Genomic DNA, 61,500 nt, shown 5'->3' with positions numbered 1-61,500 from the left:
TGTAGGAAATCTGTGTACGTGGATGAATGGAGATCTAAAGGGATTTGGGCTGTAGCTCATTTAGTATTAGTATTTAGTATTTATTTATTTATTGTCATTGTCAAGAACAATGAAATTGCGTTTGGGGCTTCCATACAACCCCAAAAAAAGAAGAAAATAATAAATACCCCTTAAAACCCAAGTGTACATATTTAACCCAGTGTGACTCCAATGCAATAAGACAATCCTTAGCAATAATGTTCGTAGAAATTCAGACAAAGACCTGAGAAACATGACAAAATACAACAATGCAACCCATTCAATATTATTGTACTGTGAGATATGATATCAGATATGATAGTTATCTATTTAAGAAAGAGGGGGGGGGGGGGGCAGGAGGGGGAAGAGAATAAAGATATGGTGCACCAATGCAGACCAGTTCATTGCTATTAAGAAGTTGGATATGGTTATTGTCCGTGAGAGGGGGGCAGAGAGTTCAGGAGCCTCACAGCCTGTGGATACAGGCTGTTGGCCAGTCTGGATGTTCTGGCCTGTATAGACCTTTTATGGATGATAATGGGGTCTTATTAAAGCATGAGACGTTTTGTGAGAAATTTGATGTAAGATGTACTGTTAAGAGATATAAATCCCTAGTGAAAGCCATTCCAGTCCCTTTGAGATCAATGATAAAAGAAGATATTGTGCACTCTAAAATTTCTCCTGGACTGAGGCAGCTCTGCATAGCTGGAGTTGAATTTGGTGACAGCAGGTTTACAAACAAAGTGATCAGGAATATTTTGATAAACGAAATTTTCCCTAATCCGGTTAAAAGAAATTATATCCTTAAAGAATTTGAGACCATGGAGGTTAAGGCGATAAGAAAAAAGTATATTTCACTTCCTCTTTCCCCTAAAGCAAAAGAGGTTCACTTTAAAATCATTAATGAGGTTTATCCAACCAATGAATTCTTAAGACGGAAATTTAATTTAGATGTGAACGCCTGCACATTTTGTGAAAATGATATTGAAAGTCTGGATCACTTGTTTTTCAACTGTGAATCAGTGCACTCCTTCTGGACTGACATGTGGAGCTGGCTACAGTCCAGGAGAATTCAGTTACCACATTTGACGGTGACAGTAATAAAATTTGGAATACTTGCTGAGAATGCAGATTTTGACCTGTTGATTAGGACGATTTTGTTAATGGGAAAATTTTTTATTCACAAATGCAGATACTTTAAAGCTAAACCATGTATAAACAGATGGCTGAATGACTTTAGACTCTGGGCTAAATCGCTGAAACTTGTGAATAACAAGAAAGCCCATAAACTTGTTGTTTTATTTAAAGAGTTTAACCTATGTTAAAAAAAAACAAAAAACTCCCTATTTTATAATCACGACCGCCCTTTTTTTGCACGTTAGTTTTTGCCTTTGGTTCGAATCCTTCAATGACTGTTCTTTATTTTTGTGCTAACTCTTTTAACTTTGTGCTTATTGTTGTTGTTTTTGGGGTTTTTTTTGTTCGTTTTGTTTGTTTGTTTGTTTTGCTATAATGCTCAACCGAGGATGTAACATAATCGGATTAATGATGGTGCCTTGTATGTTAAACTGTTGTTTGTAAATAAAGTTTAATTAAAAAAAAAAAAAGTAATCATTGAACGATTCGTGTAAAATTTACGGACTTAGTAATACACAATATATTTATTTATTTTTCATTGTTTGTTGGGATAATAGAGCTGTTATTGGAGCTGATAACAGAGCTTATATTGTAATATTCACAATTATAAGTCAGAGAGCCGAAAATAAAACACTGCCACGCAAGCTAAGACCCAAAACTTTATTTCACAGCTGGCACTTTAAAACGAGGATCGCAAATAAAGGCTGAAGGGAGGCCACCTATGTACCCGAGGGAGGGCAAAAAACAGCACACTTCAAAGGGATCTATACACTGCAAACAACCGCATGCAAATGATTGACACTGCAAGCAGTGAAAACCATTAGGTTGGAGCTCCGATTACAGCTCCCAGCCTGAACTTGGATCATCTCTCCCCGTCTACGTTCCCTCCGACAATAAAACAACGATACGGATCTTACAGAAACACCAGACCTCCCTTGGGATCTGATCTGGTCTGTGTTTCAGTGTTTTTTATGTGTAATGTCTTTACTTATATTTGTAAAAAGACTTTAGTGTACATGATTTGCAAAGGGCTTATATATAAAAAAAAAATTACATGTTTTTTAAATATGTTTGTGTTATTGTACCTAACCAATCCCGTCCTTTTTGGCCACTTAAAATATCTTTATAGATCTATTGTTATATTTCTGCTATCCTTTGGCCGGATCGGTCTTAAAAAATACATTTTTAATGTCAATCAGATGTTGTATGGGTTAAATAACGGATATATTAAAGTCACTCTGTCAAAAAACTGATTGAGGCTTCTACCTTGTGACAGGAATGTTGTTTGTGGTTCAAGATAACTTGATATCATTCATGAGGGATACATTTAATGTACGTTTCACATATACATAGGCTTAAAAGTTATTTATAGCAGTTTAAATTCAATCAATGACTTTTTGGCGCTACAATGGCAACTAAAGTCCGCAAGGACTTATAGGTGGCATCTTATTCCCAGCCCTATACTAAGTAAGGAAGGGAACTAGCCTCCCCTCGTCACACTAGAACACCAGTCCCCTTTCTATCTATCTTCGTCGCCTCATCTATGAATGCAAAACTACCATGTCTGTCAAATGCGTTTGTTAGGTTTTGTGAGGTCAAAACCTCACAAAACCTAACAAAACCAAAAGAAATTAGCAACTAGGGCTAAAGAGTCAAACTAACATACTGACAACCCCCAAGAATATGCACAGCCCCCCATTTTCTGCTCTTCACTCCCATTACTATACTCTTGCAAATCAGATCCCCCCCCCCCCCCCCCCCCCTTAGTAATACAGAACCAAACTGATTTAGGTATAATGGAATATGATTTCCCTGTAATAACCAATACAAACCCACCTAATTTACCATCGATGCATTCAGAACCTTCTTTAGCACTTTCCAAGCCTCTGACAGATACTAAAAGGGTTGGGATGGACAGGTATTGGGCCCTATGCACGCCTCCTTTCCTGGAAATAAGGGCAATTTCACCATATGTGTGGACTACAGTCACACTACCAAAACCCTTCTCCTGTTACTGGAACTAGCAGGCTGAGGGAGAAGAGTGGGAATAACTGGGAATATGTCTGTGAAGGTTCTCAGTCATCCAGGTCATCGTAGTCTAAGGAGCTTGGAAAGAAAAGTAACAAGCAATGCTTCTGATTGTGCCAGAGCACATTTTGAACAACACCATGGGAATTTCGGATTTTACACAGGTGGTTGGATGTTACACTCTGGAAATGGAAGGAAGGTGAGTGTTATTAACCCTCTGTGGTCCACGCTGCACCTGCAAATCACATGACTGATGTAAGCTGACATAGCAACAAGCTGCAGCCACCCTGAGTCTCTATTTCAGCCCACATTGAAAGTTATGACTTTAAAGTTTTTAAATTTTAATTACAGGCCAGTAAATCTAGAGTTGTGATAATATATATAAGGCACGCTTTTTTCTAAATACTGTCATCACGTTTGTGTGTGTGTGTGTGTGTTTAAAGCGTTTTCTAAGGAAAGCACGAAAACAGTAAAGAAACGTTTAGTGTGGAGTGGATTCTTAGTGTGTTGTGTTGTCTTGTGTAGTTGTTCTGTTGTGTAGTCGTTTTGTTTTGTGTGTCAGTGAGGGAACTAATGAATGTCACAAAGGCACATTTGCAATGTAAACACTGTCACTAAGTAGAAAACCAGCGGAGTGATACACCTCCTGTTGTCAGGCCTGCAGGTTTATCCCTGTGCTGTTCTCTGTCTTTTGGTGGACAAACTTTTTTTTTACTGGCACACATCATTTGTGGGGCATCTTATTGCAACACCTGATTGTTCTCTCATTTTAGTTTTAGTAATATTTTTAAATGGTTGTAGAAAAAAAAACAGCAGGTGTATTGGCTGCATTTTTAGATAAATAGTTGTATATGTTTACAAAATGTACAATTATTTTATATTTGCATTTCAAGTTATAAAAATTTACTCAAGATGTCTGTGGGGGTTTTTACAGTAAAAAAATACTACTAGGATTTTAAGTTCTTTGTGTGATTTCAGATCAGTAATAGTACTATTAATAGTAATAGTAGTACTAATGCAGTATGTCAGTGAAAAACAACTAAATTCAGTTGAGCTGAAAAGAATGATACCAAACAAGGCAAGGGGGGGAAAAAAATTAAACAATCTGAGGGTGAAACACAAACGTAAACTCAAAAGGAGTCAAAAATGGCCGGTTTTATTTCAGACCTCAGTGGGTTAATCCAACAAATCATGAAAAATTAGGTTTACATTTTTGTTCATGACAGTGCAGATTTCTGACATTTTGTGTAATTTAAGCTGTAACAATGTGATTGTTTTCTAACAAAAAACAGTGTGAAACTTAAGTTAGACTTGTGTTTGTAAATGAACCGCCCCATGTTGTGTAGCTTTCTGGAGTTTATACTTATTGGGCTACATATTTATTTATTATACAGGCTATACAGTACATAACATCAAAACTCACATGTTTTATGTAACTAAAGTGTGTAATTATGTGGGCTACAGACAATAATTAAGTTATAGACTATATATATATATATATATGAAAAACGTGTATACTTACTGCATTTGAATCATTTTAACCATATATAACCACCTACATGTGTGTTTGGAGAAAAAAAAAGGCTTTGATTTTGCCACCCCATTTGATTTCTTTGCCACCCTCATGCCACCCTAAGAAAATTTCTCTAGATCCGCCCCTGCTTAGAACTGAAGAAGCTTCTCGGATGAGAGGTGAAACGTCTTCAAGCAACTCAAAGAAGTCCAGACGCTTTTCTTTCCAAGCTCCTTAGACAACTGTGGGAATAGAAGCAAAATGCGTGGGCTCCAATTTCAGGCACTGAACCGCTCTCCCTTCCACTACACCAAGTAAAACTTCCAGCTGCTCATCCCTCTTTGACTTTTGTTCTACAACTACATTACTATCCTGAGCCAAGTGGCCATTTTGCAAACCTCTAATAAGTTCCAATTCTGCAGTCAAATGTATTGCAGCCGCTAATGTTGCTGGTTTAGAACTGCTAAGAGTAACATGCAAAATCCTACATCCCACATGTGTAATAAAATGATCCCTTGCCAGCAAGTCTTGTGTCACATATGTGTATCATTATCAGTAGAAGTGTACTCTCTACATACCAGCCTATGTGAGGCAATGCAAAATTCCTGGACTGTTTCATTATGTAACTTCCTCCATGTAGAATAATTCACACAGTTGCAATCTTCACTATCACAAGGATCCAAACACCTCCTCATAGCATCTTTCAGGAGAGTATAATTAGTTTTAGATTAAGCGGACAAACCACTATAAACTTCATGAGCCTGTTCCAATTTTAACTTCTTCACATCTTCCCATACGTTAATGCAACATCTGCATGCATGTCCATTTCATGTTTCAGAGAGTTAAAATGTGAAATTGACACGGTGGATGCGATGGACTTGGCGTGTCTATTATACGTTTTGCTGTGATATACATCCTACAGGATTTTCAATAAAATGTTTTTGTTCACAGTAAAAAATATTTCAAATTGTTGCTTAACACTCGAAGAACATTCCTGAAGGATGACTACACACGCATTCCTATTGGTGGAAAACACTGAGCTGAACAGATCTGTTTCGTTTGTGTGTTTGCCTGTCTTAATACGTGTGCCTGTATTTACATTGATGTTGCTGTGCATAGTATAGACAGGATATAGTCTGTGGCAATTTTATTTGTTTATTTATTTACTTTACTGATAGGTACTTTGACTTTATTGGGTATTCAAATATTTACTAAAGGTCATCAGAAGGTAGTCATCAGAAGGTCCTTAGTTTTCGGTCAAAGTACCCTGTCCCCATATACCTCATTTCAGGGTTACTGGCAACTCTGTTGACCCTTGTCCTTTGCTCTTTTCAGCTTCATCTGTGCCTTCTTTATTAAGTTTCCATCTCTTCAAGTGCTCTCTGAAATTCCATTAATTCCCTCTTTGCACAGATGAATACATATACAGTGTTAGGGATGTCGCTGATGAACTAAACAGAAGCATTTGTTTTACAGTAGCCACAGCATTCCACACATTTCTCTTGCAGTGCACTGACAGAAAACTTTTCAGTAGAGCGTACAGCCCGATTCGATCCGGTGGGGGGATGCCAGATCAGGCGCCCCCATCCGGCTCTCCTCTCTCCTGTCTTGTCAGTTGTCTTACTTCTCTCTATTACCTTTTCTATCCCTTTGAAGAAGTGAGGCTCCTTAAATATTAAAGGGTAAGTATTAATTTTCATTTTGAACTGATAGAAGAAAAAAAATTGTAGTTAACTAAATAGAAGAAAGTAGAAGAGAAATAACAATCTAACGTAAACCAGTGACACACTCTTGGGCCTGATCAACCTTGGCAGGGCCTTCCTGGATGGTGTCTAGTGATAATGGCTGAAATGCCCAATGAATCCAAGGTCCACTACTGATGATGTGTCCCAAATTTAATATTATAATAAGTGCTGTCAGCGTTAATCTCGTTAAAATGACGTTAACGGCATAACTGCATTAACATGGCATATCTCTGTTAGCGAGTTAGCACAGATCGCCCCGTGTGTGGGGCTGCATGGCGCTAACGCGTTAACGAGCTAACCGCGCTAACGCCTTCACACCTGCACAGACTATCGACAGTAAGGCTATACCTGAGCAGAAAAGTGTGTCAAAGTGTGTGGACCGTGTGTCAATGACAAATGCTACACTGGTTTACAAAGGAATTCCAAGTTTACGTTTAATTTCGTAATTCTTATGTTTTGCGTGACTAGCAATCTCCGTACAGGTGTTCAGAATGTATTCTCCTGGATAAGACTTTTGATAATCTGCAACCATTTTTTATTAAACTATGTGAGGTCAAAAGTATTGCTTGGCGACTGTCAACATGTTCTCTAAATGAGTACCTTTTTTCTTCTAGCAAACAAGATGCAGGTTGTAAGGAAAAGTGAGGGGTAAAAATCGCCCTCCTCCAACAAGACAAGCTCCAAGTAAGTGAAGTACAGAGTGAGACTTTGTGTCGCCCACAAGGGATCAACAATGAACGCAGAGATTCATTTAAGCAACCAGGCTGATGTTGCCTGAAAGGTTCAGTGTGGAAGAAAGCCAGGCCAAGAGGAGCAGCCTGATGAAGGAGTTGGAGCTTCATCTGAGCTAGAGGCCATGGCAGCAACAAGCCCTGAGGACAAATTGGAGGAGTTGACAGGGTTGGTGAAATCTCTTATGCGGTCTCAAGCAGCCAGAGACCAAAAGTGGGAGAAGGATTTGTCACGTCAGGAGCAAAGGTGGAAAGGCATGCAGCATCAATTTCAGCAAATCCAGCTACAAGTTAACGCTGTAATTGATAAGCCTGATCCACCAGAGGCGCCAGCGCCCCCTACAACATCTGACGAACAAGAACTTGGATTCAAAGGTGAAGACATTCCAGTGGCCAGTGGGTCCAAGTCTTTAAGTGAACCAAAACTTTTTCCTCTGTCTACAGAAGATGACATTGAACATTTTCTGACTACGTTTGAAAGAATGGCAAACGTGTGTCGATGGCCCAGAGATGAGTGGGCTATTCGTCTGGTTCCCCTGTTGGCAGGTAAAGCCCGCACAGCCTACATTCTTATGGATTTAACAGACTCTGAGAATTATGATAAGGTGAAAGAGGCAATTCTGGTAAAATATGAGATCACTGCTGACACCTACAGACGCCGCTTCAGATCTCTGAAAGTTGAACCAGGTGAGACGCCACGTGAACTTTATGTAAGATTGAAAGACCCGTTTTCAAGATGGATTAAACCTGAAAAATCAACTGTAGAAGAAATATCTGAGCAGATAATTCTGGAGCAGTTTTTGAGAATGGTTAGCCCAGAGCTGGAGATCTGGATACGTGAGCATGATCCGAAGACGGCAAAGGAAGCAGCTAGCCTCGCAGAGGTTTTCACTTCAGCCAGAAAAGGAAGCAAGAGCACCTACTTCAGCCGGGAGACCCACTACACCCAACCAAGTAAGTCCATTGGGGGTGAACAGGGTTCTGGTCAAGTTCAGGCTAGAAATCTTTCTAGTTCTAGGCAGCTCCCTTCTCATAGACCTCACAATGTGAAGAAATCCTTTAAGTCTTCAGTTCAGGATATTAAATGTTATCACTGTCATAACTTTGGCCATACACAACAATTTTGCCCTGCCCTTAAGTCAAAACCATCTCTTTTGTGTGCAGTTCCAAGACCAGCCACAGAGCCGGTAGGAAAGGAAGCTTGTACTGTCCCTGTTTTAATTAATGGGCGTAAAGAGGAAGCTTTGCTTGACTCTGGGTGCTTCCAAACTCTTGTACATTCTAGCATAATTTCAGGAGAAAAGCTAAGTGGGGTTGGGGCTACAATAAGTTGTGTGCATGGAGACGAACACAGGTGCCCCACTGCTGAGGTTTACCTGACAGTGGGAGGTCAAACCCACTTGTTAGTGGTAGCTGTGGTTCCCAGTTTGCCATATTCAGTGATACTTGGTAATGACATCCCCACTCTTTTTGATCTAATACATCAGTCAGATTATGACCCTCAAGTGAGTGCTGAGAAAGACATTCAAGGCTTAGGTGATGAATCTGGAAGCTCACTTCCTCTAGATATGACAGTTGAGCCATTTAAACCCTGTCATGTAGTCACAAGGGCACAAAGTGCAAAGGAAATGATGAAAGAGCTACCCTTTTTTTGAGGAGTCTCTCGAAACAGAGCCAGGGAAGATTAGGAAGTCTAGGGCTCAGAAAAGAAGAGAAAAGTTCAAAGGCTCAGGGGAAAAGGGTACAGCATTGTTCCCTAAGCCAAATAACCAACTTGAGTTTGATGTTCCCTCAGATTTAGGTGCACTCCAAAGAAGCGACCCTACTCTAAAACCCTGGTTTGAGAAGGTAACATAGGTAGAGGGGGCTAGTCAAGGTCAGGTAAGCTGTCTTGCGGACACTGTTTACTTGATTAAAGGAGGCATCTTGTACCAGAGAAAGGGGAAGTGTGAAGCTGTAGCACTCCCACAACAGTTAAGAAACAAAGTTATGGATTTGGGTCATTCAATTCCATGGGCAGGTCATATAGCTTTTCACAAAACACTGAATAGGATCAGTAGCCGTTTTTTTTGGGCAGGGATGTATGTCCAAGTTTCTGAGTTTTGCTGTTCCTGTGAAAATTGTCAGTTGACCTCAGGCAAAGGAGTAGCACGAGCCCAGTTGCAACCACTGCCAATTATTGAAACACCGTTTGAGAGGCTAGGCATGGATATCGTGGGCCCTTTAGAGAGGAGATCCACAGGTCATTGCTACATATTAGTCATATGTGACTATGCGACACGGTTTCCTGAGGCCTTCCCACTCAGATCAATTAAAGCCCGTCACGTCGCTAATTGTCTTCTGCAGCTTTTTTCTAGGGTAGGCATACCAAGAGAAATTCTGACGGATTGTGGACCGAATTTTCTATCCAAGTTGTTGCAGCAGGTTTATAAGTTGTTAGGGATAAAGGGACTTAAGACCACCCTGTATCACCCCCAAACGGACGGGCTAGTGGAGAGATACAACCAGACTCTCAAAAGTATGCTGCGTAAGTTTGTCTCTGACACAGGTGCTGACTGGGATCAATGGCTGCCATACCTTCTGTTCGCCTACCGGGAGGTCCCGCAGGTTTCCACTGGCTTCTCGCCTTTTGAACTTTTATATGGTCGCCAAGTGAGAGGCCCCCTGGATCTGCTTAAGGACTGCTGGGAGGAATCCAAAGCAGAGGGCGAACACATCGCAGCCTACGTCATCACCATGAGAGAGAGGTTGGAGAAAATGGCATCATTGATGCAAGACAACATGAAAGCTGCACAAAAACATCAAAAGACATGGTACGATCAGAAGGCCAGGGATAGGGTCTTCCTTCCAGGTCAGAAAGTACTGTTATTGCTTCCCACCAGCGATAACAAGCTGCTGACAAAATGGCATGGACCATACGAGATCGTCAGACAAGTGAGTAAAGTCACTTATGAACTGAATATGCCAGAAAGAGTTAAAAAATATCAGACATTTCACATGAACTTGTTGAAGGAATTCCACAGCCGACAAGAGCCGGTCTATCAGTTACTGGTGCGTTCAGTTAAGGATGAGGAGGTGACTGAGAAGTTCTTTCCAACTAACATTCAAGTTTGTGCTTCAGTTGACCTTTCTCATTTGTCTCCTACTGAGCAGGCTGATATAAAACCACTCGTGGACCCACAGCTCTTTCGAGAAACACCAGGCTTCACATCACTGGTTCAGCACAAGATACGGGTGAAGGAGGATGCACCCGTTCGACAAAAGAGCTACAGAATTTCAGAACGGTTGGTGCCAGTGCTGCAGAAAGAAATAAAACTGATGTTGGACCTGGGAATCATTGAGGTGTCAAGTAGTGAGTGGTGAGCCCGATTGTTTTGGTACCAAAGAAAGATGACACCCTGAGATTCTGTATTGATTTCAGATATTTGAATGCAGTATCCAAGTTTGATCCCTACCCAATGCCCAGGGTGGATGACCTGCTGGAGAGAGTTGGATCAGCAAGGTACATTACAACACTCGATCTGTGTAAAGGATACTGGCAAGTGGCTTTGGCACCAGAAGCGAGAGAGCTGACAGCCTTCAAAACTCCTTTTGGTATGTACCAATTTAAAGTCATGCCATTTGGGCTTCAAGGTGCGCCAGCGACATTCCAACGATTAATGGACCATGTACTGAGAGATGTGTCAGCATTCTCTGCAGCATATCTGGATGATGTGGTGGTGTACAGCGAGTCCTGGGAAGAGCATGTCATTCACCTACAGAAGGTGCTACACTCCATTAGAATGGCTGGACTGACTATCAATCCCAAGAAGTGCTCCATAGCCAAGAGAGAAGTGGAGTACTTGGGCTTCGTGGTTGGCTCTGGGAAGATAAAGCCGCTAAGGGCCGCCCTGTTACAGTACATAACGTCAATGAAAATAAGCCTGGCATAAATCTCCTTCAGTTCCAGATGGGTCAGGGTTGTGTAGAGTGCTGTGGCTATGGGATCCCCTGTCAACTGGTTATCCCTTGTAATGGAAAATTTTAGCTCGGAATGTCAATTAACCTCAAGTCCTTTGTTTATGAAGTCGTGCTTTGCCTCGTGTTCTACATGTCAACAGTATAACCTCCTTATAACTTTTGCCCTTAAAGAGACCAGGATGTAATGCAGAACACGTCATAACATAACATGATTAACATGTATCTGCTGACTGTGAGGGGCAATGAACAGAGCACGCTCCTGGCACACAACCACCTACTGTTTCATAGATAATGCAAAAGTGGCTCATCGCATTGTGAGCATAGTGTGCTATGAGTGCGTCATGATACCATAGCGATAGAGCTTATGTGAGATGTTTGTGTGATGCTATAAAAGAGGTGCATGACTATGCAACCATCGTGTTGGCTGTCTGTTTGCTCTCCCATCCGCATGGTAACAAAAGTATTGATTGCAACTGACTGTGTCTGCAGACTTTGTTAACAGAAAACAGGCAAACCAGTGTGGGTAAAATGTGGGTGGAATTCTTTAAATGATGTGTGATGTTACAAGTTTCTCAACTATAACATAACTAGCAAATCAGCAACATGTAACTGGACTAGTTCTTATATAGCGCTTTTCTACCGTATCCTGAGCACTCAAAGCATTTTACACAACTTGTGCGAATGGGTGAATGTACAAGCATGTTTTTCTACTGTTTCTAAGTGCTTCCTACCTAACATTCATACTCCGATGGATGCATCGGAGAGCAACATGGGTTTACTATCTTGCCTAGGGATACTTTGCATGCAGACTGGACCAGACTGGGATCAAGCCACCAACCTTCCAGTTAGTAGGTGACCTGTTCTACCAATTTATCCAATTCAGAGTATCAGTTGGGCTGGAGCATACCCCCACTGTGGCCATGTAGCCAATTACCAAAGGGATAAGAGAGAGACAACCCTTCACACTGACATTCGTACCTTTAGCCAATTTGGAGTTACCACTTACACTAATGTCATGTCTTTGGATTACACAGTTGGAGTACACAGAAATGAGGGAATCTTGTAAATTTGATTTTGACTTGCTTTGAGGTGATGGCTCAAAATGTTTAATTACAATGAGGGCTCGCGGATCTTTGGGACCAGGACTCAGTCTGCTCTGGCTGGCCGGCTGCCTGCATGGTCATCGCTGAAGGCCCACTGTGGCTGCTGGGTGACTCCTGTCTGGGGCTCTCCTCAGCTCTTTTCTAGGTGCCCCTGTGGTGGTCCCCCTTTGGGCTCTCGTGCTCTGGGGGGCCTCTGGATGGCTATGGCCTGGATCTCCTCCATGTCTGCTTCATGTCCGGGGGGGGCAGGACTATGGCTCCCCACATGTACTATTAGACACTTACATGGAGAAACCTTTTGAATACAAACACGCTCACAAGCACACACTGTCTGGGTTGGCTGCTGCCTCTAAACATATCGTGCATTATTAGTACTGTGTGCTGCTCGGCAACATGCAGTATTTATTATTTAGTGTTACTTATGCATATGTTGGTTGTTGCTATGATTACAGCGTCTTTTCTCTCTCTATCCCTCTTCTCTATTTTTCTTTTCCCTCTCCTTCTGTAAACTCACTTCCCAGCTTCTCTTTCCTCCTTTCTCTTTCCTGTCTCTTGATTTCCAATTATGATTGAAGAAAAATAAACAACTTTCTCTTAAGTTGAGTTTGATCTTTCTTTTTACAAGTTATTGATATGCAGCCATAGACAATATAAAAAATACAGTCTGAAAAAGTGAAGGCACTGCATAAGTGGCTTTTAATCTGCATATTTTATTTTTAAAAAAGGGGTTTTCTGCTTTTGTTTTTTTTTCTCCACTTTTGCTGCAGTGATATAATCCTAACTGTTTATAGACACGTTAGCCAGTAAGAAACCTACAAACATTAACACAATTTGTCATCAAAAAGGTGTACAACTTTGACATTGCGTGACAAAATCTTTGTTTTTCTTGTCCATATATAAATGCAAAAAAAAAAACGTCTGAAAATCTAAACACTGACATGTGAATGAAGGGCCAAGACACATACAATTAGAAAAAACCCTTTGTTTTTCAAAGTATTCAGGACTTGTTCATGGTAAGAAATCCAGACCATCCAGTAACACATTGTTTTAGATGGTCTTATTTCAGATGTTCTCTTGACTGAAGTTTTGTCCATTTTCAGAGCCTTCTCTTTGACATGTACAATAAGAACAACTGAATCCACATCCTACATCTTCACTTAGTCGATATGCTTATATGTGCTTTATTGTCATAAGTAGCAGATGATCATATGTCAAGAAGCCTCCAAACATTGCTGGAAGACAGATTTCTGTCTTCATTTACCTTTACAGTTGTTGCAGTGGTCTACATGTTAATTTTTTGTTTGTTGTTGTTTTTAAAAATATATTTGAATCAGAGTATGGTATATCAACATGTCAACAAGCTAACTTACTTACTTCTGGATGTCTGAATGTTAAATGATATTGCAAAACTTCGGAGAACAGCCACGCTTTTTACTCCCAGTAGTGCCTCAGGGCTCATCTGCTTCTTTTGAAGTGAAGAAATACTTGGACCCAGAAATGTCTAATGACTAAACAAGAGAGTTGAACTTAAATAACACTGTGAAAAATGTTCCATGTGTGTTATTGCATCAGCTTTCTTGTTCTTGTGGTGATGGTCTTGTAGTTGGAGAGAGCATGGAGAGAAAAGGTCTTGTCTTCTACCAATGGAAATGATAACGCTAATGTAACCTTGACCATACACAAAAAAGGACTATGATGCCACTGTGATGTAAATTAAAAAGCTGCAAAACATCTAAAACCTGATAGAAGATTGAAGATTTTCTTTAAATTGTCCATATCCTTTAACTTGTGTTACGTTCTGGTCCCGGCAAGTAAATAAACGTAACAAATAGTTTGCCCCACTCACTTCCCACCCACGCACAAACCCCAACAACGACACCCTTTTTAAGTATTTAAGCAGCCATTTATTTTCATCAGCAGTGAGCAATGCCAAAACAATAAACAAAACTCCCTATAAAACAATCCCTAGTCTTCCCTACACCAAAATAAAAAGAAGCCAAAACAAAAGACAAGTCACTTACCTAACTATCTAACGAAAAACAGGAGAAAACTTGTTCAACAAAAGAAAACGGCTTCTCACGCCTACTAGGCTGCGACAGTGAAAGTTATACAGCAAAGGAACAAAAAAGTGACCGCCACTGGTTAACTTATTTACAATTATTTACATGGCAAGGCTAGAGGTACACGTGAATACTCCAGCCTGCACTACAATGACACAACACACAACTCTGTGACCGAGTCAACGGGGTTCCAAACAGCACTCCCAGGTGACTGTCATCCGGACGTTAAGTACTGGAGGTGGTCCATCAATTATCCAGTCGGAAGGTGTGTAGAGACTCCACCCAGATACCTAGCAGCCACGCCCAGGTGTCCACCTCCTAGGAGAGAAAAAAGGGAAAATACCGCCACCATCCTCCGGTGGGAGGCACAACACCAACAAACACATCACTGGGTCATAACAGTTTCCCCCACCCAAAAAAAATCAAACATCCAACCCCACACAAAGATGTTTGATTTACGACCTAGAGAGGGCATCAGCCATAACATTCTCTAAGCTCTTATATATCGGATCTCAATGTTGAAATCCTGTAGGAGTAAGGACCAACGCATGAGGCGCTGGTTGCTGTTTTAGAAATGTTCTAGAAAAGAAACAGACTGGGTGGTCAATGCCATTTTCATCCTCCTGCACGAGCACTGCACCCGCCCCCAAAACACTGGCGTCCACCTCTGAATCCTTGGCCCCTCAGGAACCGCCCAGGGACACCAAAAGTCTCCAGATTGCGCTTTCGCTCTTCTGCCCACGTCAGTCTGAGCCCATTATCAGATGAGATGTTGTCAAAGAAAAACTTTGCTTTGTCATAGTAGCACTTTGGACGAAAATGATCCTCCCCTGAACTCAGCTGCAACCCCTCCTTTTCCCTTCCCTCAGAATTCCCATCTTTTAGATTCAGCCCCTCCTGTAACTTCTTCTCAAGCGCCTCCTTAATGAATTGCGCGTTGGAGGAATCAAAATCAAAGTCTGTGTCAAATTTAAGGGTGGGAGATGGAGCATTAGCCACCATCAGCTGGCCTCTTCTGCGGTCCCTATGCCGTCGAGGTCCTTGTCTTTTTCTAGCAGGTGGCCTGGTTGCAGCATTTTGCTGCTGACTGTCCTGAAAAGTGAATCTACTTGGGTCTGATTGCATGGTGGCTTCAGCGACCCTTGTGGTTTGAATATTTGTTCTTCTCGTCCCCTTGGGCTGCCTCCTATTCTGCTGCTGCTGTTGCTGGGATCCACTCGCACCTCTCCTCTGCCTAAATGTCTTTACACTGACGGTTTGAACAGCCTTTGATGTGGCACGATCGAAACCACTGTTATCTGTAAGTGGTATATCGACTACTTCTGGCGACAGAAAAACTGTGCCGCCAGCTAGATCGTTTCCCAAGATGATGTCAATACCTGCAACCGGTAACTGGGGTCGCACTCCAAGCTTAACCTCACCAGACAAAAACTGAGACGAAAGCTGCACCAAGTGTAAAGGAACCCGTATTACACACATCCTAACTCCCCAGGCTAACACATCCGCCCCACAACAGGATTGAGCTGAAAACGGTAAGACCCCCTCACGAATGAGCGACTGTTTCGCACCAGTGTCTCGCAAAATACTGACAGGAGTCCGCCGATCTTCTCCTATCAAGGAAACAAAGCCGTTTGACACAAACGGCTTAAACTCCTTATCTACTTTATCATTTTCGGGTGCCATCACCTCCCCCCAAGTAGGAGAGTTTGTCTGTAGAAGGTTTATTGGGGAAGGAGATGTACCCTCCCTGGTCATTTCTTTTCTCTTCAGAGCAGGGCAAACCGCAATAAGGTGTCCCTGCTCATGGCAAAAAAAACACACGCGGTTCTCAACGGATGAGGGGATGGCACGGCGGGTGCCCCTTGGAGACCATCGGGGCGGGCCACCGGAAGACGGAAAACTGTGAGCAGGAGCCGAAAACACCACTTTATGTGTCAACACAAACTCATCAGCCCGTATAGCAGCAGCGGCGAGAGTCGTAACCTTCTGTTCGTTTAAGTAGGTTACCACAGTGTCTGGTAGTTGATTTTTAAACTCTTCTAACGTCACCAACTCACGCAGGTCTTCCAAGGTTTTTACTTCTGTAGCATGACACCACTTATCAAACAGAGTTTTCTTTTCTCTGGCAAACTCCACATAGGTCTGGTTGGCGGATTTTTTCCCATCCCTAAATCTCTGCCTGTAAGCCTCTGGCACAAGCTCGTAAGCGCGCAGGACAGCAGCCTTCACCGTATCATAGTCAAAACTGTCCTCCAGAGAAAGAGCGGTGCATACCTCTTGAGCTTTCCCCACCAATCTACATTGGAGTAAAAGAGACCACACATCCTTTGGCCAGTGCAGCGCACCTGCGATACGTTCAAACACTGTGAAATACGAATCCACCTCAGTTTCCCGAAACGCCGGCACCATTTTGATGTGTTTACTCACATCAAAGCCACCACCTGGCATCGGGGCCGGTGGCTGCGGAGATGGCGACTGCGGGGATGATGACTCCGGGGAGGGTACCTGCGGGGATGGTGACTGCGGGGCTAACCGAGGTACAGGAGGACTGGCAGACACAGAGGCTCCCCTCTCTACCTCCAGAGCCCTGATCCTCAAGTGCATAGCGTCCACCTCCAACTGCTGTTTCTTTAGCTCCACCTCCTTAATGCGCAGCGTTAACCGCAGCTCCTCCACAGAAGGGCTAGGTGGAAAAGGGAGATTTTTCAGTGGGGCAGAAACACCAGCAACAGCCCCCAGCTCAACCCCCCCTGCAGGACCCGGCTCACCAAACAACCCCCTGTCCGTCAACTGGACACACAGGAGCTCCCTAAGCTCTTTCTTCTTCGCAGTCAACGGCACAGTCACATCAAAGAATTCAGCAACAAGCAAGAGGTCAGCCTTTTTACACCTGTCCAACTTCTCCGCAGACGGGCTCAGAGTGAAGTCCTCCAACTTAAACTCCATCCTAACACACACACACACACCCCCCACACAAGAAAAAACCGCCAACCAAGAAAACAAGCCACAAAAAGAACCACCAAAGGGACGAGCCCCCAATATGTTACGTTCTGGTCCCGGCAAGTAAATAAACGTAACAAATAGTTTGCCCCACTCACTTCCCACCCACGCACAAACCCCAACAACGACACCCTTTTTAAGTATTTAAGCAGCCATTTATTTTCATCAGCAGTGAGCAATGCCAAAACAATAAACAAAACTCCCTATAAAACAATCCCTAGTCTTCCCTACACCAAAATAAAAAGAAGCCAAAACAAAAGACAAGTCACTTACCTAACTATCTAACAAAAAACAGGAGAAAACTTGTTCAACAAAAGAAAACGGCTTCTCACGCCTACTAGGCTGCGACAGTGAAAGTTATACAGCAAAGGAACAAAAAAGTGACCGCCACTGGTTAACTTATTTACAATTATTTACATGGCAAGGCTAGAGGTACACGTGAATACTCCAGCCTGCACTACAATGACACAACACACAACTCTGTGACCGAGTCAACGGGGTTCCAAACAGCACTCCCAGGTGACTGTCATCCGGACGTTAAGTACTGGAGGTGGTCCATCAATTATCCAGTCGGAAGGTGTGTAGAGACTCCACCCAGATACCTAGCAGCCACGCCCAGGTGTCCACCTCCTAGGAGAGAAAAAAGGGAAAATACCGCCACCATCCTCCGGTGGGAGGCACAACACCAACAAACACATCACTGGGTCATAACACTTGAAAGTTCCAAAAGCTCTCAGAATCATCTTTAAGTGCTGATGGTGTGTCACAAGTCTCTCAGCAAATGTAGCGTCAGCACTCATTCTGTATAATCTTAGCCATCCAGTCTGATCTGGACACGAGTAACCTCAGTCTGGTCCCTGACGACTGGATCAGCTCCCTCCCGCTGAAACAGGGAAAGATATGAAAACAAAGTTGCTCGTGCAAAATTCTTTAAATATGAGATATGATAGATTTCTTACTTTTGGTAGTCCAGTCCAAGAAGGCTGATTCCATTAACAGCCAAGATCCTGTCTCCTGGTAACAGCTTCTCACACCGGGCAGCTGGAGAGTCTGGGACCACTGCACGAATGAAGATGCCCTTCGCCTTCAAAGAAGTGTCCTGAAACATGAGGTGTCGAGTTCTCGATTAAAGCAAAGATTTCACAGTTTCTGACTGTGAGGTTTTCAAAATGGTCCTTATTTTTACCTGCATTATATTTTTTTATATATAAATGGCATGAAGTAATATAATTCATGCCACAATACATAATAATATATAGTTATTATGTATTATGTATTATAGATATATTTTTAGTGTTACGCATCTGCTGTTAACAACTCAAGTACAGTTGTCACACAGTGGAACTTTGTATTTATCTTTTATATTGGTTTTATTTTGATTTTAGCGTTTATTTGCGAGTAGTTTTTATTGCATGATTTTATTCTAATGTTCGTATTGCATGGTTTTTAGCGTTTTATTCTACATTGTTTTAATCCACTGTGGATTGGCTGGGCATGGGACAATTAGCTGATAGGGACAGACTCCGGTGCAAAATGCGAGGTGGGCTGGGATGTGACGGGTCCAGTGAAGGGACGAGAGGGGGACAGGAGGCTCCTCCTCGTCATTCTGGGATGAGGCTGGCGTGGAGCCCGCTCTGGAGAAGGAATTTCTGGCCTGCTGGTGGACCCATAATGAGCATTCATCTGGGGTTGTGGGACAATTACACCAGTGGATCTTAGTGCAAGTAGAAAATGGTATTTTTATGGGTTTTAGAATTGTTTTATCTAGTCTCCGTGGGAATTTTAGCATATGGAGAACATTTTATTGTATACTTTTTTCTTTTCTTTTTTTTTTTTTTGCCTGTCCCATTTGGTGGCCACGGAGGAGAAGCCAGAGGGGGCTGCAGTGGCGTGCCCGCCGGCTCTGCCGGCGGCCAGCTGTGCCAGAGTAAACCTAGCCCCAGGCCCAGAGGCCGGAGGCCCGAGGGCCCCCTTTGCCCCGGAAGAGGCCTGACCGAGCAACAGGCACCAGGCCCCGCCAAGTAGTCACTGGGAGTGAGCTGGTACATACCTGAGCGCCCAGCCCCGGACACCAAGAACCACCAACGCACCAACCCCTGAGGGCATCAGTTACCGGCAGGGAGTGTGGTGAGGGGAGATAGGCCTTTGGTGTATACTTTTTTCTTAGTATTTGGGTTGTTTTATTTCTACTGCCTCGGGAAATAAACTGTTGCTGATCAGACCTGCTTCATCTTTGTGCCCTTGGTATCTGACTCGCTTGCTCCCCCATGTATTTAAGGAATCGTTCGTATGACATTCTGGCGCATCAGCTTTAGTGTCTGCGTTACACAGTACTGTACTCTGCTTCAAAGAAGCCAAACTTTAAGTGTTTTTGAGTAATAGCTGTCCAGACTTTCAGAAGCTCTTTCAAAGTTTTTCAGAGGATATCGGGCACATTTTCATACCTAGCAAAGAGTCATTTTAAATTGTATTTTTAGGCACTTCATTATTAGGTTGGTTGGTGGCTCAATGCTTACTCAAACCTTATTTCTTTTTCTTTTCATTGTAATAGCTGTAAAAGTTTACAGCTATGTTAGCAGAGATAAGATAAGATAAACCTTTATTAGTCCCACATCTCGGAAATTAGTTGTGTCACAGCAGAAAGTGGACTGTGCAAAGTAACAACAGCAAAAAGAAAAATAATGGAATAGAATAAGATAAGAGAATAACATTTTTTTATTTAAATGGTAAAACACAGTTTTTAAATAATTATAATGTTGCAAATATTTAAACAAGTTTAACATATTACTAATAAAAAGAAAAACAAAACATACTTTTCTTTTCTCTTTAATTCAAACCACTTTCCAGAAAGTGTAATTGTTTAGAATGAAGACAGAAGTAGGTAGGTAGGTTTCCATGTGTAATTGATGTGTAAGAATATTGCAGAATCTGCTGTGCTGTGTACTTTGTAAAAACCATGAGAAGGGCTGGCTGGCTGGCTGGCTGGCTGGCTGGAGAAGAAATGATAAATGTCCTTTTTTTTAACCATTCTCTCGGCCGGCCGTTTGGCGTATGATGTGTGGCAGAGCACTCTGGTACAGAGCGCCGCCAGTTCGAACCCCCACGATCTCGCTGCCACGGCCCTAGCTTGGGGGGCGGGGATGCGCATTCGCGTTCCCCTTTTGCCTTTTCCTGCTCCAGCCAAGTCCTCCGCCTGCTCCAGCCAAGTCCTCCGCCTGCTCGACATCTCTCCTATTACCTTTTATTACGCTTGCACTCATGCCTTTGCCTTTCACCACTTCAAAACTGCGCCTACTTCAATATTACCTTCATATGCTCTCTTTGCTTTTCGCCTTCCTCACTACACTAAGTACCATTTTTTAACGCTGTGTACTCACTCTTGCTAAGTACATGTGAACAGATCTTGAAGAAAAAAAAACAAAACAAAACATACTTTTCTTTTCTCTTTAATTCAAACCACTTTACAGAAAGTACAATTGTTTACAATGAACAAAGGAGTAGGTAGGTTTCCAATGCTTAATTAGTGTGTAAGAATATTGCAGAATCTGCTGTGCTGTGTACTTTGTAAAAACCATGAGAAGGGCTGGCTGGCTGGCTGGCTGGCTGGAGAAGAAATGATAAATGTCCTTTTTTTTAACCATTCTCTCGGCCGGCCGTTTGGCGTATGATGTGTGGCAGAGCACTCTGGTACAGAGCGCCGCCAGTTCGAACCCCCACGATCTCGCTGCCACGGCCCTAGCTTGGGGGGCGGGGATGCGCATTCGCGTTTCCCCTTTTGCCTTTTCCTGCTCCAGCCAAGTCCTCCGCCTGCTCCAGCCAAGTCCTCCGCCTGCTCGACATCTCTCCTATTACCTTTTATTACGCTTGCACTCATGCCTTTGCCTTTCACCACTTCAAAACTGCGCCTACTTCAATATTACCTTCATATGCTCTCTTTGCTTTTCGCCTTCCTCACTACACTAAGTACCATTTTTTAACGCTGTGTACTCACTCTTGCTAAGTACATGTGAACAGATCTTGAAGAAAAAAAACAAAACAAAACATACTTTTCTTTTCTCTTTAATTCAAACCACTTTACAGAAAGTACAATTGTTTACAATGAACAAAGGAGTAGGTAGGTTTCCAATGCTTAATTAGTGTGTAAGAATATTGCAGAATCTGCTGTGCTGTGTACTTTGGAAAAACCATGAGAAGGGCTGGCTGGCTGGCTGGCTGGCTGGCTGGAGAAGAAATGATAAATGTCCTTTTTTTTAACCATTCTCTCGGCCGGCCGTTTGGCGTATGATGTGTGGCAGAGCACTCTGGTACAGAGCGCCGCCAGTTCGAACCCCCACGATCTCGCTGCCACGGCCCTAGCTTGGGGGGCGGGGATGCGCATTCGCGTTACCCCTTTTGCCTTTTCCTGCTCCAGCCAAGTCCTCCGCCTGCTCGACATCTCTCCTATTACCTTTTATTACGCTTGCACTCATGCCTTTGCCTTTCACCACTTCAAAACTGCGCCTACTTCAATATTACCTTCATATGCTCTCTTTGCTTTTCGCCTTCCTCACTACACTAAGTACCATTTTTTAACGCTGTGTACTCACTCTTGCTAAGTACATGTGAACAGATCTTGAAGAAAAAAAACAAAACAAAACATACTTTTCTTTTCTCTTTAATTCAAACCACTTTACAGAAAGTACAATTGTTTACAATGAACAAAGGAGTAGGTAGGTTTCCAATGCTTAATTAGTGTGTAAGAATATTGCAGAATCTGCTGTGCTGTGTACTTTGGAAAAACCATGAGAAGGGCTGGCTGGCTGGCTGGCTGGCTGGCTGGAGAAGAAATGATAAATGTCCTTTTTTTTAACCATTCTCTCGGCCGGCCGTTTGGCGTATGATGTGTGGCAGAGCACTCTGGTACAGAGCGCCGCCAGTTCGAACCCCCACGATCTCGCTGCCACGGCCCTAGCTTGGGGGGCGGGGATGCGCATTCGCGTTTCCCCTTTTGCCTTTTCCTGCTCCAGCCAAGTCCTCCGCCTGCTCCAGCCAAGTCCTCCGCCTGCTCGACATCTCTCCTATTAGCTTTTATTAGGCTTGCACTCATGCCTTTGCCTTTCACCACTTCAAAAGTGCGCCTACTTCAATATTACCTTGGTAGGCTCTCTTTGTTTTTGGCCTTCCTCACTACACCGTGAAGAGATGTTGAATAAAAAAAGCAAAGAAAAGATGGTTTTGTTTTGTGTTTTATTGAAAGCACTTTCCAGAAAGTGTAATTGTTTAGAATGAAGACAGAAGTAGGTAGGTAGGTTTCCATGTGTAATTGATGTGTAAGAATATTGCAGAATCTGCTGTGCTGTGTACTTTGTAAAAACCATGAGAAGGGCTGGCTGGCTGGCTGGCTGGCTGGCTGGAGAAGAAATGATAAATGTCCTTTTTTTTAACCATTCTCTCAGCCGGCCGTTTGGCGTATGATGTGTGGCAGAGCACTCTGGTACAGAGCGCCGCCAGTTCGAACCCCCACGTTCTCGCTGCCACGGCCCTAGCTTGGGGGGCAGGGATGCGCATTCGCGTTTCCCCTTTTGCCTTTTCCTGCTCCAGCCAAGTCCTCCGCCTGCTCCAGCCAAGTCCTCCGCCTGCTCGACATCTCTCCTATTACCTTTTATTACGCTTGCACTCATGCCTTTGCCTTTCACCACTTCAAAACTGCGCCTACTTCAATATTACCTTCATATGCTCTCTTTGCTTTTCGCCTTCCTCACTACACTAAGTACCATTTTTTAACGCTGTGTACTCACTCTTGCTAAGTACATGTGAACAGATCTTGAAGAAAAAAAACAAAACAAAACATACTTTTCTTTTCTCTTTAATTCAAACCACTTTACAGAAAGTACAATTGTTTACAATGAACAAAGGAGTAGGTAGGTTTCCAATGCTTAATTAGTGTGTAAGAATATTGCAGAATCTGCTGTGCTGTGTACTTTGGAAAAACCATGAGAAGGGCTGGCTGGCTGGCTGGCTGGCTGGCTGGAGAAGAAATGATAAATGTCCTTTTTTTTAACCATTCTCTCGGCCGGCCGTTTGGCGTATGATGTGTGGCAGAGCACTCTGGTACAGAGCGCCGCCAGTTCGAACCCCCACGATCTCGCTGCCACGGCCCTAGCTTGGGGGGCGGGGATGCGCATTCGCGTTTCCCCTTTTGCCTTTTCCTGCTCCAGCCAAGTCCTCCGCCTGCTCGACATCTCTCCTATTACCTTTTATTACGCTTGCACTCATGCCTTTGCCTTTCACCACTTCAAAACTGCGCCTACTTCAATATTACCCTCATATGCTCTCTTTGCTTTTCGCCTTCCTCACTACACTAAGTACCATTTTTTAACGCTGTGTACTCACTCTTGCTAAGTACATGTGAACAGATCTTGAAGAAAAAAAACAAAACAAAACATACTTTTCTTTTCTCTTTAATTCAAACCACTTTACAGAAAGTACAATTGTTTACAATGAACAAAGGAGTAGGTAGGTTTCCAATGCTTAATTAGTGTGTAAGAATATTGCAGAATCTGCTGTGCTGTGTACTTTGGAAAAACCATGAGAAGGGCTGGCTGGCTGAAGAAGAAATGATAAATGTCCTTTTTTTTCAAGCCTTCTCTCGGCCTGGCTTGGGGGGCGGGGAGACGTGCACTCGCCTTTCCTTTTTGCTTTTTCCTGCTCTTGCCAAGTCCTCTGCCGGCTCTACATCTCTCCTATTAGCTTTTATTAGGCTTGCACTCATGCCTTTGCCTTTCACCACTTCAAAAGTGCGACTACTTGAATATTACCTTGGTAGGCTCTCTTTGTTTTTGGCCTTCCTCACTACACCGTGAAGAGATGTTGAATAAAAAAAAGCAAAGAAAAGATGGTTTTGTTTTGTGTTTTATTGAAAGCACTTTCCAGAAAGTGTGATTGTTTAGAATGAAGACAGAAGTAGGTAGGTAGGTTTCCATGTGTAATTGATGTGTAAGAATATTGCAGAATCTGCTGTGCTGTGTACTTTGTAAAAACCATGAGAAGGGCTGGTTGGCTGGCTGGCTGTGTACTCACTCTTGCTAAGTACATGTGAACAGATCTTGAAGAAAAAAAACAAAACAAAACATACTTTTCTTTTCTCTTTAATTCAAACCACTTTACAGAAAGTACAATTGTTTACAATGAACAAAGGAGTAGGTAGGTTTCCAATGCTTAATTAGTGTGTAAGAATATTGCAGAATCTGCTGTGCTGTGTACTTTGGAAAAACCATGAGAAGGGCTGGCTGGCTGGCTGGCTGGCTGGCTGGAGAAGAAATGATAAATGTCCTTTTTTTTAACCATTCTCTCGGCCGGCCGTTTGGCGTATGATGTGTGGCAGAGCACTCTGGTACAGAGCGCCGCCAGTTCGAACCCCCACGATCTTGCTGCCACGGCCCTAGCTTGGGGGGCGGGGATGCGCATTCGCGTTTCCCCTTTTGCCTTTTCCTGCTCCAGCCAAGTCCTCCGCCTGCTCGACATCTCTCCTATTACCTTTTATTACGCTTGCACTCATGCCTTTGCCTTTCACCACTTCAAAACTGCGCCTACTTCAATATTACCTTCATATGCTCTCTTTGCTTTTCGCCTTCCTCACTACACTAAGTACCATTTTTTAACGCTGTGTACTCACTCTTGCTAAGTACATGTGAACAGATCTTGAAGAAAAAAAACAAAACAAAACATACTTTTCTTTTCTCTTTAATTCAAACCACTTTACAGAAAGTACAATTGTTTACAATGAACAAAGGAGTAGGTAGGTTTCCAATGCTTAATTAGTGTGTAAGAATATTGCAGAATCTGCTGTGCTGTGTACTTTGGAAAAACCATGAGAAGGGCTGGCTGGCTGGCTGGCTGGCTGGCTGGAGAAGAAATGATAAATGTCCTTTTTTTTAACCATTCTCTCGGCCGGCCGTTTGGCGTATGATGTGTGGCAGAGCACTCTGGTACAGAGCGCCGCCAGTTCGAACCCCCACGATCTCGCTGCCACGGCCCTAGCTTGGGGGGCGGGGATGCGCATTCGCGTTTCCCCTTTTGCCTTTTCCTGCTCCAGCCAAGTCCTCCGCCTGCTCCAGCCAAGTCCTCCGCCTGCTCGACATCTCTCCTATTAGCTTTTATTAGGCTTGCACTCATGCCTTTGCCTTTCACCACTTCAAAAGTGCGCCTACTTGAATATTACCTTGGTAGGCTCTCTTTGTTTTTGGCCTTCCTCACTACACCGTGAAGAGATGTTGAATAAAAAAAGCAAAGAAAAGATGGTTTTGTTTTGTGTTTTATTGAAAGCACTTTCCAGAAAGTGTAATTGTTTAGAATGAAGACAGAAGTAGGTAGGTAGGTTTCCATGTGTAATTGATGTGTAAGAATATTGCAGAATCTGCTGTGCTGTGTACTTTGTAAAAACCATGAGAAGGGCTGGCTGGCTGGCTGGCTGGCTGGCTGGAGAAGAAATGATAAATGTCCTTTTTTTTAACCATTCTCTCAGCCGGCCGTTTGGCGTATGATGTGTGGCAGAGCACTCTGGTACAGAGCGCCGCCAGTTCGAACCCCCACGTTCTCGCTGCCACGGCCCTAGCTTGGGGGGCGGGGATGCGCATTCGCGTTTCCCCTTTTGCCTTTTCCTGCTCCAGCCAAGTCCTCCGCCTGCTCCAGCCAAGTCCTCCGCCTGCTCGACATCTCTCCTATTACCTTTTATTACGCTTGCACTCATGCCTTTGCCTTTCACCACTTCAAAACTGCGCCTACTTCAATATTACCTTCATATGCTCTCTTTGCTTTTCGCCTTCCTCACTACACTAAGTACCATTTTTTAACGCTGTGTACTCACTCTTGCTAAGTACATGTGAACAGATCTTGAAGAAAAAAAACAAAACAAAACATACTTTTCTTTTCTCTTTAATTCAAACCACTTTACAGAAAGTACAATTGTTTACAATGAACAAAGGAGTAGGTAGGTTTCCAATGCTTAATTAGTGTGTAAGAATATTGCAGAATCTGCTGTGCTGTGTACTTTGTAAAAACCATGAGAAGGGCTGGCTGGCTGGCTGGCTGGCTGGAGAAGAAATGATAAATGTCCTTTTTTTTAACCATTCTCTCAGCCGGCCGTTTGGCGTATGATGTGTGGCAGAGCACTCTGGTACAGAGCTCCGCCAGTTCGAACCCCCACGATCTCGCTGCCACGGCCCTATCTTGGGGGGCGGGGATGCGCATTCGCGTTTCCCCTTTTGCCTTTTCCTGCTCCAGCCAAGTCCTCCGCCTGCTCGACATCTCTCCTATTACCTTTTATTACGCTTGCACTCATGCCTTTGCCTTTCACCACTTCAAAACTGCGCCTACTTCAATATTACCTTTGAAGGAAATTGCCGTCCCGGGTTTCCTCCGTGGCGTGAGCGATAAGCAGAGTTTTGTCCTTTCCTTCTAAGATTCCTAATTATTTAAAGTAACACTCAGGTATGCCGTTCAGCTGGGTTAGTTACAGCGCCGGGAGCAGCTTGGGAGAACAAGGAAACACAGACTGCTTCAGGTTGCCTTCCCAAATCAACTCAAAGGTTTATTTGATACACAGCAGTTTATATAGAGGAAAAAAGGTTCGTGTGTCAGCTTTCCCAGTTCAAACCGGTACAGACCAAATAAGGAAACGTCTTCCTGCCTTCTGAGCAAAGTATCCCTTGTGTAGTTTATCAGTTCAGCTATAATTTATGATCATCCCAGCAAAATACACTCCTAGACATAGAATACAGAGTTCTTTCATCAGTGAATTCTGAAACAAACCACCTAGCCTTTAACGAGCCTTTTCCAGGAGATAAAGAAAAAGGGAGGATGGGAGTAAGGAAGTGGTCTCATCTCTGTGGTGTTTTTGACCTTCTGGTACCAGCTTGTGAGTCTTACACATTAATTCTTGGGTCACAGAGAAAGAGAAAAACAACTAGTAGATCGGCCTTATTGAGTAACAGTTTTCCTGTATAAAACAATATCCTGTAAATGCTTACCGTGGTATCAAAATATCATAACAACCTTCATATGCTCTCTTTGCTTTTCGCCTTCCTCACTACACTAAGTACCATTTTTTAACGCTGTGTACTCACTCTTGCTAAGTACATGTGAACAGATCTTGAAGAAAAAAAACTAAACAAAACATACTTTTCTTTTCTCTTTAATTCAAACCACTTTACAGAAAGTACAATTGTTTACAATGAACAAAGGAGTAGGTAGGTTTCCAATGCTTAATTAGTGTGTAAGAATATTGCAGAATCTGCTGTGCTGTGTACTTTGGAAAAACCATGAGAAGGGTTGGCTGGCTGAAGAAGAAATGATAAATGTCCTTTTTTTTCAAGCCTTCTCTCGGCCTGGCTTGGGGGGCGGGGAGACGTGCACTCGCCTTTCCTTTTTGCTTTTTCCTGCTCTTGCCAAGTCCTCTGCCGGCTCTACATCTCTCCTATTAGCTTTTATTAGGCTTGCACTCATGCCTTTGCCTTTCACCACTTCAAAAGTGCGACTACTTGAATATTACCTTGGTAGGCTCTCTTTGTTTTTGGCCTTCCTCACTACACCGTGAAGAGATGTTGAATAAAAAAAAGCAAAGAAAAGATGGTTTTGTTTTGTGTTTTATTGAAAGCACTTTCCAGAAAGTGTGATTGTTTAGAATGAAGACAGAAGTAGGTAGGTAGGTTTCCATGTGTAATTGATGTGTAAGAATATTGCAGAATCTGCTGTGCTGTGTACTTTGTAAAAACCATGAGAAGGGCTGGTTGGCTGGCTGGCTGTGTACTCACTCTTGCTAAGTACATGTGAACAGATCTTGAAGAAAAAAAACAAAACAAAACATACTTTTCTTTTCTCTTTAATTCAAACCACTTTACAGAAAGTACAATTGTTTACAATGAACAAAGGAGTAGGTAGGTTTCCAATGCTTAATTAGTGTGTAAGAATATTGCAGAATCTGCTGTGCTGTGTACTTTGGAAAAACCATGAGAAGGGCTGGCTGGCTGGCTGGCTGGCTGGAGAAGAAATGATAAATGTCCTTTTTTTTTAAACGTTCTCTCGGCCGGCCGTTTGGAAGAAACAAATCACAAAACCCCAAACATGTACACAGTCATCCAGGACACACATACACACACATATACATATATATATACACTCTGCACAGTTATGTGTTAAAAATACAGTAGATCAGGTCCATCAGTCAGAACCGGAGCCTGGAGACGTCTGAGACAAAGTTTTTGTAGCTCTTTGTCGACGTTCCTCATAATATTTCTAAAAAAACAGAAAAGCGAGAAAACAAACATCGTTAGGCCAACAGTGTGATTTTGTGTGCTGAATCGTGTATATGTATGTGCGTGCGTACCTGCAGGTTGTCGTAGTGTTTCTGGCTGCAGCAGTGGAGTTCCTTGGCGGTCTTCTCATTCAGGCAGAAAACAGAGCAGATGTTACAGAAAAATCCTGATTTAGGGACCACAAACTCCTGACCTGCAGAGAAGCAGAAACAGGAAGATTAGACAAGTATTAACAACACATTTGAATTTAGAGTGTGTGTGTCTGACCGATGGGGCTGTTAGGGTTGAACTGAGGCAGTCTGAAATCTGCTACAACACACGGAGACTGAGAGCGAGATGGCTTTGCCTCAGGTCCGACAAGCTCCCTCCTGCGTTTACCCACAACTGAAAATGAAAAGAGCGACACGTTAATCATCAACAAATCTGCTACAGGAGCCACTGGGTTTATAAAATATTTAAACATTCAATTATAACTCAATAATAATTGAACAAATGATTTCGATTTACTTGAAAAGCTGAAACCTTCATCGGCCACTTTATTAGGTACACCTGTTTGACTGCTCATTAATGTGACTCTCTAATCAGCCAATCACATGGCAGCAACTTAGTGATTTAGGTATGTAGACATGGTCAGATGACCTGCTGAAATTCAAACTGAGCATCAGAATGAAGAAGAAAAATAATTTAAGTCACTTAAACGTGGCATGTTTGCTGATCTTAGCATTTCAAAAACTGCTGATCTGCTGGGATTTTCCCACAGAAGCATCTCTAGGGTTTACATAAAATCGTCTGAAACAGAAAATATCCAGTGAGTGGCAGTTCCCTGGAGGAAATGCATTTTTGAGTTTAGAGGAGAATGAAATAACTGCTTCACGCTGACCGGAAGGCCAGAGCAAGCCAAACAACCACTTATTACAATGCACAAGAGTATCTCTGAACGCACAGCACATCCAACACTGAAGCAGATGAGCTACAGCAGCAGAAGACCACACTGGGTTCGACTTCTCTAAGCTAAGAACGCAAAACTGAGGGTACAATTCACACAGGCTCAGCAACGCTGTAAAATAAAAACGCTGCCTGGTCTGTTGAATCTCAGTTTCTGCTGTGACATTAGGATGGTAGGGTCAGAAATCTTGGATCCATCCTGCCTTGTATCAAAATCTCAGGCTGGTGATGGTGTGGGATATAGTCATCGCACCAACGGAGCTTTTTTTAACCACCACATATGTAAAATATATTACTACCACCAGGCTGAATGTCTGTAGCACAGTGAGGAGCACAAATATGAGATCAGAGCCATAAAATATCACAACTTTTCTTTTTATATTCACTTTACTGTGTTTTGGCTGTCAGAGCGGTGTATTTTGCTGATTTAAAGCAGCTCTTTGTACCTTTAATGTCGGCCATGCTCCATCCATCATTCTCCTCTCCCTCCTGTGTCTCGTCATCAGGACACTTGGGCTCTGGCTGCTGTCCAGCAGGGGCGGCTGCAGCATCGGGCTGGGTCACTGCCTCCTCCTCGGTCCTCTGGCTCTCCGCCTGGCAGTCACCTTTGGTCACTGCATCAGTCGATTCTGCGGTCTTCTTGGTTTTCATTTTGAGGTTAACTTTGTTGTCACCAGAGTCTTGCAGACGCTGTTTCAGGCTCTTCAAACGGAATTTAAAAGCAAAGATGCCAGTAGGTTACCACGAAAAGAGGTTTGTTGTCACAAAATGTTCATGTGAAATAAGAAATTCCATTTCAAATTCCTAATCTAGAGTTGCTTATATCTAAATCACATTCTTCTCTTTTTGCATCTTTGGGAACTGTTTACTATAGACGACCTTGAGGAGTGTATGGTATATTTGACTCTGCCACTAAACCTGAAAAAGAAAGATACTCACGACTCAATACGTCCAGCTTTACTCCTATGAAGAGGAGAGAAAAAAGCACAAGGTCAGACAGACATGAAGACACTTTAAAGAAAATGAACAAACACAGTGTAAAATAAATTTCCTCTTTTTCTCACTTCTGATTGTGGGACACACTTACCAAGCAGATAAATAGTCCTTGGTGACTTTGCTCTCCATCACCTGTGTTAATCCACCAGGTTCGGCCATCTCAATGCATATCTGAGAGAACAGAACGGATATTTGAGCAACACAGTGGTACTCAATGGGTGCGCTACAGGCACGATTTGTATTGTACAGGGCGATAAAGAATTTGTCCTGGCGAGTTTCTCTACTGCCCTGTACGATAGTACAAGGCAAAGAAAAAAAAATCTTGGGGTTTTAAACTTGCAAATGGGAAATAAGTGCAAACATATTTCTATACTTTTGCAAAGTTTTTGATTGAACAATAAAACCACTGAGCAAGAAACACTAAAAGAATAACTTAGCGCTGCCTCAAACTGCAGGGATCTCCCCTGCTCGATGGGCCAGGACAAAAGGCTGAACAGGTCATAAGATTACTACTTGGTTGAGAACTTGCTGCATTTCAGGCAGTCCTTCTTCACCAGTGTTTGCAAAGGCATGTCAAATTCAGATTGCCTGCCGCAGGGACTGTCTGTACATGGAATATTTAAACTTGCTCAACTCGTGTTAAAAAAACACAAAGTCTCCTTCAGACTCATTTAAAATGTTTCTCAATATGAAAAGAACAGCAGACACCATGACAAGCCTTGCAGCCTTCTGTAAAACATAAAAAAGTTGCACGTGTTTATGAAATCGTACCCTGTTGGCAAGCGGCAAGAATCTGACAAAAGCAGCGATGGACGCCACCACTTCCATGATCATCATGACAAGGTCCACATTCACCTCGGAGACCTCCACACTCAGCAGCCGGTCCTCCAGAGACTCCGACTCTGGAACATGCTGAAAAACAACCAGCGTTAAGATCAGGGAGACCCGAGCCTGCTGCTTTTACAAGACAGATTTATGTGACTGCTGACTTACAGTGGTGCTCCATTTCATCATGCTTCTATACATGCTCTCCTGTGAAAAGAGCAGAAGATGAAAGGGGATTACATCAATCACTGATCCTCTGTTTGTACAATAAATACTGAATAACTCTCCTCCTGCTTAGAGTGTTTTTAATGTTCTATTGACCACATTTAATAAGATAAATATTGGACTCCACTGTAAGTGAGAAGTGACTCGATCCTGGTTTGCATCTTTGTGGCAAAGGATTCATACTTCAGGACAGTAACGACACAACATATAACCAAGGTTTTGCAGGAACTATTTGATGCTATTTGAGTCTCAGTGTCAGGTCTGACGGTGCCCCGACCGGCGACCTGTGTGTATGTGTGTGTTTGTTCTCCTCTCTCTCGCTCTGTTTTTTCCTCTCCTGCTCCGCTGCGATTGTTACGCGGTCGCGTAGCAATGGGAGATCTCCGAGCCGGAAGTGCTGCCGCTCTGACCTGCTGTCCCACCTGCGACTGATTCCTCGCCAGCTGCTGCCAATCATCCACCGTCGTTGGCAGAGCTATTTAATGGTGTGGCTGAGTGACAGACAGCGCTGGAGTATTGCACCAAGCCTGGTAGTGACTCGAGCTCAGCAAGGGTAAAGCAAGTGTTTGATAGCGGAGGGAGGCTAATCGTGGCTGTTTTGCCTTTTCCCAGGAAGCGAACGAGACGGAAGGAGAGACGTCACTGATTCACGGGAGTTGTGTGGACACACGAGGAGAGACGGGGAGAGGAGCACTGAAGGGACTTGCACTATGGATAACTGTGGATTGGCTTCACTGTAAATAAAGACACTGTTCAACTTTAACGAGAGGTCCGCGTCTGGGTTCACTAACTCACCATCCTTAACACTCAGTGACTTTCCGCAACAGTTGTCAGACCTCAATTCCTCTTAACATGTAGCTGTGGAGAGAGTTCTCAGAAAGCTCCTGAATAGCTAGCCCACAAGGAAACTTGAGATGGGAAACGCTGAAGCTTGAAGGTTAGCAGCGACTGAAGTTTCAAAATAAGTAAGGGCATTACTTAATAGTCAGTAAAACACTCTATAACCTATGTCTGGGTCTTTAAAGTTTACACGCGGCTGACTTCACAAGGAGCTCTGTGGAAATTTAAAGTGGTGGCGGAATGACGTGGGTTGTCGCCTATGAACAGAAAAGTGGATAAAGTTCATGCAGCTTTTGTGCTGCTGTTGCAAAAAGGAACAAATACAGACAAAGTAACAATAAATAGTTGATTTGAAATTCATGCATATTTTTAGCTTTTCCATTTCTTATTCAGATATTTATCAATAAGTGACTTATATGTATGTATATATTGTATATATTGTGCTATTCCTTACTTCTTGTATCTGTCTTTGTTACTGTTTGTACTGTAACCAATATATTTCCCCTAGGGATCAATAAAGTATTCTCATTCTATTCATATTAGCCCAGAGAAGGATGATGCTGTGCTCACTCCTTAGAGGAGAAATCTGTTTTGATTGGGATCTGAATAGTTTGAGTGAAACAGGAGCATGCCCCTGATTTAACAGCCCCCGATTGCTCCATTTTCATACCTCACTTGTACCAGGAAGCATGTCTTGTAAAACAATGTGGATTCTGAGCGTCCACTCTCCAACAGTAACTGGATTTTTAAGGTAATCCCTGGCGAAATCGCAGCACGCATCCCAGCTGTTAAAAAACACAAAGGCCTGGAGGGGAAAAATGATGCAGAGGAAACATTCAATATTAATCATTAAATTGAATTCAATTTGCAAATGCAAATTTCTCTGTATCAGCCTGCTGGGTCTACTCCTCACCCTCCTCTGCAGTGATAAAACAATTATTTTGTAGTACAGAGTCTGAACAGTCTGATCAGGGACGTAACGCCACACCAGCTTGGTGACATCCTCCTGTCTGTAGTTTCCTTCTGGCAAACCGGTCAACATGATTGTGGAGAACGTAGAACCTTGAGATTGGGCTTTCTGCAAGACACAAGGTTCAAGAACCAAAGTTTATTTGAAGAGAAACTTTGCGGTACTTTTTAAAAAATATATATTATTATTATTACTGACCACATAGAGAAGACAAAATGAAACCAAGTTTAGCAGAAAAAAAGAAATGTGGTTTTTGAGGTGAGTATTTGGAAAAATGGACACCTCTTGGTATTTACTCAAGGATTCCTGATTTTTAATGTTTACAATGATCCAGTAATATCAATGTTTTGGCTTTTATTTGAACTTTAAGCACCTTTACAGATACCCAAGGTATCATAGACATCAGAAAAACAATGATTAGTGGGTTAGATCAAATGCCAGACTGAAAAAGTGCAGTTTAAGTAATGGCTCTGGTTCATGTGTCTGGGGCAGAGACAAGCAGAAGGAAATTGACCACTGATGGAGCAAAGATTTCTGGAGGGGCCAGAAAAGAGGTCAGAGAGATAATAAGGCAAATGAGCATCAAAGGATTTGTGGGAACCAGAATCACAGTGTTAGTGGATAAAAGTTGAGGGAATGTGTCACAATGATTTATTGTGAACAACAATAAATCAGCAGTTTTGTCTGCACTTTATCCACAGCCCAGGGGAGAACTGAAAAATCTATTCACGAGTGTTTCACAAACAGAAAGCGAAAGAAAGGTCTTACCAGATGACCTTCCATTAACTTAACCCATCTTTTTTTTTCATTTAAATCATCTTTGTTTAAAATCCCATTTAAAAAACACTTACGCAGTGAGGTACATCCACACTGTGGTATTTTCAGCCTTGACAATTTGTGGCCGGTGGCCCGTTTCAGAAGGCTGTACCAAACGCCAAGGCGATCAGCATCACGAAGAGACTGAAATTCGATAAACACCTGAAACACAAGAAAGAAAATGTATTCTGAACATTTTACCTTCACATTGTAAATGTTAGAAAATAAGTGCTAAGCACACGTGGAAAGAGTGAACTAAGTACAGCTTTACTGTGGAGTTCACTGGATTCAAAAGTCAGAAATCCTGGCTCAATGATGCACTGGAGCCATGCTCAACATGACCCCTGCACTAATGCTGTAATGTGATAAATACTAGTGCGCATGAGCATATGAAGAATTGCTCAGCGAGCAGCTTATCGGCAGTCTCTCTTTACTATCGCTATAGTTTTGCAGTTGTGCTTTCCTCAAGATAAGTAGCATCCAAATCTAGACACATTATCTCTTTGTAAGGATGGATTTATGAAGGTTGGTGCATGTCCTTTAGTTTGGTGTGGTTAATCTGTCAATTTTTCTGTATGGTTAAGATTACACTTACACAAGCACATATCTCATACAGCCTTTCACAGACTTCTAACACATGCACTTGTTGGCATTTATGAGTGTGTTTATACCTTGTTGAGAAGAGGCAGGTAGTTTCTTACACAATCCATTTTTTTCAAAGCTTCTCTGAGATCCCGGGACTCGCCTGGCGAGATGTTCCTGATGTAGATTAATCGTGCTCCATTGTCAGTCACTTGCTGCTTCGAGAAAACCGGGTATGTCCCCATTTTTCAAGGTGTTTCGACTTGGATGTGAGTGCTTCCAGTTATGACTTTATACTCTGACCAATAAATCTAAAGGTATTCTAGTGCAGTCTTTGTTTCTGAGATATGTGCGTTACTTACATAGGATAGCCGTTTCATCAGAGACTTATAAAACTCAAGCTGAAAGGAAAAAAACAGTTCAAAATCATTACATCACTTCGGATTCGGTTCGATTTATTTCAGCTTAAAGGTATTTTTTTTCTACAAAAAGAAATATTTTTTTACATTTATAATCACACTTTAAATAAACAAGCAGAAACAAATATTTTCAAATAATTTTAATAACATCTGTCACAACAGTAGATTGCATTATCTACACACAGTGCTTACCGGCGTCATTAAAATGTTGCCCTTCTCAACCTGCAGTCGAAGTTTAGACCCATTGAGAATAAAATCATGATTTTCTGATACTAGCACGATGTTTTTAGCTGCCACTGCTGTCGGCATGAGGGCAAAAGCCTGAAGGAAAAACAAACCACCAAACACTGATTTGTACTGCATAACCATGAAGACAGGCACTCACAAAATATGTATTAACACTAGGAAGGCCCAGAGCCCAGCCATTTGGCTTTTCTACCTTTAAAACCCGGAGAGCAGCCAAATGGCTGGTAGGCTTTTAGCTAAGCTTTAGCTTCAGGCAAGTGGAAGCTAAATTGGCTAGTCATTCATATGTAAATTGGGTTGTTACCTGGGAATTCTGGAGGGAGGGGAGTGGGGGTGTGTGGATGAGGGGGTGGGGGAGCTGCTAAAAGCGGTGAGCTTCCTTTTGTTTCATCTTGATGCATTCTCAATCATCCAGGGAAACAAATCTCCAAAAGTCACCAACTTGGAGTGTTTCAGTTTGCCATCTTAGGGAGAAATCAACACACATGGGTGTATGTCCTTTGTTGCTGAGATTTATTGATAAAAACAGTACAAAAAATCAACCATTTGTACACATTTTTACAAATAATTATAAAAAGTGAGTGAGTACATTTCAACATTTTCAGCAATCACTCACAATCCTGGCACTGCCATGGTATCTGTAGTCTGCATTTACCACATGTGTATCTGTTGCAGTGAACACATCGCACAGTGGCATGATTGTTCTTGCAATTGTGTTTGACCTGACACATGGCTCTTTTTCCAGGGCTCGGTGTGGAGGGTTGTGTCAAAGGCAACTGTTCTTTTCTTGCCTTCTTCGCAGCTACATGAGAGTGAGCTAACTCCCTTGCAAGCTCCACCAGGAAGTCCACCCGTCTTTCCTTCGTCCCGGAGCATGCTTGATACAGCACATGTGCATTCAGTGCTGCCATGTCAATCATGTTATAAAACACGGCAACTGGCCAGCGCCGTGTTCCTCTGCGGACAGTGTACTCCCGAACCATCTGGTCCATCACATCCACGCCACACTTTGTTTTGTTGTAAAGGGTGACAGTGTTTGGCTTCCTTTTGGTAGTGTTATCAGTCTGAACCACGCCGTGCATGCTGCTAAGAATATAGACTGTCTTCTTCCGTTTGGCCGCATACGCCGTCAGCGTGGCAGCAGAGGTTGAAGGAATGGAGAGTTTAAATGTTAGTTGTAAACAGCTATATCATATAATAACTGCAGCTGTAGCTGTGATCAGACATCCCCCTGCAGGCCCTGAAGCTGAGCTCTGAGGTCCTCACAAACCTGCTGGAGCCAGCTTCCATCCTGGGGAGCACGTTTTTGTGTTTCAGCGCGGGGCGAGGCACAAAACCCAGATGGTCCAGATGGACCAGATGGTTCGGGAGTACACTGTCCGCAGAGGAACACGGCGCTGGCCAGTTGCCGTGTTTTATAACATGATTGACATGGCAGCACTGAATGCACATGTGCTGTATCAAGCATGCTCCGGGACGAAGGAAAGACGGGTGGACTTCCTGGTGGAGCTTGCAAGGGAGTTAGCTCACTCTCATGTAGCTGCGAAGAAGGCAAGAAAAGAACAGTTGCCTTTGACACAACCCTCCACACCGAGCCCTGGAAAAAGAGCCATGTGTCAGGTCAAACACAATTGCAAGAACAATCATGCCACTGTGCGATGTGTTCACTGCAACAGATACACATGTGGTAAATGCAGACTACAGATACCATGGCAGTGCCAGGATTGTGAGTGATTGCTGAAAATGTTGAAATGTACTCACTCACTTTTTATAATTATTTGTAAAAATGTGTACAAATGGTTGATTTTTTGTACTGTTTTTATCAATAAATCTCAGCAACAAAGGACATACACCCATGTGTGTTGATTTCTCCCTAAGATGGCAAACTGAAACACTCCAAGTTGGTGACTTTTGGAGATTTGTTTCCCTGGATGATTGAGAATGCATCAAGATGAAACAAAAGGAAGCTCACCGCTTTTAGCAGCTCCCCCACCCCCTCATCCACACACCCCCACTCCCCTCCCTCCAGAATTCCCAGGTAACAACCCAATTTACATATGAATGACTAGCCAATTTAGCTTCCACTTGCCTGAAGCTAAAGCTTAGCTAAAAGCCTACCAGCCATTTGGCTGGTGGCGGGTTTTAAAGGTAGAAAGGTAGAAGCCTGGGACTGCCAGTGTTAACTAACTAAATGTTAGTTAGGTCATCTTACAAAAGAGATTTAGAGCGCCATTAAAATGAAGGTCATAACCCAGCCCAATGCAAACTGGTGCTTACCATGCGTGCCTGTGGTATAACGTAGATCGTGTCGTCGTAATACTCAAATCGGTGTCGAGTGAGCAGACCGGCGATGTCCTCCTCTGCATAACAGCCATCGTGATACTCTGGCAGGTTGCTTATTAACAGCACCTTGTAATCAAGCGAAACAAGCTGTGCAAACGAAAAGAATTTCAGGATCAGTTTACAATTCCAGACAGAAATCTGAAAAATGCAAACATTAACTTATAAACCTCACTTTGAGCACTGTCTACAACTATGAACACAATCAGGTACCTATTACAAAATGTTTCTGATGCTAATTTTCCTTTACTTCTTTTTTTCTTTCTTTTTTTCACGTAGTGCAGCTCTACCTTGACTCACTGACAAAAAAGGCAGTAAGAGTCAGCTATGAAAGTACTTTTCATTTAAGGTGGATCCATAAACAGTGATAACTGATTCACAAAAGGCAATGTGTAAACAGCACTATTGCACATGTCAAACTTGGGAAGGAAAAACCTTTTTAAGCACTCAAAACCACCATGTCCTGGATGACTGAGCATATAATTTGAACATGTTAAACTAGCTTTTCAATAAAGGACTTTTAGTATGTGTTAGTACATGAGATAATTGTTTTATTACAATACTAAATTGGTAACCAAGAATAGTGCAATTCTATTGGTGTCTATACTGACTACAAAATCTCTGGTATTGTGACACCCCTAGTGAATTTTTAACATTTTTCTACATTTACACCTACTTGAGCGTCACCTGACAATGAGATATAACCCAACTACAAACTTGTAAAACAAATTGAACTATTTCAGATCAAAACTTAACCACTTTGATAAAGCATGTTTTTCTTACAGTGTTTTTTTAATGTTACCTTTGAATTGGGAAGTTTGACTGTCTTGAGACAACCTGTGAAGTGCAGAGCAAAAGAAAAACAAAAAAATAATTATAAAATAGAAAATATCTTCACATTGAGAAATCTTTCATACAGATCTTTGGGGATTTCTTACGGATTCTTTCTGGACGCAGTTGCTCTTGTATCCGCTCCCAAAATGTTGGGTGGGTAACAGCGACCGGCTGATCCTTTGAGATCTTCTCTGCAGTCACAGAGTCTTGGAATAGAGGAAATGTAGTTAAGTTCAATAGTGGTAGTTTAGATAGGATGCAAATTACCCAGCTGATCTAAATACAAATCTGCGTGGTTGAGGCCGTTTCTGCTTTGGAAGCCAAGACTTTTGGCTCACCGTCAACTGCAGCACCTTTAATTGGTTCAACAGCCTCCGTAGCCTTGGCTGTATTTTTAGGTGCCACTGCAGCTTCCTTACAAACACACACACACACACACAACGAACATACATTAGTTTGTATTACTACCAAAACTGTTAAGTTACTACATTCACACTAAAAATCATACATGAGCACTTGTCATGAGCTTACAAGTATTTACAGACAAGTTGGAGTCTTCCATGCAAACTACAAGCAACTGTGGCAACTTGCAAGCAACCAGTGCGATTCCAAGGATGTTTTCAGTACAATGTGTATATATAGATTTAAAAAATGCATAATGCAACACAGCAAAATAAAAACAAAGTACAGTTTGTATGCTTTCATAGCATTAGACTTGAGCGGAAGCTTTCTGACATGGGGATGACTATATAAAAGCTCAGTATAATCCAAAGTAACTATGAATTTGAGGGGTGCGAGACTGTAGAAGAAATGTAAGGATAACCAACTGACTTTAAACCGCATAATGAATGCAGGACTACAACCGTGAACGGACAGTATATTTATAGAGAATTGTAGCTACGGTGCATAAATATCTATCTTAGATTGCAGAAGCAAACCAGGAGACAAACAGGAGAGGAACTTTCTCTAGATTCACAAGTAGGTCAATGAACTCATCCATCTATAACAGTGACAGGGGCGGACCTAGAAGGGTGGCATGGGGTGGCAAGTGTCACCCTAAAATGATCCCTTGCCACCCCAAGTGCCACCCCAGTTTTGCATATGACAGTGTTGTTTATTAAAATAAGATAGCATTAACAGTTTGAGTGTAGTTACAGTCAACAGTGAATATAAATGCTAAAACTGAAAATATTGCATAGTGTTACCCCCCTCCACCATTAACAAATGGTTCAGCCCATAGCAGGACCGGCTTTTTTCTTGTTTTCAGTAGCAAGCGATGCTTATGATTGTGCCAGAGCACATTCTGAACAACACCATGGGAATTTGGCTTTTTACACAGGTGGGTGGATGTTACACTCTGGAAATGGAAGGAAGGTGAGTGTTATTAACCCTCTGTGGTCTACGGACACGCTGCACCTCCAAATCACATGACTGATGTAAGCTGACACAGCAACAAGCTGCAGCCATGCTGAGTTTCTATTTCAGCCACATTGAAAATTCGGACTTCAAAGTTTTTAAATTTCAATTACAGGCCAGTAAATCCAGAGTTATGATAATATATATAAGCCACGCTTTTTTCTAAATACTGTCGTCACGTTTTTGTGTGTGTTTTAAGCATTCTGTAAGGACAGCACGAAAACAGTAAAGAAAGAAAAAAAGCCACCACTTTCCTAAATGTACCATGTCGACCAATTAAAAAAAACAGTCAACGCGTGGGATTTGATTGTTTAGGAAGAGGGAAAAGTTTTAGGAGTGACGGTAACGGCAGCGAGACAGAGCAAGCAAGTGAGAGAGAGAGAGCGAGAGAGTTTTTAGATGTGGGAGATTTGTGACGTTTAGTGTGGAGTGTTTACTTAGTGTGTTGTGTTGTGTAGTTGTTCTGTTGTGTAGTCGTTTTGTTTTGTGTGTCAGGTAGGGCACTAATGAATGTCACAAAGGCACATTTGCAATGTAAACACTGTCACTAAGTAGAAAACCAGCGGAGTGATACAGCTGCTGTTATCAGGCCTGCAGGTTTATCCCTGTGCTGTTCTCTGTCTTTTGGTGGACAAACTTTTTTTTACTGGCACACATCATTTGTGGGGCATCTTATTGCGACACCTAATTGTTCTCTCATTTTAGTTGTAGCAATATTTTTAAATTCTTATACAAAATGAAAAAGAAAACAAAAACGGCAGGTGTATTGGCTGCATTTTTAGATAAATAGTTGTTTATGTTTACAAAATGTACAATTTATATTTGCATTTCAAGTTATAAAAATATACTGTGTTTTTTTTTACAGTAAAAAAATACTACTAGGATTTTAAGTTCTTTGTGTGATTTCAGATCAGTAATACTAATGCAGTATGTCAGTGAAAAAAACAACTAAATTCAGTTGAGCTGAAAAGAATGACACCAAACAAGGCAAGGGGAAAAAATAAAATGAAACAATCTGAGGGTGAAATACAAACGTCAACTCAAAAGGAGTCAAAAATGGCCGATTGTATTTCAGACCTCAGTGGGTTAATCCAACAAATCATGAAAAATTAGGTTTAAATTTTTGTTCATGACAGTGCAGATTTCTGACATTTTGTGTCATTTAAGCTGTAACAATGTGACTGTTTTCTAACAGTGTGAAACATAAGTTAGACTTGTGTTGGTAAATGAACCGCCCCATGTTGTGTAGCTTTCTGGATTTTATACTTGTTGGGCTACATATTTATTTATTATACAGGCTATACAGAAACTCACATGTTTTATGTAACTAAAGTGTGTAATTATGTGGGCTACAGACAATAATTAAGTTCTAGACTATATTTATATGAAAAACGTGTATACTTACTGCATTTGAATTATTCTAATCATATGTAACCACTATGGAGTGCCAGGACTGCCATAATGAATTAATTAAATACACCATTAAATAATTAATTAAATGTGTCAATAATTAATTAAAATGTGAAATACATAAATAATTAATTTTATGTATTTCACATTTTAATTAATTATTGACACATTTAATTAATCAATTATTGACACATTTAACTAATTATTTATGTATTTCACATTTTAATTAATTAATTATGTATTTCACATTTTAATTAATTATTGACACATTTAATTAATCAATTGACACATTTAATTAATTATTTATGTATTTCACATTTTAATTATTGACACATTTAATTAATTAATTATTGACACATTTAATTAATTAATTATTGACACATTTAATTAATTAATTATTGACACATTTAATTAATTATTTATTGACACATTTAATTAATTATTTATGTATTTCACATTTTAATTAATTATTGACACATTTAATTAATTAATTATTGACACATTTAATTAATTAATTATTGACACATTTAATTAATTAATTATTGACACATTTAATTAATTAATTATTGACACATTTAATTAATTAATTATTGACACATTTTAATTAATTATTGACACATTTTAATTAATTATTGACACATTTTAATTAATTATTTATGTATTTCACATTTTAATTAATTATTGACACATTTAATTAATTATTTAATGATATATTTATTTATTTCATTTTGGCAGTCCTGGCGCCTGGCTCTCATCTTGAAATAATTTTATCTGTCAGCCTCACCCATCAAACTCAGGGGGCGGGGTTAACGCTGCCCATGCAGCTTCTCTAACATTTGATTGGTTGCCGTGCAAAGTAAGTCAAAACAGGTCGATCCTAGATAATCGATTGCTTGTGTAGACTTGGGGCAGCCAGGTATCCCAGAATGCAGATCAAATCACAGGCAGCAATGGTGGTGGTGTAGTTTTAAAATACCCCATTTTTCTGTCACCAGCTACACTTTTAACAGTGTTTTAGCCGCGAATGTCGCGCCGTATGTCTGGTCAGGTTGTCAACATAGAACATGCTTGCAAAAGTGCTCAGATGTTTTCAGAGATTTCACTAGCTCTGCTAACAGTTAGCATGCAGAGTGCACCCAGGGGGTTACGTTAACCGGTTTGTTTACATATTTCACTCTCCGTGTTCCACATGTTGCATTCGCAGATTCTCATTTTCACCGAACGATCGTCACTTTCCGCCTGGTCTTGTGTCTCTGTGCTTCTGTAACATAAAGAACGAGCTGACATTTTTCTCACGAAACCAGCGATCAGCTCAGCAGACCCTCAGTTTACCTGCATGCATCCTCCTCCTCATCTGTCAGCTGTTTAACACCTGCTGCTAATTCAAGAAACACGCCTACGTTACCTGGTGATAGTCACAGTTTAACTGGGCAGCCGGTACTCGATATAAAGCAATGTCAGCGCATTTTTCTGCACAAGATAAGGAAATATAGTGTTTTCCCCGAGCGCAGAGCTGCTGGAGCTTGTTTCCTTACAGAGCACTTTATAGGCGAACAGCTTTATCAGCGGCTGATGTCCAATCACCAGCACACAGCTTTCAAACCTCAGCTGAGTTTTAGCTCTCAGTGGTTAAACGCTGGACTTCATTCACTCAGGTTTTGTCTGTCGGGTCAGTCTGCCGGTTTCCTCAGTGCCAGCTGTTAACATTATAGCTGCTTATGCAGTAACCATGGTAACCACGGACTGAGCGGCTGGATCGACGGAGGTCAGACAACAATTTTACATGTATGATCTTAAACAGGACACAGCCACTATACGTGCTGGCCTCATATCAAATGTGAAGGCAGACTGAGTCTATGTTTGACGTTTGTTTATATCTAATCTTCCTTTTCAAACATTTAAACAGCAGCGAGTCTGCAGCTGAGGGAATACAAACTCAAATTGTCGGAACAGGTTTGCTCGTTTCTTGGATTCATTTGGTGATTTATTAAATGTATAACTGTTATTCTAATCTGCTGCTGAGTCTCTTACACTTTTCTTTATGCTGTATATTTTCACGTCTCTGGAATAGTTGGCAGTTAGATAGTCAGCTGGGAAACTGTGTTAACTCATGGAGCTGAGGATATCGTGGATATCGTGGATATGCTGACCTCGCTCCGTGGTGTACAGGGCCGTTTACCCTCATGATTAATATTCGCAATAAAAATATTAGCCGAACATCATGAAGTCTGTATGTGTTTCATAGTGTCGAACAACCTTTGTACAGTTAAAGCCAGCAGTTACTACATGACGGAAACACCAACGTTATCTCTTTTATGCGTTTATACACAGGTCACGCTGATTACTGAACAAAAACCCAAAGATCAGATGTTAAACAGATTTATTTGCTCTCTCTCCTCCTTAAACATGTTTTTAATGTTAGTTATAATTCAGAATTGGCGACTGAAACACGTAGGACACATAAGAACATCAGGAAATAAAACACCAATAAATATAACCTCAGTAAAAGAAGTCAGCGGGGGTTACTACAGCTGTGTACCGGGGCCTGCGCTTTGTCGGTGGGATTGCTTGCGAGGCGAGCGGGTCTATCCCACGCTTTGCCGTGAGACTGGGCAGACATCTCCGAAATCATCGAAACACTTTTGCAAAGAGGCTGTATCTTGACAAACCGACCAGACACATGAAGATTAAACCACTACATTCTCGGCTAAAAAAAAATATTAAAACGGTATTTGGTAACACACAAACAGGGTTTTTCAAAGCTCAGTTCTGTTAGCTTCCACATGCCGGTTGTTGTGTGCTAGAAACAATGGCCACCAGGCCAAAGCAATGGTTTTGACTCGATCAGCGTTAACCCCGCCCCCTGAGTTTGATGGGTGAGGCTGACAGATAAAATTATTTCAAGATGAGAGCCAGGCGCCAGGACTGCCAAAATGAAATAAATCAATATATCATTAAATAATTAATTAAATGTGTCAATAATTAATTAAAATGTGAAATACATAATTAATTAATTACATGTGTCATAACTATTTATTTAATTAATTAATTCCAATTTTAATTAATTATTGACACATTTAATTAATTATTTAATGGTGTATTTAATTAATGCATTATGGCAGTCCTGGCACTCCATACACAAAGGCTCTCAAAACAATACATGTATGTGAATTTTTGCGTGTATTCTTATAATTGTTACCTTTTTCTTTTACTCTTGGCTTTTTGTGTTCATGTTCTGTTGTTTTGTATACTTCATCTGTTCGTATGTTGTATACTCATTGTTTGTTAAATAAAGTTTAAAAAAAAGAAACTTAAAAAGGTTACCTCTAGCGGCAACATAAGGTATCAACCCAAAAATGGCTCCTACAAAAATAATGTCTTCTTTCAACTGGGATTAAGATTGTCTCATTTCCAGCAGGTGGCACCACAGTCCTATAACCCTCATAGAAAGTCCTTGTATCCTATTATTATAGATGGTAGATTTATAAATGGCCTGTATTTGTATCGCGCTTTTATAAAAACAATGAATGAATTTCCTGCTGCACTTAAGATAATATAAAGATATAGAATCAATAGCAGCCAATCCTAAATGGGCCTGAAAAATAAAAATATGTTAAAGACACAAGTGATCAAAGTAGAAGTACCCATCACATAATATAATAAGAATAGAAGAATTGGCCTGCTATTTACAGCAACATACTGCTGTGATGGTTTTATTAATAGCATGAAACCAAACAGTAAAACCCAGAGATAGTGCTGCTTAATACTGAATAGAAATTAGACTGGAAGAACTGGAAACAGAAAATAATGTGGACGGTGGACAATCCGGTAATAATGTCTCAACTGAACACAACACAACTGATCCCCAAGGATTTACAGTGGAGATCATTTAAAGTTACATTATGCTTACCTTGTGTCTGCTTCTCCACCCAGCTGTTGATGTGGACCCTGGCCTCCTCTGCATTTCCTTTGAAGTCCACAGACTCGAGCTCAGCGTTGTAATGCTTTTTGGTGCCTTTTAAAAATTCCTGGAATTGTGAAAATAAGTCACTCGAAACAGATTCAACAAACTACGGAGACTTCAATCAAGTTCAGTCACTGTGTTAAAACATTTTCAGTCCTTTGGATGCAGTTGAAGCTTGAACTAACCAGTCAGCCTTTGTCTAATAAAAGATTAAAGCAAATAGCTTGTTGGATGCCAATTTAAGTAGCCAGCATAGAAAAATACACAGATTGTGGGTAAGCTGGTTTGTAACGTTTCGGTTCAGATGGCAGCAGTTTTTGCTGACAAATGTACATTTTAGTATTTCTAAGTATTAATAAATTACTGTTTTACTTCTTTATATATTTCTTTATACTATTTGCAAATATTTTAAAAGTTTAATCTGCTGTGATGACTGGAACACAAAGGAGAGAAATGGTGCCTTGTCTCTTGTTATGAACTGTAAATAAATAAAACTGTAAAATGATTATATTTCATTTTTGTTTTATCTGTTTAGTTCTATTTTTTCAGTTTTACTGTTTTTGTGTTATTTAGTTTTAATGCAAATGTTTCTATTTTATTGCTGTGTTTTATGAAGACTTGTCTGTTTTTTATCATAGAACATATTCTTGTGAAATGTTTCCAGTAAATACAGTGAACGTGTACTACCACTACTACTGACTAGATGTAGCCAACTTCATGGTATTAAATTAGCATTACTGTCCTAAACTTTGTGTAAGTGAAAATCCAGGGAGCAGGGAGAAACGTGCACAGCTTTGGCCTCATGACTTATAACAGGGCTCACTGCACAGGTTAGTCATTTATTGTAAGTCTAAGTAACAACAGGTTTCCTCTCACACCTCGAGAAACGTGTAGGACCGATCCCCGTAAAGTCTGTTGGCAAGACTGAGGGAGTATGGAGCATCAGCCTTGTTCAGATCAGTTAGTAGTTTGGCAAACTTGGCGTGGACATCGTCCTCGTCGGTCTGGGGTTTCAGACACTGTGAACAGCCAGAGAAGACTTACGTGTTATAAAGCCACGATGAACCAAAGACAGATGAAAGACAGCTAATATGGCTAACATAACTCTGCATTGGCCTTTTTGAATGTATCAATGTTAGTTTGTTTTCATTTGGTAATAGCTTTCTCATAACTAACATCCACTGAATGATTGGATTCAAAGTCTTAAGGAACTGAAGGGCTCAGTAGTAATCTGTATTTACAAGGCCTCCTGCATCTTTTGGAAAGAATACAGAAAAAGGACAAACAGACGCAACAAACGCTCAAATATGTTAAACATTTAGAACATGTATGATGTTACGCTTTTGTTGACACTGAACTTTTCACCTGCTGCATAAATCTGCTTTCTACTAATTCTGTTTTAAGGTGTTAGCTATGTGTTGGATATAACACAGAGCACCTGTATAAAAAAGCCCAAAGCCGACTGTACTTCCTCAGGAGGCTGAGGTCTTTTAACATCTGCAGGAAGCTCCTGAGGATGTTTTACCAGTCGGTGGTTGCTGGAGTACTTTTCTATGCTGTGGTGTGCTGGGGGAGCAGCACAGCAAAGAAGGACTCATCCAGGCTGGAGAAACTGATCAGGAGGGCTAGCTCTGTGGTCGGCATGAAGCTGGACACTCTGGTGACAGTGGCAGAGAAAAGGACATTAAAGAAACTGATGGACATTATGGACAATGCCAGGCATCCTCTGCACACGGCCATTAACAACCAGAAGAGTCTGTTCAGTGACAGGTTGCTTCTCCCAAAGACAAGAACTAACAGACTTAAAAACTCCTTTGTCCCACACGCCATCAGACTGTTTAACTCCTCTCTGGAGGGGAGAGGGAGGGGAAACAGGAGGACAAAGGAGGGGGGAACAACTAAGCTGTAGTGCCTCTTCACCTCACTGTGCAATACCTTGTGCAATAATTTTTGTAAATAGTCAACAGTGCAATAGACTCAATACTTGAAATGTGCAATTCACTTGTATTTTTATTTTTATTCCTATTTATTCTATTTATCCCCTTCGTATATTTTATTTATATATATGTGTGTGTGTATAACTCTGTAACTTCTGTCGGTGCTGTGCTTTTTTGGAAATCGAATTTCCCAGAGGAACCCACCCGAGGGATTAATAAAGTTCTATCTAATCTAATCTAATATGTGGTGGGAAGTTTGGTGTGAGATACTCTGGAGCTAAGACCTTGAATTTCCCTGTCAGATCACAGTTATTCGCTTTGTTACCACCTTGAGCAGGTAGCCCGGCAGTCTGGTTTGCTGCTGAATCTGCGTCTGCATCCGTGTCTGCATTGGCGTCTGTAGCGACGACGACGACGTTTCTGACTGTGTTTGTGTCGGTTTCTCTTCTGCCGGCTTTGGTTTTTCAACCTCAGTAAAGCCGAGGACCTGTGAGGGAGGAATCAATGTTGACATTTTCATAGTTTGTTTGTGTGTGAATATGTGAATGCATGCATGCATTACACATGTTATTTGGATATAAATATGTTTGAGCAGACATTCTGTGGTGACCTGCTTCCCTTTTGGAAATGAAAAAATAAATCCACATGACAAAAAGTCTCAAATTTAAGGTTAAATAAATATGGAGGGTTATGGACGCACTGGAACGGTTCGCAGCCGAGTGTGAAGCAGCAGGAATGAGCACCTCCAAATCTGAGGCCATGGTTCTCAGCCGGAAAAGGGTGGAGTGCCCACTCCGGGTCGGGGATGAGTTCCTGCCCCAAGTGGAGGAGTTCAAGTATCTCGGGGTCTTGTTCGCGAGTGATGGGAGAAGGGAGCCGGAGATCGACAGACAGATTGGGGCTGCAGCTGCAGTAATGCGGACGCTGCACCGGTCCGTCGTGGTGAAGAGAGAGCTGAGTGTAAAAGCGAAGCTCTCAATTTACCGGTCGATCTACATCCCTACCCTCACCTATGGCCACGAGCTGTGGGTAGTGACCGAAAGAACGAGATCGCGGATACAAGCGGCAGAAATGAGCTTCCTCCGAAGGGTGGCTGGCCTCTCCCTTAGAGATAGGGTGAGAAGTTCGGCCATCCGGGAGGGGCTCAGAGTAGAGCCGCTGCTGCTCCACATCGAAAGGAGCCAGCTGAGGTGGTTCGGGCATCTGACAAGGATGCCCCCCGGCCGCCTCCTGGGTGAGGTGTTCCAGGCATGTCCCACCGGGAGGAGGCCCCGGGGCAGACCCAGGACACGCTGGAGAGATTATATCTCTCAGCTGGCCTGGGAACGCCTTGGTATTCCCACTGTCGCCAAAGTGCTTGCTCATAGGGGGTCATATGATTGTTGGGTTTTTCTCTGTATCTATGAAGCGCCTTGAGGCGACTTTTGTTGTGATTTGGCGCTATATAAATAAAATTGAATTGAACTGAATTATCTGAGGAAGAAGCAGAGTTGGTTTGTTTCCAGCTGAAATCATCCAGGCTCAGGAATTTGAATCGATCCACATCATTTCTGCTTGAACTAGAGAACATGAGTGTCGACTTACATTTGGTCTGTGAGACACATGTCATAGTGACAGTATTTGGGTTAATATGGCATTACTCACCCTGGTCGCATTTCTTCAATATCAGGCACCAAGTTCAGGAACTCGTTCTTTGCAGCCCGCGCAAGGTAGGAGGTCTCCAGAGTGGGAACCATCGGGAAGTTTTCACAGTCTGAGCAGGAGGGACTGGAGGCACGTGAGCTGTTCTCAGGGGTCCTTTAACACAAATCACACCAAGTTAGAATCAAATAGATAACCTGTCAATAACCGTTTGCAGATCGAGGTCAATGTTCCTAAAAATATGTTTACTTCTGGCCCATGGAGCCACAGCGGGAGTCCGAGAGAGGGGCAGGTAGAGGAAGGGGTGAGGGTGGCACTGCTGAAGCTCGTCACGGATGGATCACGTCCGATCGGTGAGATGAGAGAAAGCTGAAGTGAAACAACAGCAGGATGAGGTAGACGTCAATATAGGAACTCCCTGATGTGACACAGAAAGGCTATTTTTTAATTTCTTTGTATTATTTCTCACCTTGCAGTCATTGATGCTGTTCACCAGCTGGTTGTATTCAGTATTGAAGGTGTGTGTCAGAAGGCGCAGGCACTACAACACAACAGGAACAAGACCGATCAGCTCCGAGCAGAGAAGGAAGAAGGCAGCAACAAGAACGCCCACTAAGCCCACGTTTTTCTCACCTTGGTGGCCAGCTCCTTCTCACGCTTTCAAAGGTGGTGCTGGAGATGTGCGAGGAGACGGAGGTGGACGTGGACAGAGTGCCGGAGCTCACGCTGGGGGACAGAGACTCACTCAGGGACTTGGTGGTGGGAGCTGTTCCCACGGGAGCCGCCTCTCCCAGAAGGTGACGGGTCTTTTCCACCTGGACGAAAGATGGGGGCGAATGTGAGGTGGGGAGAAGAGGGGAGGTTAGTCATGTAACGTCTGTACTCTAAGAAAAAACTTTTTAGAATAGCACTTTGTTCTTTGAGCTGAAAAGTCATTTTTCCCTCAATGATATTAAACAGATTTATTTCTTTATGAATCTTTTAAGGCCCCACCTCCTGCAGCTGCTCCATCTTCTCCAGCTCCCACTGGTGCTCTAGGATGAGGCTATCTCCTCTGGGCCTCCAGCCGGCCAGGTTCTCCTCTCCACGCACATAAGCCACTGATGTGTCCAGGACCTTCCTCCTCCTCTGCATCCCTGCTCAGGACATGAGCCCTCATTAGGATGAAGCTCTCCACAGAATCTCCGGTCAAACCTCACAAAATTTCAAGAACCACCAAACAGCTAAAACAGTAAATGAGAGCAGGAACACGGATTCTGCACAAAGACGTAAACACAAAGACCATAAAAGATTCAAAATAATGAATATAGGATGTCATTATAGTTTAAAACAATCTTCTGTTGCAGCATCTTGTGCACAACAAAAAGCCCTCATCAAGTTTTGGACAGGATGGGAAGTCTTGCCGAGAAATGACTGTGGAAGTGGTCAACAGCAATCTTCCAAAGTCTTCCACCGGTTTTGAAGTACTACGTCTTCCTGCACACTACTGTACCTATGAGTCATTTCTAATGGACATTCAGGTGTGTCTCAACTCTACTGACTCAGGTTTTGGTCTGGTTTACGATTGATTCCATAACCACATGGTAAAATTAGACCATTTCTTCTTTCTTGCATCACATTACTGTACTCTGTGTTCAAAGAAACGGACAATCTAGTGAGTTCTAGTTCTTTTTAATACACTTGACAGTGAAAAATACACACTACAGGTGTGCATTTATGGCTTTTTTAATATAAACTGATGAAGAGTTCAGATATCAAAATCAGTTGTTCACTGTACATTATAAATTACACAATATGTTTTGTTTATACTCGCTACTGATACAAAAAAAATTTCTAGAAAAAATTATTTGAATTAAGATGTTACACTACTCTACTGTGTTCATTGTATTAAATCTGCTCAGAGTTGACATGTACTGTATATCCAACCAAGAAATGAATATCATTAAAGTGACAGCTGTATAAAACAAATCCTGTTTTATAGCCACTCACTGTTTTGTTGAAAATGAAATTGGTTATGCTGTTTTGAGTCAGTATTAGCTACAAAGCTGTAGAAATTAAAAAAAAAAAAAAAATCCTCCTGACATAGAAACTGATTAAATGTAATAATGTCTTTCTACAAGTGATTTTGAAGTATTGGTAGCACAGCAGGGTCTTGTTCATTCAGTGCATCTGGGAGCTGAATCTCAGGAATGGTGATCTCATTTGATGGGCAGCGATTATGTTGTCCTGTCCAGTCCACACCATAATCCTCATCAACCTGAAAGAGCATGCACATGTTTTAAATCTAAACTGAAGAGGTGTTTCCTGCAGCTGTTCCTAGATGGACTTATTGAGTCTGCCAGGGCCTATGTGAGTTGCTTAGGCATTGGCTACCAACTAATTATTCATTCACCCATTCTAGGTCAGGATTGGTTCTCTTCAGGTATAACAAATTTAACTTTGTTTAAAGTATTGCCATCTATACCTGACAGGTGGGATAAAAGAGAATGGCTTGGGAGGCGCACAGCAAATCTCAAAGTTTTCCAATTAATGCTGAAAGAACCAAGGATGTAAATGTATTCTTGTTTTAGCTTTACCGAAGACACCAGAGAAAGTATGATATCTATAATGCTGCTGAAATAGACAAAACCATTTCAATAAACTCGCTATTTAACATCAACCTTGTTATGCGTTATCAGAGAACAATCAACTGCAAACAGCAATGAAACATTCAACTATGTACTATTTAAAGCACTAATGACCCTGTTGTCTAACAAGATGTGATAAGTAAGTAGACTGTGGAAAGCTGGTGGGTCTACTCTCTGTGTAAAAGGTTCCTACAGGCTCCACTGCCCCCAGTCTCCGAGTTAACACACTAACAGCTAACACTGCTAAACGTGTCTCAACGCCGAGATGGCGCCGATAGCTTTAGCCGTAGCTGCCCCACTTAGTTTAGACAGTAACAAAAAAAGTAAGCGATAATAATTCATTGTCAAACGTCATAATTAAGGTCAACACCTAAACAATGCTGTGTACAGAATCACACAGGTGCTCAATTACAGCATAAACTTACCTTAGACCATCCTCCGTCATTTTCCTCCTAATTGTGCTCGGAGACACAGAAAATGTATCGGCAATTACCCCGACGGTTATCCCGGACAGCACTAAAGTCCTGAGTGCTGCACCGGGATTTCTAGACGTGGACGGCCAACATTTGAAGACTGTTCTTCCTCGGCGTATTCCAAACGAACACGGTGCTGAATTGATCTTAAACCTTTGACAATGCTGTCATCGATGCGAACATCTTGAAGAGCAATTATCATCCCAAGCATTTCAGAAACATCTAAACGACTCAAAACAGTATCTACAGGTAAATGATCCCTCTCTATCTGATTTGCTTAAATGAGCAGAACTGGCTGAAGTTCACACCAGTCCGCCATCCTCCGTGACTTTTGACCTAGCACGCTGTTGCTAGCTGCAGTAGCCGTCCGCGGAGCCGGTATCCAGGAAAACTAGTCGATGGTAAACGATAAGCCAATAGGTGCAAAGGTCCAGCCCACTTACTTTGATTGACAGACAAAGTCATTCTGCTGAAAAGTCGCATTATGAAATAAATAGACCATCGGGAAAAACGGGATTTTGAAATAAAGACTGACTTTGAAAAAAGGTCATTTTGGACTAAAAACGGCTGGAAATAAATAAAATGCCTCAGGAATAATCTGTTATTGTGAAAAATAATGACCATGAAATAATATTTCACAATAATAAGTAAATTTATATAGCAGAATGCAATATATTTCACAATAATGAGCATTTTTTTCAAAATGTGTTCCATTATTTCACAATATCATTCTCACATTACATATCTGTGTCTTATTTATTCACATAGTTATTTATTTCATCTTGACCTATTTATTTATTTAATTTTGAACACTTTGGAGTTCCATATATATTTAGACGCCGGGCATTGACAGACCTGTTTCTGCCGGAGACTCAACGGACAGTCGGGGATGAGAGCTTTCCAACAAGGTTCCCACATTTAAAATAAACCCCACAATGAAATTTAATGCTAAATACATACCATTAACGTGGTCGCATAAAATGGAAACTAAGAGCAATCCTTGTTTTAAACGATGTGTTAGACCAACGCCAGGACGATTATATAGTGTTATTGCTGCTTATAATAAGAAAACGACAGGTTGAAAAATCCTCTTCCAGCCTACTGAAACAAACCCCTCTTTAGCATAAAAGAAACCATTTGCAGTCGAACCGCGATCACTCACCAGACTTGGGGTACGTTACAATAAGGATGTCATCCGGACGAAACGCAAACTCCTCGTAGTACCTGAGGCTCTCGGGCGGATGGAGACTTGAAGGCACATAGACGCCTTTGTACAGCGTGTATAACTCTGTCTCAGTCATGCTTCAACAAGCAGAAGCAGCTCACTGAAAACAGCTCTGAGAGCTTCGAGCTGAAAAACTGCTGGACTTTGTCTCAACTTAACGCACTATCACTGTTTTTGTAGCTCGAGACTGTAGCGCAACTCCCGCTTCTCCTGTGGTCTCGCGCTGGCTTCTGTTTGCGTCACTTTCCAACAAGTGTGCGATTCTTTGTCAAAGCTCAAGCATTCATGACCAAGTAATCATTGAACGATTCGTGTAAAATTTACGGACTTAGTAATACACAATATATTTATTTATTTTTCATTGTTTGTTGGGATAATAGAGCTGTTATTGGAGCTGATAACAGAGCTTATATTGTAATATTCACAATTATAAGTCAGAGAGCCGAAAATAAAACACTGCCACGCAAGCTAAGACCCAAAACTTTATTTCACAGCTGGCACTTTAAAACGAGGATCGCAAACAAAGGCTGAAGGGAGGCCACCTATGTACCCGAGGGAGGGCAAAAAACAGCACACTTCAAAGGGATCTATACACTGCAAACAACCGCATGTAAATGATTGACACTGCAAGCAGTGAAAACCATTAGGTTGGAGCTCCGATTACAGCTCCCAGCCTGAACTTGGATCATCTCTCCCCGTCTACGTTCCCTCCGACAATAAAACAACGATACGGATCTTACAGAAACACCAGACCTCCCTTGGGATCTGATCTGGTCTGTGTTTCAGTGTTTTTTATGTGTAATGTCTTTACTTATATTTGTAAAAAGACTTTAGTGTACATGATTTGCAAAGGGCTTATATATAAAAAAAAATTTACATGTTTTTTAAATATGTTTGTGTTATTGTACCTAACCAATCCCGTCCTTTTTGGCCACTTAAAATATCTTTATAGATCTATTGTTATATTTCTGCTATCCTTTGGCCGGATCGGTCTTAAAAAATACATTTTTAATGTCAATCAGATGTTGTATGGGTTAAATAACGGATATATTAAAGTCACTCTGTCAAAAAACTGATTGAGGCTTCTACCTTGTGACAGGAATGTTGTTTGTGGTTCAAGATAACTTGATATCATTCATGAGGGATACATTTAATGTACGTTTCACATATACATAGGCTTAAAAGTTATTTATAGCAGTTTAAATTCAATCAATGACTTTTTGGCGCTACAATGGCAACTAAAGTCCGCAAGGACTTATAGGTGGCATCTTATTCCCAGCCCTATACTAAGTAAGGAAGGGAACTAGCCTCCCCTCGTCACACTAGAACACCAGTCCCCTTTCTATCTATCTTCGTCGCCTCATCTATGAATGCAAAACTACCATGTCTGTCAAATGCGTTTGTTAGGTTTTGTGAGGTCAAAACCTCACAAAACCTAACAAAACCAAAAGAAATTAGCAACTAGGGCTAAAGAGTCAAACTAACATACTGACAACCCCCAAGAATATGCATAGCCCCCCATTTTCTGCTCTTCACTCCCATTACTATACTCTTGCAAATCAGATCCCCCCCCCCCCCCCCCCCCCCCTTAGTAATACAGAACCAAACTGATTTAGGTATAATGGAATATGATTTCCCTGTAATAACCAATACAAACCCACCTAATTTACCATCGATGCATTCAGAACCTTCTTTAGCACTTTCCAAGCCTCTGACAGATACTAAAAGGGTTGGGATGGACAGGTATTGGGCCCTATGCACGCCTCCTTTCCTGGAAATAAGGGCAATTTCACCATATGTGTGGACTACAGTCACACTACCAAAACCCTTCTCCTGTTACTGGAACTAGCAGGCTGAGGGAGAAGAGTGGGAATAACTGGGAATATGTCTGTGAAGGTTCTCAGTCATCCAGGTCATCGTAGTCTAAGGAGCTTGGAAAGAAAAGTAACAAGCAATGCTTCTGATTGTGCCAGAGCACATTTTGAACAACACCATGGGAATTTCGGATTTTACACAGGTGGTTGGATGTTACACTCTGGAAATGGAAGGAAGGTGAGTGTTATTAACCCTCTGTGGTCCACGCTGCACCTGCAAATCACATGACTGATGTAAGCTGACATAGCAACAAGCTGCAGCCACCCTGAGTCTCTATTTCAGCCCACATTGAAAGTTATGACTTTAAAGTTTTTAAATTTTAATTACAGGCCAGTAAATCTAGAGTTGTGATAATATATATAAGGCACGCTTTTTTCTAAATACTGTCATCACGTTTTTGTGTGTGTGTGTTTAAAGCGTTTTCTAAGGAAAGCACGAAAACAGTAAAGAAACATTTAGTGTGGAGTGGATTCTTAGTGTTGTGTTGTCTTGTGTAGTTGTTCTGTTGTGTAGTCGTTTTGTTTTGTGTGTCAGTGAGGGCACTAATGAATGTCACAAAGGCACATTTGCAATGTAAACACTGTCACTAAGTAGAAAACCAGCGGAGTGATACACCTCCTGTTGTCAGGCCTGCAGGTTTATCCCTGTGCTGTTCTCTGTCTTTTGGTGGACAAACTTTTTTTTTACTGGCACACATCATTTGTGGGGCATCTTATTGCAACACCTGATTGTTCTCTCATTTTAGTTTTAGTAATATTTTTAAATGGTTGTAGAAAAAAAAACAGCAGGTGTATTGGCTGCATTTTTAGATAAATAGTTGTATATGTTTACAAAATGTACAATTATTTTATATTTGCATTTCAAGTTATAAAAATTTACTCAAGATGTCTGTGGGGGTTTTTACAGTAAAAAAATACTACTAGGATTTTAAGTTCTTTGTGTGATTTCAGATCAGTAATAGTACTATTAATAGTAATAGTAGTACTAATGCAGTATGTCAGTGAAAAACAACTAAATTCAGTTGAGCTGAAAAGAATGATACCAAACAAGGCAAGGGGGGGGGGGAAATTAAACAATCTGAGGGTGAAACACAAACGTAAACTCAAAAGGAGTCAAAAATGGCCGGTTTTATTTCAGACCTCAGTGGGTTAATCCAACAAATCATGAAAAATTAGGTTTACATTTTTGTTCATGACAGTGCAGATTTCTGACATTTTGTGTAATTTAAGCTGTAACAATGTGATTGTTTTCTAACAAAAAACAGTGTGAAACTTAAGTTAGACTTGTGTTTGTAAATGAACCGCCCCATGTTGTGTAGCTTTCTGGAGTTTATACTTATTGGGCTACATATTTATTTATTATACAGGCTATACAGTACATAACATCAAAACTCACATGTTTTATGTAACTAAAGTGTGTAATTATGTGGGCTACAGACAATAATTAAGTTATAGACTATATATATATATATATGAAAAACGTGTATACTTACTGCATTTGAATCATTTTAACCATATATAACCACCTACATGTGTGTTTGGAGAAAAAAAAAGGCTTTGATTTTGCCACCCCATTTGATTTCTTTGCCACCCTCATGCCACCCTAAGAAAATTTCTCTAGATCCGCCCCTGCTTAGAACTGAAGAAGCTTCTCGGATGAGAGGTGAAACGTCTTCAAGCAACTCAAAGAAGTCCAGACGCTTTTCTTTCCAAGCTCCTTAGACAACTGTGGGAATAGAAGCAAAATGCGTGGGCTCCAATTTCAGGCACTGAACCGCTCTCCCTTCCACTACACCAAGTAAAACTTCCAGCTGCTCATCCCTCTTTGACTTTTGTTCTACAACTACATTACTATCCTGAGCCAAGTGGCCATTTTGCAAACCTCTAATAAGTTCCAATTCTGCAGTCAAATTTATTGCAGCCGCTAATGTTGCTGGTTTAGAACTGCTAAGAGTAACATGCAAAATCCTACATCCCACATGTGTAATAAAATGATCCCTTGCCAGCAAGTCTTGTGTCACATATGTGTATCATTATCAGTAGAAGTGTACTCTCTACATACCAGCCTATGTGAGGCAATGCAAAATTCCTGGACTGTTTCATTATGTAACTTCCTCCATGTAGAATAATTCACACAGTTGCAATCTTCACTATCACAAGGATCCAAACACCTCCTCATAGCATCTTTCAGGAGAGTATAATTAGTTTTAGATTAAGCGGACAAACCACTATAAACTTCATGAGCCTGTTCCAATTTTAACTTCTTCACATCTTCCCATACGTTAATGCAACATCTGCATGCATGTCCATTTCATGTTTCAGAGAGTTAAAATGTGAAATTGACACGGTGGATGCGATGGACTTGGCGTGTCTATTATACGTTTTGCTGTGATATACATCCTACAGGATTTTCAATAAAATGTTTTTGTTCACAGTAAAAAATATTTCAAATTGTTGCTTAACACTCGAAGAACATTCCTGAAGGATGACTACACACGCATTCCTATTGGTGGAAAACACTGAGCTGAACAGATCTGTTTCGTTTGTGTGTTTGCCTGTCTTAATACGTGTGCCTGTATTTACATTGATGTTGCTGTGCATAGTATAGACAGGATATAGTCTGTGGCAATTTTATTTGTTTATTTATTTACTTTACTGATAGGTACTTTGACTTTATTGGGTATTCAAATATTTACTAAAGGTATTCAGTAGTCATCAGAAGGTCCTTAGTTTTCGGTCAAAGTACCCTGTCCCCATATACCTCATTTCAGGGTTACTGGCAACTCTGTTGACCCTTGTCCTTTGCTCTTTTCAGCTTCATCTGTGCCTTCTTTATTAAGTTTCCATCTCTTCAAGTGCTCTCTGAAATTCCATTAATTCCCTCTTTGCACAGATGAATACATATACAGTGTTAGGGATGTCGCTGATGAACTAAACAGAAGCATTTGTTTTACAGTAGCCACAGCATTCCACACATTTCTCTTGCAGTGCACTGACAGAAAACTTTTCAGTAGAGCGTACAGCCCGATTCGATCCGGTGGGGGGATGCCAGATCAGGCGCCCCCATCCGGCTCTCCTCTCTCCTGTCTTGTCAGTTGTCTTACTTCTCTCTATTACCTTTTCTATCCCTTTGAAGAAGTGAGGCTCCTTAAATATTAAAGGGTAAGTATTAATTTTCATTTCGAACTGATAGAAGAAAAAAAATTGTAGTTAACTAAATAGAAGAAAGTAGAAGAGAAATAACAATCTAACGTAAACCAGTGACACACTCTTGGGCCTGATCAACCTTGGCAGGGCCTTCCTGGATGGTGTCTAGTGATAATGGCTGAAACGCCCAATGAATCCAAGGTCCACTACTGATGATGTGTCCCAAATTTAATATTATAATAAGTGCCGTCAGCGTTAATCTCGTTAAAATGACGTTAACGGCATAACTGCATTAACATGGAATATCTCTGTTAGCGAGTTAGCACAGATCGCCCCGTGTGTGGGGCTGCATGGCGCTAACGCGTTAACGAGCTAACCGCGCTAACGCCTTCACACCTGCACAGACTATCGACAGTAAGGCTATACCTGAGCAGAAAAGTGTGTCAAAGTGTGTGGACCGTGTGTCAAAATGACAAATGCTACACTGGTTTACAAAGGAATTCCAAGTTTACGTTTAATTTCGTAATTCTTATGTTTTGCGTGACTAGCAATCTCCGTACAGGTGTTCAGAATGTATTCTCCTGGATAAGACTTTTGATAATCTGCAACCATTTTTTATTAAACTATGTGAGGTCAAAAGTATTGCTTGGCGACTGTCAACATGTTCTCTAAATGAGTACCTTTTTTCTTCTAGCAAACAAGATGCAGGTTGTAAGGAAAAGTGAGGGGTAAAAATCGCCCTCCTCCAACAAGACAAGCTCCAAGTAAGTGAAGTACAGAGTGAGACTTTGTGTCGCCCACAAGGGATCAACAATGAACGCAGAGATTCATTTAAGCAACCAGGCTGATGTTGCCTGAAAGGTTCAGTGTGGGGTTTTTTTGGTTATGGTGGTGTACTTATGTGGATTTTTAGCATGCGTACAAATGATTACACAACTCTCCAAATATCAGAAATACTAGAAAATATATATATATGTATATATGTACATGTAAGGAAGAGGACTCCCTTACTATATTTATTTATATTATATTATCTGTATAGCACTTTAGAGCACACCTTTCACTTTATTAAAAGCACCTTATCAAACACTTTATTTAGCATTGCACTTTAAGCATGGATTTGCACACAAGAAGTTTAAATATTTATTGACTATTTATTGGGAATTTTAAAATCAGTTGGTAGCCTTATTTCAGATCCTGCACAGCTGCTCCTCATCAAGGAATGTGGTGGTTGTCTGTCAGGAGAAAAGAATGGTGATTGAGATTTTGATTAAGGTTTACCAGTAAGGAAAACTAATGCAAGTGTGTGTGTGAAATCTAGGGATAAAAGTGGTGCAAATAAGTGTTTGTAAGATAATGATTACTCACCTTTCTTGCCTGTGTCCTCTTCAAGGTGTTTGGGCAAATGTTTCCCCGGGGGTCCAGACACCATTTAAAGGTTCCGGGAGAGACCATTGGTAAAGAGAGTGTGGTGAATCTTGTTGTGCTTGGGTTTCTGGGTTTTTATAACATTGGGTTTGGTGTAACATTAAAGTGTGAAATATTTATTAATATGTAAATGTGAAAATGTATTTATGTATTTATTTATTCTTATTGATATATTGGATATTGTGGTGGAAGGTTGGGATTTAAGAATTTACCTGAGAGTGGAATAATGGTTTAGTCTGTGACAGCTGAACATATTTAAGGCTGCCAGTTGTCATTAGAGTGTGGATTTTTGTGCTGTGAAGAAGCTTGACAAATTAATTGTTGTAAGGGGAGCTGTATAGGAAATAAATGCTTTTTTGTTCCACTACACTTGCCTTGGTCCATCTCACTGTGTTTCCAGCCGCTAAGGGCTGCCCTGTTACAAGTGGTGTCAGAAGTGTGTCACTCATGGCACAGTGAGAAGATGATGACAAGAGGTGGAAGAAAGCCAGGCCAAGAGGAGCAGCCTGATGAAGGAGTTGGAGCTTCATCTGAGCTAGAGGCCATGGCAGCAACAAGCCCTGAGGACAAATTGGAGGAGTTGACAGGGTTGGTGAAATCTCTTATGCGGTCTCAAGCAGCCAGAGACCAAAAGTGGGAGAAGGATTTGTCACGTCAGGAGCAAAGGTGGAAAGGCATGCAGCATCAATTTCAGCAAATCCAGCTACAAGTTAACGCTGTAATTGATAAGCCTGATCCACCAGAGGCGCCAGCGCCCCCTACAACATCTGAAGAACAAGAACTTGGATTCAAAGATGAAGACATTCCAGTGGCCAGTGGGTCCAAGTCTTTAAGTGAACCAAAACTTTTTCCTCTGTCTACAGAAGATGACATTGAACATTTTCTGACTACGTTTGAAAGAATGGCAAACGTGTGTCGATGGCCCAGAGATGAGTGGGCTATTCGTCTGGTTCCCCTGTTGGCAGGTAGAGCCCGCACAGCCTACATTCTTATGGATTTAACAGACTCTGAGAATTATGATAAGGTGAAAGAGGCAATTCTGGTAAAATATGAGATCACTGCTGACACCTACAGACGCCGCTTCAGATCTCTGAAAGTTGAGCCAGGTGAGACGCCACGTGAACTTTATGTAAGCTTGAAAGACCCGTTTTCAAGATGGATTAAACCTGAAAAATCAACTGTAGAAGAAATATCTGAGCAGATAATTCTGGAGCTGTTTTTGAGAATGGTTAACCCAGAGCTGGAGATCTGGATACGTGAGCATGATCCGAAGACGGCAAAGGAAGCAGCTAGCCTCGCAGAGGTTTTCACTTCAGCCAGAAAAGGAAGCAAGAGCACCTACTTCAGCCGGGAGACCCACTACACCCAACCAAGTAAGTCCATTGGGGGTGAACAGGGTTCTGGTCAAGTTCAGGCTAGAAATCTTTCTAGTTCTAGGCAGCTCCCTTCTCATAGACCTCACAATGTGAAGAAATCCTTTAAGTCTTCAGTTCAGGATATTAAATGTTATCACTGTCATAACTTTGGCCATACACAACAATTTTGCCCTGCCCTTAAGTCAAAACCATCTCTTTTGTGTGCAGTTCCAAGACCAGCCACAGAGCCGGTAGGAAAGGAAGCTTGTACTGTCCCTGTTTTAATTAATGGGCGTAAAGAGGAAGCTTTGCTTGACTCTGGGTGCTTCCAAACTCTTGTACATTCTAGCATAATTTCAGGAGAAAAGCTAAGTGGGGT

General features: G+C 41.6%; 3 protein-coding genes and 3 long non-coding RNA genes across 7 annotated transcripts; all 6 read right to left on the bottom strand.

The window, feature by feature from the left end:
- Positions 1-28,137: 28,137 nt before the first annotated feature.
- LOC145430479 (uncharacterized) lies at positions 28,138-33,240 on the bottom strand. Of its 2 annotated transcripts, none has more exons than XM_080305649.1 (6): positions 30,619-30,698; positions 30,471-30,494; positions 29,978-30,233; positions 28,854-28,970; positions 28,658-28,779; positions 28,138-28,566 (listed from the first exon to the last, which is right to left on the bottom strand). In XM_080305649.1, exons 3-6 carry the CDS (start codon positions 30,180-30,182, stop codon positions 28,492-28,494), a joined length of 519 nt encoding a protein of 172 aa, XP_080161775.1. In that variant the 5' UTR covers positions 30,183-30,233; positions 30,471-30,494; positions 30,619-30,698; the 3' UTR covers positions 28,138-28,491. The 2 variants fall into 2 exon arrangements, with proteins under 2 accessions (XP_080161775.1, XP_080161776.1); XM_080305650.1 differs by lacking the exons at positions 28,138-28,566; positions 28,658-28,779; positions 28,854-28,970 and adding exons at positions 31,299-31,439; positions 31,521-31,559; positions 33,088-33,240 and having other exon boundaries at positions 30,093-30,233.
- Positions 33,241-33,358: 118 nt separating this feature from the next.
- LOC145430478 (uncharacterized) lies at positions 33,359-35,526 on the bottom strand. The gene is made up of 4 exons (XR_013911051.1): positions 35,397-35,526; positions 34,875-35,186; positions 34,239-34,365; positions 33,359-33,495 (listed from the first exon to the last, which is right to left on the bottom strand). It is a non-coding gene; the product is annotated as an uncharacterized LOC145430478 (long non-coding RNA).
- An 11,376-nt stretch (positions 35,527-46,902) lies between these two features.
- Positions 46,903-49,425, bottom strand: LOC145430480 (kinesin-like protein KIF1B). Its single transcript, XM_080305651.1, has 3 exons — positions 49,242-49,425; positions 48,996-49,148; positions 46,903-47,838 (listed from the first exon to the last, which is right to left on the bottom strand). The coding sequence occupies exons 1-3, from the start codon at positions 49,250-49,252 to the stop codon at positions 47,673-47,675; spliced, it is 330 nt and encodes a 109-aa protein (XP_080161777.1). The 5' UTR covers positions 49,253-49,425; the 3' UTR covers positions 46,903-47,672.
- A 97-nt stretch (positions 49,426-49,522) lies between these two features.
- On the bottom strand, positions 49,523-50,259 carry LOC145430476 (kinesin-like protein KIF1B). The gene is made up of 2 exons (XM_080305648.1): positions 49,986-50,259; positions 49,523-49,807 (listed from the first exon to the last, which is right to left on the bottom strand). The coding sequence occupies exons 1-2, from the start codon at positions 50,124-50,126 to the stop codon at positions 49,622-49,624; spliced, it is 327 nt and encodes a 108-aa protein (XP_080161774.1). The 5' UTR covers positions 50,127-50,259; the 3' UTR covers positions 49,523-49,621.
- Positions 50,260-50,647: 388 nt separating this feature from the next.
- Positions 50,648-52,433, bottom strand: LOC145430477 (uncharacterized). Its single transcript, XR_013911050.1, has 2 exons — positions 52,045-52,433; positions 50,648-51,249 (listed from the first exon to the last, which is right to left on the bottom strand). It is a non-coding gene; the product is annotated as an uncharacterized LOC145430477 (long non-coding RNA).
- Positions 52,434-59,472: 7,039 nt separating this feature from the next.
- Positions 59,473-59,845, bottom strand: LOC145430340 (uncharacterized). The gene is made up of 2 exons (XR_013910857.1): positions 59,707-59,845; positions 59,473-59,573 (listed from the first exon to the last, which is right to left on the bottom strand). It is a non-coding gene; the product is annotated as an uncharacterized LOC145430340 (long non-coding RNA).
- Between the last annotated feature and the right edge of the window lie 1,655 nt (positions 59,846-61,500).

The sequence above is a fragment of the Astatotilapia calliptera genome, chromosome 8 (assembly GCF_964374335.1).
Source record: "Astatotilapia calliptera chromosome 8, fAstCal68.1, whole genome shotgun sequence".
Taxonomy (NCBI): domain Eukaryota; kingdom Metazoa; phylum Chordata; class Actinopteri; order Cichliformes; family Cichlidae; genus Astatotilapia; species Astatotilapia calliptera.
This window is presented reverse-complemented; position numbering and strand designations above follow the sequence as displayed.

Bases quoted from the DNA above. Each gene is read 5' to 3' on its own strand.
- LOC145430479 (XM_080305649.1), bottom strand. From the start codon at position 30,182: ATGAAAACCAAGAAGACCGCAGAATCGACTGATGCAGTGACCAAAGGT. The intron at 28,780-28,853 runs GTCAGACACACA...GCTTCTCTGCAG, and splicing joins CAACCCTAACAGCCCCATCG to GTCAGGAGTTTGTGGTCCCT. The intron at 28,567-28,657 runs GTACGCACGCAC...CTGTTTTTTTAG, and splicing joins AACACTACGACAACCTGCAG to AAATATTATGAGGAACGTCG.
- LOC145430476 (XM_080305648.1), bottom strand. From the start codon at position 50,126: ATGCAGAGGAGGAGGAAGGTCCTGGACACATCAGTGGCTTATGTGCGT. The intron at 49,808-49,985 runs GTGGGGCCTTAA...TCTTTCGTCCAG, and splicing joins AGATGGAGCAGCTGCAGGAG to GTGGAAAAGACCCGTCACCT.
- LOC145430480 (XM_080305651.1), bottom strand. The intron at 47,839-48,995 runs GTGAGTAATGCC...CCTCCCTCACAG, and splicing joins ATTGAAGAAATGCGACCAGG to GTCCTCGGCTTTACTGAGGT.